Source organism: Triticum aestivum, chromosome 4B, assembly GCF_018294505.1.
Source record: "Triticum aestivum cultivar Chinese Spring chromosome 4B, IWGSC CS RefSeq v2.1, whole genome shotgun sequence".
NCBI lineage: Eukaryota > Viridiplantae > Streptophyta > Magnoliopsida > Poales > Poaceae > Triticum > Triticum aestivum.
In genome coordinates this window covers 634,587,451-634,659,539 of record NC_057804.1, presented here as the reverse complement: position 1 = coordinate 634,659,539, position 72,089 = coordinate 634,587,451, and the positions used below count along the sequence as shown (strand labels likewise).

Here is a 72,089-nt window from a genome sequence, read left to right as displayed (position 1 = left end):
AGTGGTGTATTGATATGGTGAATATGTGGACTCGTGTGCGCCACCTCAAAAGAGTTACTTGCAGTCGTAGTTCAGGATAGCCACCGAGTCAAAGCTGGCTTGCTGCAGTTAAACTCCACCACCCCTTTGTTGATAATGATGCATATGTAGTTAGATCTGATGTAAGTCTTGCTGGGTACATTTGTACTCACGTTGCCTAATTTATGTTTTTGCAGAGAGACTTCAGTCTCACTAGTAGTTCCGCGTGGACTTCGACGTTTAGCTTGTTACCTCAGCTACGATCTTGTGCCCTCGGCAGGATCTGGTAGATAGTCAGGCTTCTCAGCCTTTTTCATTTATAGTTGTCTGTACTCAGACATGTTAAGCTTCCGCTTGTGCTTTGACTTGTATGCTCTGATTGTTGGGTCATGAGACCCATGTTTGTAATATCTCGCTCCTCGGAGCCTATTGAATAAATACTTGAGTCGTAGAGTCATTTTGTGATGCCATGTTGTATTGCACATATCGAGCATATTGTGTGTATGTTATTGAAATGCTTGGTATGTGTGGGATCTGACTATCTAGTTGTTTATCCTTAGTAGCCTCTCTTACCGGGAAATGTCTCCTAGTGTTTCCACTGAGCCATGGTAGCTTGCTACTGCTCCGGAACACTTAGGCTGGCCGGCATGTGTCCTTCTTCGTTCCTGTGTCTGTCCCTTCGGGGAAATGTCACGCGATGAATACCGGAGTCCTGTTAGCCCGCTACAGCCCGGTTCACCGGAGTCCTGCTAGCCCAGTGCTACAGCCTGGATTCACTCGCTGATGACCGACACGTTCGATGCTGGGTCATGGATGCCTGTCCCTGTAAGTTTGTGCCACTTTGGGTTTACGACTAGCCATGTCAGCCCGGGCTCCTTATCATATGGATGCTAGCGACACTATCATATACGTGTGCCAAAAGGCGCAAACGGTCCCGGGCAAAGGTAAGGCGACACCCGTGGGAATACCGTACGTGAGGCCGCAAAGTGATATGAGGTGTTACATGCTAGATCGATGTGGCATCGAGTCGGGGTCCTGACAGCGTTGGTATCAGAGCTTGACTGCCTGTAGGATTACCAAGCCAAACTGGTCGAAGTTGAGTCTAGAAATTCTTTAGTTATATAAGGGAATTGATTGTGGGATGGAACGTAAGGCTCTTTTTATTCCTTATACCTCATGCCCTTCTGATATGAGTCATCTTATCTTTCCTACGGGGATTAAGAACTAGGCTATCTCTTCTTTCTATCAGGATCACGTGTTACTAATCCGTAGACTTATAAGATTATTGGATTTAAGCCTCAGTTCAGCTCCTACTATCTTCTGTATGTTCATAGTTGATCTCGAAACCTTGATATTGTGCTTCTGAGTGGTTATGCCACCATTTTTGAGAATGTCTCAAATCTTTTTGAGCATTTACAGCCGTTATGCTGTCCGAGTCATCCCAGGTCTCCAAAGAGTCTGATGCATTTGCAAAATCCTTTCCCTCTGGTTTCGATGTTCCTTTATGCCAGCTCAATCACACTAATCGGTGAGTTGAGGTACTCTGTTGCCTTGACATATATGTTGGAGATACTATTATGACCCTAGGTGTTTTAGGGAGTCACCTAGTAATCTAGCAATGTTTTGTGTTCCCAGTGTGAAGATTCTGGCCATCATTCTCGAAAGCATCTCGCGGTGCTACTTAGGAGTAGGTATTCTATTCCTGGGTTCCTGAACCCGAGATTCACCCTACTTACTTCATGTTGATAGTGTTTGCTAGTCCCTTTAGATTACTAGTACCCTTTGCGATAGTCCTCAAGGTCCGTGGTACTTCCTTCTTCCAAATACTATGAACCGTTTATGGCAGAAGTTCTTTGAACCAAAAGATCACAACCAGAGCTCTTGTTGAGTTCTCGATTCTATGTTGTGACCCTGCCAGTTCTACCTTTCCGCATGGATTGTCCGGAAGAAATATGTCGAACTCGTTCGACATGCTAATCCATGCATCCACAACTCAGGAAATCATGTGTTCTTTTGAGTTGTCCCTTTGTAGTTGTATTTTGATCCTTGTCTATCAGTTGATAGTCAAGTTGATGGCGTGCGTTCATTCATCGATGCCTATTACTCTTGTGGTCGGTCAAGCCATTCTATTCCAGAATGACTAGGAGAAACAAACTCCAGTACCCTTTCCATATCCAGGATTGGGTCAAAGAAGTTGTGCTCCGCAGAACAAATTGCTAACCCAGCTTTTGTTCTGCTCTACCTTGGAGTATTACCATCTTTTATATCGGGATTATTGTAGGAATTGCACACCATCCTATGAACTCTTGGTACAGTGATACTTCTTGCCATCATTGTTCATTCCTCGGTTCCTGTGTTATTGTGACCGGAATGCCGACAAATGAATCGTGGTGTGTGAAATCAATACTGCTAGCAACTCTGCTGTTTGGTAGTTAATGGACAATAATTTCATTCCTAGTGTGTTGGTTCTTGAATCATCATTCTAAGACTGATTGTGCTACCTAGTCCTTATTTCCTGGTGCACTCCTCGATCAATGAGTTAGGATTTTGGCAATCCCTTGCCCTTTTGATCATATCGTCTTGCCCTCAAAAGCAAGATTGTTCTCGAGTTTAGTAACATACGTGGTTCGTGACTTTCCAAATATCTTCCTGGAAGTGTTACCGGGTTGTTTCCTGGCTGTTATGTTGAGCTCGTGATCAAGTTGGTTTCTTGTGAACCACCCTTCCTCCAAGAATCTGTGTTGGATATCCCTGAGCTAGTTGGTTAAGCTAGACGACAACTTGGAGAGTTGGAAGATGGAAGCTTGTCCGATTTAGTTCATCTTAAGGGATATCTTGTGTGTGTGTGTGTGTGTGTGTTGAAGAAAGATGATATCTTCATCAATTGGTCCTTGTGAACAATTGTTGGATCTATTATCTTACCCAAACCTTTGATTTAAGTATGGGCTATCGTCAAATCAAATCAGAACCAACGATATTCGTGATGTTGTCTTACTCGTGGTTTTTCCTCGAGCATACACCATTATATTCTTTGGTCTGACCAATACTATCACCTTGTTCACATAATGGCGGAATTCCAGTGATATGGAAATTCTGATGAGTTGTTGTTGAGCCCATCAGCAGCATTTTGTCTCCCCCATGATTCATGTTGAACATTAAGCTATTATTGGAAACTTCTATAAGCATTATCTTCATGTTCCGTGCATGAAGCATATGTTTCGATGAAAGAAGTGACTTCCTTTGATTCACGTGCATTTGTTGTAAGTTGCCGTCGTGAATTTGAGAAAGGTTTGTTTTGTTTCCTCTGGAATCGTCCCAAGTCAGTCATGCATGTGCAAAGTATACTATGGTTTGGTAGATTAATTACCTCCACTCCATATGTAATTCCGTAGCACCCCAAACCACTAATTGATTTGTTCAAGGAGAAGGAGTTCCTTCATAAGAGCTAATCTGGACTTATGAAAGAACTTCGATATCCTCAATGATGGTTCCCTACCCGAACTAGGTAGTGTTTTATTGTAAGACTACCATGTGATCATGTTTGCCTGGAATAGCGTGTTCACACGTGCGTAGCAGAACCAGCTCATGCTTTGGAGCTTGCTATCGTAGTTCATTTCCCGAGAATCTCGCAACGTCATCTCATCGATTTGTGTTGCAAACTTTCATTTTTCTTCCTAGACTCGATGGGTCTGGAATATCCTGACACCAACCAGATCTGAATCTCAGGCAGATATAATGGTTGGAACATTTCCCAAGAACTATAATACTAGTCCCTCGATAACCGGTAAAGTGGATGTCATGGCCAACACACCCAGCCGGAAGACCTATTATCATAGTATCTTGATTGAAGAAGTTGGCCACCTTCCCATAAGGACTTCGTAGGATTTACTCCCTAGTTGTGCCTTATGATTTTTGTGTTTCCGAAGTCCGACCTTTACTTGATGTTCTAGATACCAGACCATTTCTATGAATGGGTTACACTAGCACATCAAGGAGAACATTAGAAGCAGAGTGCTAAATGTCTCTCGGTCGATCGTCCAGATTTTGTCTCCTTGGCCTCGCTAGGGTGAAATCTGAGTTGATGTTATCTTCCTATGCATCTGCATCGTCCATCGTTGTTCATCATGGTGGTATGTTGTGTTGCCAGGATCCTTGACACGGATGTTGGTAAAACCTTGATGAATATGGAAATGCTCAAGTTCTTGAGAGCACGCACAAGCGCTAGGTGTTATCATCGACACTAATTGGGATGCTCTCAGTTTCCTCGGCAATGCTATGACCTTTTCAAACAGTGAATTCACTCTCTATTGTTGGGTTCTTCCCCAGTTACCAGAATCATTCCCAGCATTTGCATTTTGTTCCCAGCTTGCACCGCCAATGTGCCATTCTACCATGGGTCTCTTCCATTTCCGGTGATAAGCAAAAATCATCCATTGCGTTGTCTTCAACAAAGTAGTCCACATCATCCATTCTAGTCCGGGTGTACCATTCCTTTGCACCACGCCAAACGATCGTTGTGAATTTCCTTAGGCTGGTATGAAGTGTTTCAATGATCTTTGAATCAAAAGTAATTCTTTTGCCACTTAAGGGGATATATCTACAAGTCACCTTCCCTAAGGTGCCCCGTTATGGTATCGTGGCAACTCAACTCCTCGCTACGTTAACAATCGTTTACCACCTTCTTAAGTGTGGAATTATTGTCCACCTAGTGAACCTTCGTCATCCGTTTCTTTCCACCCCTCTTGATGTGTATCTCGTGTCTCAACCCGAGAGATGGTTCTATGTCTCATTCCGTGAGTTGTTCGACCTTCGAGAAAATCGATCCTTCTAGAGTTTACCTTTCCTCTTCTTGTCATGATTAGCTAGAGTTCTCAGAGCAAGACATCAAGACAATGATGGTGATCGAATAAACGTTCATTTGAAGTGCAACCTGGATCGTGAAGATTATACTAGTTTGCGTTTCCCCTTCATCTTACCCTACGCTTGAATCTCGAGACGAGATTCTTGTTTAGTGGGGGTGAGTTGTCACATCCCTAGTTCTGGCCTGACCTATGCTTGCTTCCATCTGTGCATCATGTTTAAATTTTTGAAACTTGAACTGAGGAATTTAGAAGCCTCAAAACCCTAAATAAAAGAAGGGCAAAAACCCTAAAATCTCATTCATTGATCCAAAATGCTCTTCTTAGATGTTTAATATTTTTGGCAAGGGTTTTGATCCAAACCAAAAATAATGAACATTTTTAAGGATTTATTTTTGGGACTTTGAATTTAATTCATTAGCTATTTGAATTTGAATTATATTCATATAATTAGAATATAATTTCAAATATCCCTGAAATATTTTATGAGCTTTTGGAAAAGTCCATCTAGCAAAATAAAAATATTCAGAGGAGCTTTTGGCATTGTTTGAATTATTTTTAAATTCAAAACAGTGGCAAAACGAAATTAAATAAAACAAAACAGAAGAAAAAATAAAACAGAGCAGAGAAACCTTACCTGACGCAGCCCACCTGGCAGCCCGCTGGCCGGCCCAGCACTGTGCTGGCCCGTGCCAGCCACCTGCTTCCTCCCGCCAGAGCAGGCAGGCAGCTGCCTGTCGGCCGCGCGCGCCGCCGTGCGCCACCTCCTGCTTCCCCGGCCCTCCTAGACGATGCCACGGAGACACCCAGAGCCTCCCCTCGTTCTCCCCTCTCCCTCTGGACCGCTCCCCCTCCGTTGGCTCTCTCTTCCCTCTCTTCCCTGTGAGCCCCGAGCGCAGCCGTCGCCGCCGTTCGCCATAGCCGCGGCCACTGGCCACCCCACGCAATCCCGACGCGCCCAGAAGCTCCGCCACGTTGTCTTCTTCATCTTCGATGAGCCACGCAAGCCGGGAGGGCCTGGAACATCGCCATCGCCGTCGTCTTCCACCTCGGGCTCCGACCACCGCCGCCGTCGATTCGCCGTCTCCACCGCCTCCCCGAGCACGCCGACCTTCTCTTCGAACTCACCGTGAGCCCCTGTCCATTTCCCCTCTCTCCCCGTGCCCGTCCGCGCCTTCTAACCACCCTGGCTGTCGGAGCCGACAGTTCCTCGCCGCCGGCGATGACGCAGACGAGGCTAGAGCCACCGTAGCTAACTCCCGAGCACGGCAACGTGCTCAGCACTCTTCCAGGAGCCGGGCGCGCCCACCCGTGCGACCTGCCGTGCCCCCTAGCGCCAACCCCGACCTCGCCCGTGCTCCGGCCGCCGCCTTGTTCGCCGCCGTCGCCAAGTCCGACCTCCCCAGCACGAACGGATGCCACGATTCGATGCGCGTGAGCCTGGGCATCACGTAGAGCCCCTCCGCCGCTCTTTTGGTCATCGGAGGGCGAATCCCGACGCTCTTCGCCGTCCCTGGCCTCGCCGGCGACGAGCCTCGGGTCAACTCCGGCGAGTTTGACCCGGGTTTGACCCCAGTTCGACGCCCCTGACTCAATGACAGGTGGGGCCCAGCCTGTTAGTTAATTAGGATTAGTACTAATTAAATTAGTTAAACTAATTACCCCTGCTGACACTGACAGTGGGCCCCGTGGCTTTTAACTTGATTAGTTAGAGTTAATTAACTCTAATAGTCACCTAAGTCACTGACCAGTGGGCCCCACTGGTCAGGTTTGACCCGGACCAGCCCCTGTTGACCTGCTGACGTCATGCCAACGTCATGCTGACGCAGTAATGTTTTCTGGATTTAATTTAATTCTGAAAATTCCAGAAAATAGCTAAAACTTCAATAAATCATAGAAAATTAACCGTAACTCCAAATGAAATAATTTATATATGAAAAATTATCAGAAAAATTCAAGGAATCCATCTGTACCATTTTCATGCATGTTTGAAGAATGTTTGTCCTCTGTTTTGGACAAAACAAATAAAGGGCATTTAAATAATCATATATGGAGTTGGAATTTGAATCATGTATTCAAACCAACTTCATTTAAATCATAGCTAGGTGCATTAGCCCAAAACACATTCATATTGCCATGTCATAGCATGCATCATATTGTGCATTGCATTGATTGTGTTTCTTCTCTGTTTGCTGGTGTTGTTTCCCCCTCGGTAGACGTTGTACCGATGATGTGATCGTTGACACTGATGAAGACTCAATGCTATCTTCAGAAGTGCCAGGCAAGCAAAACCCCCTTGTTCATTCCGATACAATCCCACTCTATCGCTCCTGCTCTCTTTTACTGCATTAGGACAACAACGACATATTTGTTACTTGCTGCGGTAGCTGAACCCCTTTATCCTCTGCATGACCTGTCATTGCCACAGTAAATAGATGAAACCCACTAGCATGAGTAGGAGTTGTTTGAGCCCTGATGTGCCTACTCATTCATGCTTGTTTGTCATGCCTGCTACTGCTTAGAGTTGAGTCAGGTCTGATTCATCGGGGATGAATCAGAGGCGTGTGAACATGTCCTACTGTGTGTGAGCTAAGTGTGTGAACACGATTTGGTAAAGGTAGCGGTGAGAGGCCATGTAGGAGTACATGGTGGGTTGTCTCATTGCAGCCGTCCTCAGGAACTGAGTTCTGTGTTTGTGATCCATGACCAGTTACTACCACACATTGGGTTCCGGTAACTCGACCCCTCTCGACTTATTAATCAACATGATCTCTGTCCAGGAGTTGCAACTAGTTTCTGGTGTTTGTAGGTAGTGTTAGTAGTCTACCAAGTGGCACCCGGTACAGGTGGGCTTGGGACAGACTAGGCACAGTGGCACGGTGTACCAAGCGTACATCACCCGTCGAGGTGGGCTTGGGAACCCTGCACACATCGTTTGGGGCCGTGAGCGACACCCCGGCCGGATCTCCTTGCGGATGGAACCCGAATAGGCGATAAACCTGGACTAGAGACTTGTTCGGTTAGTCAGGTCGTGGCCGACTCCCTCGCCCGGCTTCCGCTTGAAGGTTGCCGAGGTACATGACGTGTACAGGGCGATAAGTGGCGAAAGCGTGTGTGAAGAAGTACACCCCTGCAGGGTTATCATTATCTATTCGAATAGCCGGATTCCTCGGATATGGAAACTTGGACCCCTTGCATAGTTCATAGACAAGTGAAAGTGGATACTCTAAAATACGCAAGATAAGCGTGAGTGCTATGGATGGCGTTCTCGTAGGGAGACGGGAGCGGATCCATAGTGGTGTATTGATATGGTGAATATGTGGACTCGTGTGCGCCACCTCAAAAGAGTTACTTGCAGTCGTAGTTCAGGATAGCCACCGAGTCAAAGCTGGCTTGCTGCAGTTAAACCCCACCATCCCCTTTGTTGATAATGATGCATATGTAGATAGATCTGATGTAAGTCTTGCTGGGTACATTTGTACTCACGTTGCCTATTTTATGTTTTTGCAGAGAGACTTCAGTCTCACTAGTAGTTCCGCGTGGACTTCGACGTTTAGCTTGTTACCTCAGCTACGATCTTGTGCCCTCGGCAGGATCTGGTAGATAGTCAGGCTTCTCAGCCTTTTTCATTTATAGTTGTCTGTACTCAGACATGTTAAGCTTCCGCTTGTGCTTTGACTTGTATGCTCTGATTGTTGGGTCATGAGACCCATGTTTGTAATATCTCGCTCCTCGGAGCCTATGAATGAATACTTGAGTTGTAGGGTCATTTTGTGATGCCATGTTGTATTTGCACATATCGAGCATATTGTGTGTATGTTATTGAAATGCTTGGTATGTGTGGGATCTGACTATCTAGTTGTTTATCCTTAGTAGCCTCTCTTACCGGGAAATGTCTCCTAGTGTTTCCACTGAGCCATGGTAGCTTGCTACTGCTCCGGAACACTTAGGCTGGCCGGCATGTGTCCTTCTTCGTTCCTGTGTCTGTCCCTTCGGGGAAATGTCACGCGATGAATACCAAAGTCCTATTAGCCCGCTACAGCCCGGTTCACCGGAGTCCTGCTAGCCTAGTGCTACAGCCTGTATTCACTCGCCGATGACCGACACGTTCGATGTTGGGTCATGGATGCCTGTCCCTGTAAGTCTGTGCCACTTTGGGTTTACGACTAGCCATGTCAGCCCGTGATCCTTATCATATGGATGCTAGCGACACTATCATATACGTGTGCCAAAAGGCGCAAACGGTCCCGGGCAAAGGTAAGGCGACACCCGTGGGAATACCGTGCGTGAGGCCGCAAAGTGATATGAGGTGTTACATGCTAGATCGATGTGGCATCGAGTCGGGGTCCTGACATGGCCGAGATGATGATCCGAAGAAGTTGAGCTCGGCTCAACAAAGCGATGATGTGTCTAGCGCAGGTCAGCCGCCGTGGAGTGATGTTGTCGTGTCGGTTTGACACTGGCGCGACGGTGAAAATCGTATTGTAAAAATACTTTTAATATCAATGAGATGTGTTTGAGAATAAAACACAATACCCCATACGAAAACATCCTTCAAAAAGGATGTCCGACATCCAGTTCATAAAGAAGATGAACTTGGGTCAGATTCGTTCTCGCGCAGAAAACAGATTCGAAAAGTTATGCACCAATCGGAAGGTTCCCGGAGTTTGTACGGTCGGATCGAGCTGAATTTTTGGCAGGTGGTAGATATAGGAATTCCGCAGTCGATCAACGTTTGGATCTTCCAAAGGACGTCCGAGCTAGATGCTGGAAACCCCGCTCCAAACTCGTCCGGATTCTCGTCCAGTTTCAACAGGGCTTCGGTGTATCGGAGATTGCTGGAGATTCCTCCATCGGAACTCGACAAAATTTTTGCAGGGTTGTTGTAGACTTAATTCCGCATAATTCCACTGAAGCACCCGTTTAGGCGACACTCGAGGAGGCGGTAGCGGCGGATACAAGTTTGCTGTCCTGAAAAATAGCACGGTCGCTTGAGGGCAATGTTGACGTTGAGCCCTCGAGCTCCATGGACGACTCCTCCATGATCTTGATAGAGATCGGAGTTGATGTTGATGAAGGCCCTCATTCAAACATGACGATCGGAGGTAGGGCACAGTCCTCGGTCAAGCCAAGGTGACCAGTCGAGCTGGTGATGAAGAAGCCGACGTCGCAGTTGACCTGCAGTCGAGCCATTGATCCTTTTGCCGATCACACAGCGGAACTCTCAATGAAAACACCAATGTCGGTGTCAAAACCGGTGGATCTTGGGTAGGGGGTCCCAAGCAGTGCGTCTTAGGATCAATGGTAACATGAACACGGGATTTTACCCAGCTTCAGGCTCTCTTGATGAGATAATACCCTACATGCTGCTTGATTGACTATAATGAATATAGGGGTTACAAGAGTTGATCTACCCTGAGATCATATGTTCTGGTCTAAACCCTAGAGATATGATGAGTAATGTCATAATAATCTATCGACTAGCCTAGCCTCGGTTTATATAATCTACCAGAGGCCTAGGATAACAAGAGTCCTAGCCGAATACGCCGGTGGGGGAGGAGTCCTTGTCTTGATCACCAAGTCTTGTGGAATCTTCCTTGTATGCGGCAACTGTCTAAACTGGCCCATGAGTATACGACCATGGGGGTCCTCGGCCCAATCTAACTGATCGGGGGACGACGTGGTGAGTACCCCCTAGTATAGGACACCGTCAATAACCACATACAAACTTCCTTTATAACCCTAGCATCATCGAACCTTAAGTGTGTAGACCCTACGGGTTCGGGAATCATGCAGACATGACCGAGACGTTCTCTGGCCAATAACCAACAGCGGGATCTGGATACCCATGTTGGCTCCCACATGTTCCACGATGATCTCATCGGATGAACCACGATGTCGGGAATTCAATCAATCCCGTATACAATTCCCTTTGTCAATCGGTACGTTACTTGCTTGAGATTCGATCGTCGGTATCCCAATACCCCGTTCAATCTCGTTACCAGCAAGTCACTTTACTCATTCCGTAATGCATGATCCCGTGACTAACTACTTAGTCACATTGAGCTCATTATGATGATGCATTACCGAGTGGGCCCAGAGATACCTCTCCGTCATACGGAGTGACAAATCCCAGTCTCGATTCGTGCCAACCCAACAAACACTTTCGGGGATACCTGTAGTGCACCTTTATAGTCACCAAGTTACGTTGTGACGTTTGGTACACCCAAAGCACTCCTACGGTATCAGGGAGTTACACAATCTCATGGTCTAAGGAAATGATACTTGACATTAGAAAAGCTTTAGCAAACGAACTACACGATCTTGTGCTATGCTTAGGATTGGGTCTTGTCCATCACATCATTATCCTAATGATGTGATCCCGTTGTCAATGACATCCAATGTCCATGGTCAGGAAACCATGACCATATGTTGATCAACGAGCTAGTCAACTAGAGGCTCACTAGGGACATGTTGTGGTCTATGTATTCACACATGTATTGCGGTTTCCGGTCAATACAATTATAGCATGAACAATAGCCAATTATCATGAACAAGGAAATGCAATAATAACCATTTTATTATTGCCTCTAGGGCATATTTCCAACAGTCTCCCACTTGCACTAGAGTCAATAATCTAGTTCACATCACTATGTGATTGTAACGAGTCCAACACCCATTGGGTTTGATCATATCTTGCTTGTGAGAGAGGTTACTAGTCAACGGGTCTGAATCTTTCAGATCCGTGTGTGCTTTACAAATCTCTATGTCATCTCCTAGATGCAGCTACCGCGCTCTATTTGGAGCTATTCCAAATAACTGTTCTACTATACGATTCCGGTTTACTACTCAGAATAATCCGGATTAGTGTCAAAGTTTGCATCGGCGTAACCCTTTAAGACGAACTCTTTTACCACCTCCATAATCGAGAAACTTCCTTAGTCCACTAGTTACTAAGGATATGTTTGACCGTTGTCCTGTGATCCATTCCTGGATCATTCTTGTACCCCTTGACTGACTCATGGCAAGGCACACTTCAGGTGCGGTACACAGCATAGCATACTGTAGAGCCTACGTCTGAAGCATAGGGGACGACCTTCGTCCTTTCTCTCTCTTCTGCCGAGGTCATGTCTTGAGTCTTACTCAAAACTCACACCTTATAACATAGCCAAGAACTCCTTCTTCGTTAATCTATTTTGAACTCCTTTAAAATCTTGTCACGGTATGTATTCATTTGAAAGTACTATTAAGCGTTTTTGATCTATCCTTATAAATCTTGATGCTCAATGTTCAAATAGCTTAATCCAGGTTCTCCATTGAAAAACACTTTTCAAATAACCCTATATGCTTTCTAGAAATTCCATGTCGTTTCTGATCAACAATATGTCAACAACATATACTCATCAGAAATTCTATAGTGCTCCCACTCACTTCTTTGGAAATACAAGTTTCTTGTAAACTTTGTATAACCAAAATTCTCTGATCATCTTATCAAAGCATATATTCCAACTCTGAGATGCTTACTCCAGTCCTTAGAAGGATTGCTGGAGCTCTGCATACTTGTTAGCATCTTTTAGGATTGACAAAACCTTCTGGTTGTATCATATACAACCTTTCCTCAAGTAACTTTTCGGGGAAACAATGTTTTGACATCCTATCTGCAAGATTTCATAAATAATGCAGTATCTGCTAATATAATTTCAACAGACTCTTAGCATGGCTACGAGTGAGAAAGTCTCATCGTAGTCAACTCCTTGAACTTGTCAGAAAACATCTTAGCGACAAGTCGAGCCTTCTTAATGGTGACACTTACCATCATTGTCCGTCTTCCTTTTAAAATCCATCTGTACCCAATAGCCTTACGACCATCAAGTAGTTCTTCCAAAGTCTACACTTTGGTTTCTAGACATGGATCCTCTCTCGGGCTTTATGGCCTCTAGCCATTTATCGGAATCTGGGCCCACCATCGCTTCTCCATAGCTCGTAGGTTCATTGTTTTCTAGCAACATGACCTTCAAGACAGGATTACTGTACCACTCTGAAGTAGTACACATCCTTGTCACCCTACGAGGTACGGTAGTGACTTGATCCGAAGATTATACTTCAATTGGTGTAGGTGCCACAGGAACAACTTCATGTGCCCTGCTACACACTAGTTCAAGTGACGGTTCAATAACCTCATCAAGTCTCCACCATCCTCCCACTCAATTCTTTCAAGAGAAACCTTTCCTCGAGAAAGGACCCATTTCTAGAAACAATCACTTTTGCTTCCGGATCTGAAATAGGAGGTATACCCAACTGTTTTGGGTGTCCTATGAAGATGTATTTATCCGCTTTGGGTTCAAGCTTATCAGGATGAAACTTTTTCACATAAGCATCGCAGCCCCAAACTTTCAAGAAACGACAGCTTAGGTTTCTCTAAACCATAGTTCATACGGTGTCATCTCATCGGAATTACGTGGTGCCCTATTTAAAGTGAATGCGGTTGTCTCTAATGCCTAACCCATGAATGATAGTGGTAATTCGATAAGATACATCATGGTATGCACCATATACAATAGGGTGCAGTTATGATGTTCGGACACCATCTCACTATGGTGTTCCAGGCGGTATTAGTTGTGAAACAATTTCCACAATGTCTTAATTGTGTGCCAAACTCGTAACTCAGATATTCATCTCTATGATCATATCATAGACAATTTTATCCTCTTGTCACGATGATCTTCAACTTCACTCTGAAATCACTTGAACCTCTCAATAATTTAGACTTGTGTTTCATCAACTAAATATACTCAGAATCTACTCAACTCATCTGTGAAGCAAGAGTATAATGATAGTCACTGCGTGCCTCAGCACTTATTGGACTGCACACATCAAAATGTATTACTTCCAACAAGTCGCTTTCTTGTTCCATCTTACTAAAAACGAGGCCTTTCAGTCATCTTGCCCATGTGGTATGACTTGCATGTCTCAAGTGATTCAAAATCAAGTGAGTCCAAATGATCCATCTGTATGGAGTTTCTTCATTCATATGTACCAATAGACATGGTTCGCATGTCTAAATCTTTTCAAAAACGATGAGTCCAAAGATCCATCAACATGGAGCTTCTTCATGCATTTTATACCAATATGACTCAAACAGCAGTGCCACAAGTATGTGGTACTATCATTAGTATCTTATATCTTTTGGCATGAACATGTGTATCACTATGATCGAGATTCAATAAACCATTCATTTTAGGTGCAAGACCATTGAAGGTATTATTCAAATAAACAGAGTAACCATTATTCTCCTTAAATGAATAACCGTATTGTGATAAACATAATCCAATCATGTTTATGCTGAACACAAACACCAAATAACAGTTACTTAGGTTTAACACCAATCTTGATGGTAGAGGGAGTATGTGATGCTTGATCACATCAACCTAGGAAACACTTCCAACACACATCGTCATCTCACCTTTAGCTAGTCTCTGTTTATTCCATAGCTCTTTTATTTCGAGTTACTAACACTTAGCAACCGAACCGGTATCTTAATACCCTGGTGCTACTAGGAGTACTAGTAAAGTACACATTTAATATAACGTATGTCCAATACATACTTCTGTCAACCTTGCAAGCCTTCTCATCTACCAAGTGTCTAGGGTAATTCTGCTCCAGTGACTGTTCCCCTTATTACGGAAGCACTTAGTCTCGGGTTTGGGTTCAACCTTGGGTTTCTTCGTTAGAGCAACAACTGTTTTGCCGTTTCATGAAGTATCCCTTCTTGCCCTTGCCCTTCTTGAAACTAGTGGTTTCACTAACCATCAACAATTGATGCTCCTTACTTTCGCGGTGTCAAACATCGCGAATAGCTCAAGGATCATCATATCTATCCCTGATATGTTATAGTTCATCATGAAGCTCTAGTAGCTTGGTGGCAGTGACTTTGGAGAAACATCACTATCTCATCTGGAAGATTAACTCCCACTCGATTCAAGTGATTGTTGTACCCAGACAATCTGAGCACAAGCTCAACGATTGAGATTTTCTCCCTTAGTTTGTAGGCTAAGAAACTCGTTAGAGGTCTCATACCTCTTGACATGGGCACTAGCCTGAAATCCCAATTTCAGCCCTTGGAACATCCCCTATGTTCCGCGACGCTTCAAAAAAACGTCTTCGGTGCCTCAATTCTAAACCGTTTAACATTACTGAACTATCACGTAGTCATCAAAACGTCTATGTCAGATGTTCGCAACATCCACAGACGACGTTCGAGGTTCAGCACACCGAGCGGTGCATTACGGACATAAGCCTTCTACGCAGCAATGAGGACAATCCTCAGTTTATGGACCTAGTCCGCAAAATTGCTACTATCAACTTTCAACTAAATTTTCTCTAGGAACATATCTAAACAGTAGAACTAAAGCGCAAGCTTACGACATAATTTGCAAAGACCTTTTGACTATGTTCATGATAATTAGTTCATCTAATCACATTATTTGATGAACTCCCACTCAGATAGACATCCCTCTAGTCATCTAAGTGATACATGATCCGAGTCAACTAGGCTGTGTCCGATCATCACGTGAGACGGACTAGTCATCATCGGTGAACATCTTCATGTTGATCATATCTACTATACGACTCATGTTCGACCTTTCGGTCTCTCATGTTCTGAGGCCATGTCTGTACATGCTAGGCTCGTCAAGTCAACCTAAGTGTTTCACGTGTGTAAATCTGGCTTACACCCGTTGTATATGAACGTTAGAATCTATCACACCCGATCATCACGTGGTGCTTCGAAGCAACGATCTTTCGCAACGGTGCACAGTTAGGGGGAACACTTTCTTGAAATTATTATGAGGGATCATCTTATTCACTACTGTCGTTCTAAGCAAATAAGATGCATAAACATGATAAACATCACATGCAATCAAATATTGACATGATATGGCCAATATCATTTTGCTCCCTTTGATCTCCATCTTCGGGGTTCCATGATCATCAACATCACCGGCATGACACCATGATCTCCATCATCATGATCTCCATCATCGTGTCTCCATGAAGTTGTCTCGCCAACTATTAATTCTACTACTACGGCTAACGGTTAGCAATATAGTAAAGTAATTACATGGCGTTGTTCAATGACACGCAGGTCATACAATAAATTAAGACAACTCCTATGGCTCCTGCCGGTTGTCATACTCATCGACATGCAAGTCATGATTCCTATTACAAGAACATGATCAATCTCATACATCACATATATTATTCATCACATCCTTTTGGCCATATCACATCACATAGCATACCCTGCAAAAACAAGTTAGACGTCCTCTAATTGTTGTTTGCATGTTTTACGTGGCTGATATGGGTTTCTAGCAAGAATGTTTCTTACCTACGCAAAAGTCACAACGTCATATGCCAATTGCTATTTACCCTTCATAACGACCCTTTTCATCGAATCCGATCCGACTAAAGTGGGAGAGACTGGCACCCGCTAGCCACCTTTATGCAACAAGTGCATGTCAGTCGGTGGAACCTGTCTCACGTAAGTGTACGTGTAAGGTCGGTCCGGGCTGCTTCATCCCACAATACTGTCAAAACAAGATAGGACTAGTAACGGTAAGCATATTGAACAAAATCAACGCCCACAACAACTTGTGTTCTACTCGTGCATAGAATCTACGCAATAGACCTAGCTCGTGATGCCACTATTGGGGAACGTAGAAGAAATTCAAAATTTTCTACGCATCACCAAGATCAATCTATGGAGATTCTAGCAACAAGAGAGAGGGGAGTGTATCTTCATACCCTTGAAGACCGCGATGCGGAAGCGTTGCAAGAACGCGGTCGGTGGAGTCGTTCACGAAGCGATTCAGATCGCGGTCGAATCCGATCTAAGCACCGAACAACGGTGCCTCCGCATTCAACACACGTGCAGCCCGGTGACGTCTCCCGTGCCTTGATCCAGCAAGGAGAGAAGGAGAGGTTGGGGAAGACTCCGTCCAGTAGCAGCACAACGGCGTGGTGGTGATGGAGGAGCGTGGCACTCCAGCAGAGCTTCGCCAAGCACTGCGAGAGACGAGGAGGGAGAGGGGTAGGGCTGCACCAAGAGAGATGGAAACTCCTGTTCTTGGCAGCCCCCAAACCCCCACTATATATAGGGGAAGGGGAGAGGGGGCCGGCCCCCTCCAGATCCCATCTAGAGGGGAGGGGCGGCGGCCAGGAGGGGGAGACTTGCCCCCCAAGCAAGGTGGAGGCGCCCCCTGCCCTAGGGTTTTCAACCCTAGGCGCCTTGGGCCCTTAGGGATGGGCGCACCAGCCCACTAGGGGCTGGTTCCCTCCCTTATTCAGCCATCAAGCCCCGCGGGGCAGGTGGCCCCACCTGGTGGACCTCCGGACACCTTTCGGTGGTCCCGGTACAATACCGATAACCCCCGAAACTATTCTGGTGACTGAAATTGGACTTCCCATATATAAATCTTTACCTTAGGACCATTCCGAAACTCCTCGTGATGTCCGGGATCTCATTCGGGACTCCGAACAACATTTGGTAACCACATACAAACTTCCTTTATAACCCTAGCGTCATCGAACGTTAAGTGTGTAGACCCTACGGGTTCAGGAATCATGCAGACATGACCGAGACGTTCTCTGGCCAATAACCAACAGCGGGATCTGGATACCCATGTTGGCTCCCACATGTTCCACTATGATCTCATCGGATGAACCACGATGTCGGGGATTCAATCAATCTCGTATACAATTCCCTTTGTCAATCGGTACGTTGCTTGCCCGAGATTCGATCGTCGGTATCCCAATACCTTGTTCAATGTCGTTACCAGCAAGTCACTTTAATCGTTCCGTAATGCATGATCCCGTGACTAACTACTTAGTAACATTGAGCTCATTATTATGATGCATTACCGAGTTGGCCCAGAGATACCTCTCCGTCATACGGAGTGACAAATCCCAGTCTCGATTCGTGCCAACTCAACAAACACTTTCGGAGATACCTGTAGTGCATCTTTATAGTCACCCAGTTACGTTGTGACGTTTGGTACACCCAAAGCACACCTATGGTATTAGGGAGTTACACAATCTCAAGGTCTAAGGAAATGATACTTGACATTAGAAAAGCTTTAGCAAACGAACTACACGATCTTGTGCTATGCTTAGGATTGGGTCTTGTCCATCACATCATTCTCCTAATGATGTGATCCCGTTGTCAATGACATCCAATGTCCATGGTCAGGAAACCATGACCATCTGTTGATCAATGAGCTAGTCAACTAGAGGCTCACTAGGGACATGTTGTGGTCTATGTATTCACACATGTATTGCGGTTTCCGGTCAATACAATTATAGCATGAACAATAGCCAATTATCATGAACAAGGAAATACAATAATAACCATTTTATTATTGCCTCTAGGGCATATTTCCAACAATGCATAGCAACGAGAGGGGAGAGTGTGTCCACGTACCCTCGTAGACCGAAAGCGAAAGCGTTTCAATAACGCGGTTGATGTAGTCGAACTTCGCGATCCAACCGATCAAGTACCGAATGTATGGCACCTCCGTGATCAGCACACATTCAGTTCGATGACGTCCCTCGTGCTCCTGATCCAGTTGAGCACGAGGGTGAATTCCTTCAGCACGGCGGTGTGGCGACGGTGATGATGAGGCTACCGACGCAAGGCTTCGCCTAAGCACTACGATGGTATGTTCGAGGTGTGTAACTGTGGAGGTGGGCACCGCACACGGTTAAGAGAAACTTGTGTGTTCTAGGGTGCCCCCTACCCCCGTATAATAAGGAGCAAGGGGAAGCTGGCCGGCCCTAGGGGCGTGCCCAAGGAGAGGGAGTCCTAATAGGACTACTAGTCCTAGTAGGATTCCATCACAAGGAAGAGAGGGGAAAAGAAGGAGAGGGAGAGGGAGTAGGAAAGGGGGGCGCCGCCCCCCTTCCCTTGTCCAATTCGGACTCCAATGGGGGGTGCAACCTGCCCTGGCTTGCCTCCTCTCTCTCCACTAAGGCCCATGGTGGCCCATTAGTTCCCCCGGGGGGTTCCGATAACCCCTCCGGCACTACGGTTTTACCCGAAACTTCCCGAGACACTTCTGGTGTATGAATAATATGATCCAGTATATCAATCCTTATGTCTCGACCATTTCGAGACTCCTCTCCACATCTGTGATCTCATTCGGGACTCCGAACAAACTTCAGTCATCAAAACACATAACTCATAATACATATCGTCATCGAACGTTAAGCATGCGGACCCTACGGGTTCGAGAACTATGTAGACATGACCGAGACCCATCTCCGGTCAATAACCAATAGCGGAACCTGGATGCTCATATTAGCTCCTACATATTCTACGAAGATCTTTATCGGTCAAACCGCATAACAACATATGTTGTTCCCTTTGTCATCGGTATGTTACTTGCCCGAGATTCGATCATTGGTATCATCATACCTAGTTCAATATCGTTACTGGCAAGTCTCTTTACTCGTTACGTAATACTTCATCCATCAACTAACTCATTAGTCACATTGCTTGCAAGGCTTATAGTGATGAGTATTACTGAGAGGGCCCAGAGATACCTCTCCGAAACACGGAGTGACAAATCCTAATCTCGATCTATGCCAGCCCAACAAACACCTTCGGAGACACCTGTAGAGCATCTTTATAATCACCCATTTATGTTGTGGCATTTGATAGCACACAAGGTATTCTTCCGGTATTTGAGAGTTGCATAATCTCATAGTCTGAGGAACATGTATAAATCATGAAGAAAGATGTAGCAATGAAACTATAATAATCATAATGTTAAGCTAACGGATGGGTCATGTCCATCACATCATTCTCCTAATGATGTGATCCCATTCATCAAATGACAACACATGTATATGGTTAGGAAACATAACCATCTTTGATTAACGAGCTAGTCAAGTAGAGCCATACTAGGGACACTTTGTTTGTCTATGTATTCACACATGTACTAAGTTTCTAGTTAATACAATTCAAACATGAATAATAAACATTTATCATGAAATAAGGAAATAAATACTAACTTTATTATTGCCTCTAGGGCATATTTCCTTCACGAGCGTCCACCACGACTTCCTTATCCAAAGAGGAGCATCGCTCCACCACCCATTTCTTTTCCATCACAGCTCCTTTGCTTCGTCGCTCCGGGCGTCGCGCATGGCCTAACTACCCGCTCCACTGCGTGCTACTCCACCGTCAGGCAAGGCCACTCCTCGCGTGTTGTAGCAAGACTAACAGAATGTTGCATCTCACCCCCGCCACCGGTGCTGCTTCTAATCCCGCCACTGGCGCTGCAAAGCCAGGGGTTTGCATCCTCATGGATCTCGCCACAACGGCCGAGTTGCAGCATGAGAGGTAGAGCTGCTACCATGGCCGGCAGCGAAGCTACGTTGCAGCATGCGATGCTACAGCGGCGTTGTTGCCACGCCGATGGCACTACTTCATTGCAGCAGGAGACGCCATGACCTACTGGAACAGCCGGCGGTGAAGCTACGACGACGCTCCTGCCACACCGACGGCGCTATTGCGTTGCAGCAGGAGACGCGAGAGCTGCTGCCACGGTCAGCGGCGAAGCTGCGTTGCAACACGCGATCCAACAGGAGAGGCGACGAGCTGCTTCCATGGCTGATGGCAGAGCTGCAATTGCAGCAGGAGAGGCGACGAGTTGCTTCCATGGCTAACGGCGGAGCTGCGATTGTAGCAGGAGAGGCGGCGAGATGTTGCCATGGCCGGTTGTGGAGCTATGAGTAAATGCTGCCATGGGCATTGCCGGAGCTGCCCAACGTTGTGCTATGAGGGAGTTGTGGCACGTGATGCAACAGGAGAGGCGACGAGCTGCTTCCATGGCTGACGGCGGAGCTGCGATTGCAGCAGGGGAGGCGACGAGTTGCTGCCATGGCCGACTACGGAGCTATGAGTAAATGCTGCCATGGGTGTCGCCGGAGCTGCCCGACGTTGTGCTACGAGGGAGTTGTGGTCTTGCGTACGAGAGGCTTGGTGATGTGCTATCAAATCGTACGCCTATAGATGGTGCTATCTGATGGCTAGGGGGCGGTTTAAAGTTGGCTCGAATCATCCGGTTGATCCATAGCACCCGCCATAATAGAGAGGACCACGAAGGGTCAACATATCATAAAGTGTGGGGCCACATGACAAGTGGGCCCAACCCAAATCTCAAACCACCATACAAGTTACCCGGACGATATCTGAGTCATCACTACTCGGACGGAGGCAATATCAGCTACTCAAACGGGCGGAACCACACATCCTACTCGGATATACGTCAGCAGAGGAACCAGAAGCGCCAAAGGGTTCGGAGCTACTTGTGTTACTAGTGTTATTTCATCAGTTACTCCTCATAGTGGATTTAATCAATGTAACCATTACTTCCTCATACTACTAAAACTAAGGTCAGGTGCACTCTACATAAGCCGCCCCTTAGCTCATAGATAGGGCTTAATATACCTTTATGTTTAGTCAGACGCAGAGAAGAAAGAAAAGCTCCACAGCCCGAGACGTAGGGTTGTTACCTTCTTCGAGAATGGATCAGACTCGTAAATCTTTGTGTCACACATGCGCTTACCTAGATCCAGCCTTGTTCCTGTCCCCTTTCTATTGTCAGAGTTATCCCCACAACACTGGCCGCCGACCCTCTGTAATCCGCAAGAAGAGGCGGCTCAGGTTCTGGCTCCAGCTATGGAATGAGTAGGCCATGAGGCGAGCACGTCCTTGGCTCCATCTTAGGCACGAGTAGGCCTCTGCACGAGCTCATCCCCGGCTCTAGCTTAGGGATGTTGAGGTTGCCGTGCACTATGGTGCTCATCCCTGGCTCGTCCTTAGGGACACGGAGGCGCGTCATGGTGCTCATCCCCAGACTGGCGCCGACAATGGCATCACCTCCTCAAGATGTCGAGAATGGCGTCAAACCTTGGTCAACCTCGTCCAGGCCGAGCTGCACGCGGCACGCGGCCGTGACATCCTTAAAGGTACGCCCTTCCCAAAAGGTGTACCGCTCGTCGATGTTGTTGCGTGGCAGCAGGTAGGGCTTGTCATAATACTGGATGCGGGAGGCATTGTCCTCGGCGGCGATCTACGTCCATCATCGGCTACTTGGAGCTTAGTCCGAATTCTCCCTTGCTTCCCATATTAGCCCTTGCCGAAAGGCACGGATTTCTCGCGACATGGCAGGCGTGGCGATGATAGGCACAGGTTCCATCGGGAGCCCCGGCATGCTCAAATGCATCCTTCCCGCAGGCGAATGCCTGGCGGTGCCATGACATCACAGCAGATGAGTAGGTCGGCTTCCTCAACACTGAGGATGTGCGACAGGCCTGGTATGCCCACCGCGCATGCGGCATCACCGCCAGCTGCTTCCCGCCCCACTGTCATGGTCGGACATGGCTGCAGAAGGGGAGGTGTGAGAGAACGACTAGGGTTTGGGGTTGTGGAGGTGAATGGCAGTGGAGAAGGTTGTGGGAGGCGAGGGAGGAGGGAAGTGGATGTGCACAATTGGCGGCTATAAAAATCCATTAATGGGCGAGCGCCTAATGGGCACGCTAGCAATGCGACACCCCGTATGAAAAACCGGGCGACGCGTACTCCCCGTGTGTGAAGAAGCGATGTGACTAGGATCTGACTACTCATGCATGCGGATGAACACACGGGCGACTATGATAGTGCCACATGGCACGGGGTGCCCCACGCGTAAATAACCGTAACATCTAACGGTCAACTCTTTGACCGACGGCAAACCCCCATTTGGGCGCATGAGGGTGGGCAGCACAGTGAAGGGGAAAAGTGAGCAATGTTAGTTGGCTTGAACAAAACTAAGCACAACTTTACAACCAGGGACACAGAAATAGAAATCTCATTAAAAAATATAAATTTTTTGTACAAGAAATGAACGAGTTTTCTAAGGGCATGCAAAATTTCTTGGCGTTGTGACATCGAACAAGCTTCGGACAGAAAAAACAAATAATTACTCTAAAATAAAAAATATTGAACCTTTCTCAAAACTCTGACTTTAGATTTTCCTGTCCAAAGCTCCTCTGTTGTCAAATCGCCAGCAAATTTTGTGTACACCAAGTAAATTTATGCATTTTGTGTAAATGGAAAATCATTTTTTTCAAATAATTCATTTTAATGTATGCTCTGTAGCACTTTCAGATAAAGGGTCCCCCTTTATATTATAAAGCAACCAACTGATACATCCAACTCGCTGGGCCGCAGCACAAACAAACCCAAAAGGAAAAAACAAGAGAAAGAAAAGAGAAACAATGCCGACACTGGCAGATCAACTAAGCAACAAAGATCGGCAACCGCTGCACCCTCCGAAGAAGTACCACCGTGCTCCTAGCATTCTGGAGCGTCGCGTACCAAGCAACACCTTCAAGATGGAATGCGACGGCGCCGTCGCTGTTGCCCGAACGAGTCCTAGGATTTCCCCCGGTACGCAGAGGGCAGTGGGGAAGGGGTATACTCGACGCCCTTCAGGAAGGTCCGGTGGCGCCCGCAGGCGTCACCGCGTCATAGCCAGACGAGCCGCCAGGGATTTCTCCCGACCCAGACAACCATCACCACCCCGGACCCTCTGAAATGCACCACTCAATCTACCGCCCACCAGCCTGTGCCACCCCGGTTACTGAACCAACATCGTCGTCTCACTAGGGCCGCCAACACAAGACCTAGGAGGAAGGAGACAATGGCCACAAGGGGCAACCGCAACTCGACAGGAGGGAGGGGACAACCTCCATCGCTCTCGCGGAGCCGACCGCACACGGCGACAAGAACTCCCCGACGGCCCGGCTGGACCCACATGGGTCCGGACAGTCCCTATCCCCACGATGCAGCATGCCGGCCAATGAAGCCAACACTGCCCGTACACCACCGACGCCTTGCCTGTTGGAAATATGCCCAAGAGGCAATAATAAAATGGTTATTATTATATTTCTTTGTCCATGATAGTTGTCTGTTATTCATGCTATAATTGTGTTATTCGGAAATCATAATACACGTGTGAATACATAGACCACAACATGTCCCTAGTGAGCCTCTAGTTGACTAGCTTGTTGATCACCAGATAGTCATGGTTTCCTGACTATGGGCATTGGATGCCATTGATAACGGGATCACATCATTAGGAGAATGATGTGATGGACAAGACCCAATACTAAGCGTAGCACAAAGATCGTGTAGTTCGTTTTGCTAGAGCTTTTCCAAATGTCAAGTATCATTTCCTTAGACCATGAGATTGTGCAACTCCCGGATACCGTAGGAGTGCTTTGGGTGTGCCAAACGTCACAACGTAACTGGGTGACTATAAAGGTGCACTACGGGTATCTCCGAAAGTGTCTGTTGGGTTGGCACGAATCGAGACTAGGATTTGTCACTCCGTATGACAGAGAGGTATCTCTGGCCCCACTCGATAATGCATCATCATAATGAGCTCAATGTGACCAAGTGTCTGGTCACGGGATCATGCATTACGGTACGAGTAAGGTGACTTGCCTGTAACAAGATTAAACAAGGTATTGGGATACCGACGATCGAATCTCGGGCATGTAACGTACCGATTGACAAACGGAATTTTATACGGGATTGATTGAATCCTCGACATCGTGGTTCATCTGATGAGATCATCGAGGAGCACGTGGGAGCCAACATGGGTATCCAGATCCCGCTGTTGGTTATTGACCGGAGAGGTGTCTCGGTCATGTCTGCGTGTCTCCCGAACCCATAGGGTCTACACACTTAAGGTTCGGTGCCGCTAGGGTTGTAGAGATATGACTATGCAGTAAATCGAAAGTTGTTCGGTGTCCCGGATGATATCCCGGACGTCACGAGGAGTTCTGGAATGGTCCGGAGGTAAACAATTATATATAGGGAGTCAGGTTTCAGCCATCGGGAAAGTTTTGGGGGTCAGCGGTATTGTACCGGGACCACCGGAAGGGTCCCGGGGGTCCACCGGGTGAGGCCACCTATCCCGGAGGGCCCCATGGGCTGAAGTGGGAGGGGAACTAGCCCTTGGTGGGCTGGTGCGCCCCCCTGGGCCCCTCCTACGCCTAGGGATGGGAAACCCTAGGGGTGGGGGCGCCTTCACTTGCCTTGGGGGGCAGGCCACCCCCTTTGCCGCCGCCCCCCTAGGAGATTGCATCTCCTAGGGCCACCGCCCCCCTAGGGGCGCTATATACAGAGGGGGGAGGGAGGGCAGCCGCACCCATGCTCTTGGCGCCTCCCTCTCCCCTTGCTACACCTCTCCCTCTCGCAGAAGCTTGGCGAAGCCCTGCCGAGATCGCTGCTGCATCCACCACCACGCCGTCGCGCTACTGGATCTTCATCAACCTCTCCTTCCCCCTTGCTGGATCAAGAAGGAGGAGACGTCTTCCTCAACCGTACGTGTGTTGAACGCGGAGGTGCCATCCGTTCAGCGCTAGGATCTCCGGTGATTTGGATCACGACGAGTATGACTCCCTCAACCTCGTTCTCTTGAACGCTTCCGCTCGCGATCTACAAGGGTATGTAGATGCACTCTTCTCTCTCGTTGCTAGATGAACTCATAGATTGATCTTGGTGAAAGCGTAGAAAATTTTTATTTTCTGCAACGTTCCCCAACAGTGGCATCATGAGCTAGGTCTATGCGTAGTCTCTTTGCACGAGTAGAACACAATTTGTTGTGGGCGTAGGTGTTGTCAATTTTCTTGCCACTGCTTGTCTTATTTTGCTTCAGCGGTATCGTGGGATGAAGCGGCCCAGACTGACCTTACACGTACTCTTACGTGAGACAGGTTCCACGGACTGACATGCACTAGTTGCATAAGGTGGCTAGCGGGTGTCTGTCTCTCCCACTTTAGTTGGAGCAGATTCGATGAAAAGGGTCCTTATGAAGGGTAAATAGAAGTTGGCAAATCACGTTGTGGCTTTTACGTAGGTAAGAAAACTTTCTTGCTAGAACCCTATTGCAGCCACATAAAACATGCAACCACAATTAGAGGACGTCTAACTTGTTTTTGCAGCATATGATTGTGATGTGATATGGCCAAAAGTTGTGATGAATGATGAATGATATATATGTGATGTATGAGATCATGTTCTTGTAATAGGAATCACGACTTGCATGTCGATGAGTATGACAACCGGCAGGAGCCATATGAGTTGTCTTAATTATTGTATGACCTGCGTGTCAATGATCCAACGCCATGTAATTACTTTACTTTATTGCTAAAACGTTAGCCATAGTAGTAGAAGTAATAGTTGGCGAGCAACTTCATGGAGACACGATGATGGAGATCATGATGATGGAGATCATGGTGTCACGCCGGTGACAAAGATGGTCATGGCGTCCCAAAGATGGGGATCAAAGGAGCTATATGATATTGGCCATATCATGTCACTACTATTTGATTGCATGTGATGTTTATCATGTTTTTTGCATCTTGTTTACTTAGAACGACGGTAGTAAATAAGATGATCCCTCATAATAATTTCAAGAAAAGTGTTCCCCCTAACTGTGCGCCGTTGCAAAAGTTCATTGTTTCGAAGCACCACGTGATGATCGGGTGTGATAGATTCTAACGTTCACATACAACGGGTGTAAGACAGATTTACAAATGCATAAACACTTAGGTTAACTTGATGAGCCTAGCATGTACAGACATGGCCTCGGAATACAAGAGACTGAAAGGTCGAACATGAGTCATATGGAAGATGCGATCAACATGGAGATGTTCACCGATGATGACTAGTCCGTCTCACGTGATGATCGGACACGGCCTAGTCGACTCGGATCATGTATCACTTAGATGACTAGAGGGATGTCTAATCTGAGTGGGAGTTCATTAAATAATTTGATTAGATGAACTTAATTATCATGAACTTAGTCTAAAAACCTTTGCAAATATGTCTTGTAGATCAAATGGCCAACGCTCATGTCCACCTCAACTTCAACGCGTTCCTAGAGAAAACCAAGCTGAAAGATGATGGCAGCAACTATACGGACTGGGTCCGGAACCTGAGGATCATCCTCATAGCTGCAAAGAAAGATTATGTCTTAGAAGCTGTCGTGGTATTCTCACGGGGGGTGTTGCAAGACGACATATGCCACAAGGGCTTAGTGTGAGGGTAAGACTGCTGCTGATAGGACCGGGAGTGGGTATGCAGGTAGCACGCGGTGGTTTACCCAGCTTCGGAGCTCTCCGGAGAGATAATACTCCTACTGCTGCATGTCTGAGTGTATCTATCTGGGATGTACATCGAGCAGTACAAAGTGCTCCTGGAGCTGTATCTGGGATCAGTGTCATGGGCATCTGACTCTGTATATGTGTGTGTCCGGAGTGAGCATGCATGCTATAGTGGCCAAGCATGGCCGTGGGGGAGTGTGTGGCCGTGGGAGTCCATCCTCCTGGATGGATGGATGGATGAGGCCTCCTTTTATAGTGTGTAGCTAGCTTAATGTGTAAGCTAGCTAGTGGCATGGGTGGTAGTGGCGTTGGTTGTAAGCTGCCTTGGGTAGCTTACAAGCCAAGCTATGTAGGCATAGCTAGTGCATGGTGCATGTCATGCTTGTCCCCTGGGGTACTTTATAAATCAGTACCCAGGGGACACGGTACACTATAGATGATGGGTCGCGGTACGGTTGTCTTGTCCGCGGTATGGCCATCTAGTCAGGGTCTTGTCGGTGTCGGGTCGAGCTGCAGTCAGCAGCCAGCTGGTCGGACGGGGAGCCGGCAGGAGCGGCCGGGCAGTCGGACTAAGGGGCTTTGCTAGCCCTGATGTCTTGATTTATTGTCTTTCCGTCTTCGGGGTACCCGTGGCCCATTACTCCGACAGTAGCCCCCAAGCCTCCGGGCAACTTGGCAAAGTTGGGCGGAGGTTTTTTGGCGGGTATTCATGGAAATGATCATAAAAAAGACAAAGTTAGTCCACGCAGATATATCAAATGATTGCTTTTAGCATTGCAAGTTTTATGCGGAGGGTGCCGACTCGGTTTCGTTCGAGCCCCCTTAATCTTTTTTGTGTTCCCTCCGCTTTTTGGCTTGTGCTCTTGCCTGCCGGACAGCTGCTCTGCGGTCTGTGGCTGAGAGTGGGCCGCAAAGTGGAGTGTACAGTACTTAGAGTCTGGGAGAAGATTCAACCGAGTAGATACTTGTAAAGGAAACGGTCGGGTCGCCCGAAGCGTTTCTCTTCCCGGACGTTTTTTCGTGTGGGGTGACCTCCAGCTTTTGCTCTTGCTAGCCGGATAGCCGCTCTGCGGTCTGTGGCTGAGAGGTGGGCCTTTGGTACTGCACACGCTACTAAGCTTCTGCGGGAAAAAATGTCTCAGGCCAAGCGGCCAGCCCCCGGGCCAACTCTGGCTGGCACCGGGGCGAACAGTGGTGCAACTGCAATAAAGATGCGGAGATAGCCCCCGAGCATCGCTCGGGGTTATCCGTGCTTGCGTGATGCAAAAAATATGCGGGTGAGGAGCTCACATTGAATTTCGTGTAGTCGCGGTTGTCGAAGACAGCCGGCGCGACTCGGCGCTCGCGGAGCGCGCCGATGCACCTGCTGGGTGTAGCCCTCGAGCCCCCGGGTGCTCGAAGGGGGGTCCCGGCCAGTCAGGCTCGACCGGCCAGGCGGCGAGGTAACTTGCAGCGCCCGTTTCATCTTTCTTCTCTTCTGCCGGCTACTGGCAGCCGGACAAAACTCTTCTCTTGTCTCTTGCAATCTTTTGTGGGGGCGCGCCAGCGCACCCACTGGGTGTAGCCCCCGAGATTCGGACCGACTGCTGAGCAGTCAGGCCGGATCTCCCGGCGACTACTTTATCTTCTCTCTCGCGGGGGCGCGTCAGCGCACCCGCTGGGTCCCCGAAATTCGGGCCGACTGCTGAGCAGTCGGGCTGGATCTCCCAGCGACTACTTTGTCTTTGTCTCTTTTCTCTTCGTCCAGCTGCGGGCAGCCGGACACATATTTTTGTTTATCTCTCTTTTTTCTTGTCAGCCGGCTGTTGACTTGGTCAGTTGAACCTCTTTTCCTTTGCACGAGCAGCCGGCTACAGCGGGCAGTCGGCCCTTTCTCTTTTTCTCCCAGCCGGCCTCTCTCTCTCTTTTTTTTCAGTCGGCTGTGTGCAGTCGGACACACTCCAGCCGGCCTCTTCTTTCTTGCAGCCGGCCTCTTTTCTCAGCCGGATCAGGCACTAGGCCATAGCGGGCAGATGGCCCTTTTCTTTTTCTTCCAGCTAGCTTTGAGCAGTCGGACACAACTCTTCATTTTGTTTCTTTTTTTTCTCCAGCCGGCACCCACTCCCCCTTTCTTTTGAACGAGCACCCGGCCGCAGTTGAGCAACGCGAGCCGGCCTGGGAGCGCAGAGGGGCCAGGGGGCAGGACCGGCCGGGTGGCGGCGGAGCCGGCGGGCGGCGAAGCCGGCCGTCCGGGTCACGGCGGAGACGGCGGGCGACGAAGCCGACAGTCCAGGTCGCGGCGGAGACGGCGGCGGCGCACGAGCCGGCCCTGGCCGGGCGCGCGGAGCGGAGGCCACACCGCAGCAGCCGTGGCAGGGAACCACTCTAGGCGGAGGAGGCCTCGATCCAGAGGAGTGTCGCGGGAGGAGGCTCACAGGCGGACGAGGAGGCGGAGGCCGGCCCACGGCGACCAGGCGGACAGACGCGGAGGCGGACGGAGGAGTCTCTCGGAGCCACGGGCGGTGCAGGAGGAGGCCGGACCCGGTGCGTGGAGCCGGCAGCCGGCGCCTGGGAGGCATGGAACCGGCCGGGAGCGGAGACGGCGTGGGAGGAGGCCCGGCGCGCTGGACGCGGGCGCGGAACAGCCGGCCTCTGTACATGGGCATAGCAGTCCAGCCGCGCTGGGGGCGGAGCAAGCAGCCGTGACGTGGCCGGGGCGCAGCGGCTCCGGAGCCGCGGGCGGGAGTCACGACGAGCAGCCACGGGGCCGCGGGCGCAGGCGCTCGGCCGCTGCTGCTGCTCAAAGCTCAAAGACTATTGTATGGATAGTGCGTGGCTAGTGTACGGGGAATGGTTTGGCTATGGTATGTGGATTATCTGGGGATTATCCGGCTAACATATGGGTTGCATCTGGACTATGCATGGTGTATGGGGTAGTCTGGGTAGTATTTTGCTAGTGTGGCCAATGGTTTGACTGTTTGACTTAGCAGCTAGCTAGCTTGTACAGGCGATAAATGGAGGAGCGAGCGCTCGTGTGCCGGCCAAAGCAAGGCGCAACGCGGAGGGAAGCAAACACAAGCGGCGCGTGGATGGCCACGGTCGACCGAAACGAGGCCCCGCGCGCGGCGCGCGCGCGCACGGATAGCCGGCGCCGCAACGGTGGTGACGAAGAGGCCGACGGAGAGGACACGCCACCCCTCGCGGCCGCTCCGGGGGGCGGGTCGATGTCGAGCCCCCGAGCGCTACCGGAGAGACGGCGCGACGCCGCGGCGGAGGCGATGAAGAAAAAAGGGTCCCGCCCGGACAGCGAAATCAGCAGCAGCGTGGTAGCATAGTAGTAGTACCACATCACGGTGGGCGCCAAATGTCGTGGTATTCTCACGGGGGGTGTTGCAAGACGACATATGCCACAAGGGCTTAGTGTGAGGGTAAGACTGCTGCTGATAGGACCGAGAGCGGGTATGCGGGTAGCACGCGGTGGTTTACCCAGCTTCGGAGCTCTCCGAAGAGATAATACTCCTACTGCTGCATGTCTGAGTGTATCTATCTGGGATGTACATCGGGCAGTACAAAGTGCTCCTGGAGCTGTAGTGTCATGGGCATCTGACTCTGTATATGTGTGTGTCCGGAGTGAGCATGCATGCTATAGTGGCCAAGCATGGCCGTGGGGGAGTGTGTGGCCGTGGGAGTCCATCTCCTGGATGGATGGATGAGGCCTCCTTTTATAGTGTGTAGCTAGCTTAATGTGTAAGCTAGCTAGTGGCATGGGTGGTAGTGGCGTTGGTTGTAAGCTACCTTGGGTAGCTTACAAGCCAAGGTATGTCGGCATAGCTAGTGCATGGTGCATGTCATGCTTGTCCCCTGGGGTACTTTATAAATTAGTACCCAGGCGACACGGTACACTGTAGATGATGGCGTCGCGGTACGGTTGTCTTGTCCACGGTATGGCCATCTCGTCGGGGTCTTGTCGGTGTTGGGTCGAGCTGCAGTCAGCAGCCAGCTGGTCGGACGGGGAGCCGGCAGGAGCGGCCGGGCAGTCGGACTAAGGGGCTTTGCTAGCCCCAATATCTTGATTTATTGTCTTGCCGTCTTCGGGGTACCCGTGGCCCATTACTTCGACAGAAGCACCGCTAGGTGAAGCACCCATCCTAGAGAACCAAGACGTTATCAATGCTTGGCAGTCTCGTGCTGATGATTACTCCCTCATTTAGTGCGGCATGCTTTACAGCTTAGAACCGGGGCTCCAAAAGCGTGTTGAGCAACACGGAGCATATGAGATGTTCGAAGAGCTGAAAATGATTTTCCAAGCTCATGCCCGGGTCGAGAGATATGAAGTCTCCGACAAGTTCTTCAGTTGTAAGATGGAGGAAAATAGTTCTGTTAGTGAGCACATACACAAAATGTCTGGGTTGCACAACCGCTTGACTCAGCTCGGAGTTAATCTCCCGAATGACGCGGTTATTGACGGAATCCTTCAGTCGCTTCCACCGAGCTACAAGAGCTTTGTGATGAACTTCGATATGCAGGGGATGGAAAAGACCATTGCTGAAGTATATTCAATGCTGAAATCAGCAGAGGTATAGATCAAAAAGGAACATCAAGTGTTGATGGTGAATAAAACCACTAAGTTCAAGAAAGGCAAGGGTAAGAAGAACTTCAAGAAGGACGGCAAGGAAGTTGCTGCGCCCGGTAAGCCAGTTGTCGGGAAGAAGTCAAAGAATGGACCCAAGCCTGAGACCGAGTGCTTTTATTGCAAAGGAAAGGGTCACTAGAAGCGGAACTGCCCCAAATACTTAGCGGACAAGAAGGCCGGGAACACTAAAGGTATATTTGATATACATGTAATTGATGTGTACCTTACCAGTACTCGTAGTAGCTCCTAGGTATTTGATACCGGTGCCGTTGCTCATATTTGTAACTCAAAGCAGGAGCTATGGAATAAGCAGAGACTGGCGAAGGACGAGGTGACGATGCGTGTCAGGAATGGTTCCAAGATCAATGTGATCGCTGTCGGCACGCTACCTCTACATTTACCTACGGGATTAGTTTTGAACCTCAATAATTGTTATTTAGTGCTAGCTTTGAGCATGAACATTGTATCTGGATCTCGTTTAATACAAGATGGCTACTCATTTAAATCTGAGAATAATGGTTGTTCTATTTAAATGAGAGATATGTTTTATGGTCATGCCCCGATGGTCAATGGTTTATTCTTAATAAATCTCGAACATAATGTTACACATATTCATAGAGTGAATACCAAAAGATGTAAAGTTGATAATGATAGTCCCACATACTTGTGGCACTGCCGCCTTGGTCACATTGGTGTCAAGCGCATGAAGAAGCTCCATGCTAATGGACTTTTAGAGTCTCTCGATTATGAATCGTTTGACACATGCGAACCATGCCTCATGGGCAAAATGACCAAGACTCCGTTCTTCGGAACAATGGAGCGAGCAACCAACTTATTGGAAATCATACATACTGATGTGTGCGGTCCAACGAGCGTTGAGGCTCGCGGAGGATATCGCTATGTTCTCACTCTCACTGACGACTTGAGTAGATATGGGTATGTCTACTTGATGAAACACAAGTCTGAGACCTTTGAAAAGTTCAAAGAATTTCAGAATGAGGTAGAGAATCAACGTGACCAAAAGATAAAGTTCTTAAGATCAGATCGTGGAGGAGAATATTTAAGTCATGAATTTGGTACACACTTAAGGAAATGTGGAATCGTTTCACAACTCACGCCGCCTGGAACACCTCAGCGTAACGGTGTGTCCGAACATCGTAATCGCACTTTATTGGATATGGTGCGATCTATGATGTCTCTTACCGATTTACCGCTATCTTTTCGGGGATACGCTCTAGAGACAGCTACATTCACTTTAAATAGGGCACTGTCTAAATCCGTTGAGACGACACCGTATGAATTATGGTTTGGAAAGAAACCTAAGTTGTCATTTCTAAAAGTTTGGGGATGCGATGCTTATGTCAAGAAACTTCAACCTGAAAAGCTCGAACCCAAGTCGGAAAAATGCGTCTTCATAGGATACCCTAAGGAAACCATTGGGTATACCTTCTACCTCAGATCCGAAGGCAAGATCTTTGTTGCCAAGAACGGGTCCTTTCTGGAGAAAGAGTTTCTCTCGAGAGAAGTAAGTGGGAGGAATGTGGAACTTGATGAAGTACTACCTCTTGAACCGGTAAGTAGCACAGCTCAGGAAGATGTTCCTGTGGTGCCAGCACCAACTGAAGAGGAAATTAATGATGATGATCAAGGTACTTCGGATCAAGTTACTACTGAACTTCGTAGGTCCACAAGGACACGTTCCACACCAGAGTGGTATGGCAACCCTGTCCTAGAAATCATGTTGTTAGACAACGGTGAACCTTCGAACTATGAAGAAGCGATGGCGGGCCCAGATTCCAACAAATGGCTTGAAGTCATGCAATCCGAGATAGGATCCATGTATGAAAACAAAGTATGGACTTTGACAGACTTGCTTGATGACCGGCGAGCGATAGAAAACAAATGGATCTTTAAGAAGAAGACGGGCGCGGATGGTAATGTTACCATCTATAAAGCTCGACTTGTCGCTAAGGGTTATCGACAAGTTCAAGGGGTTGACTACGATGAGACATTCTCTCCCGTAGCGAAGCTAAAGTCCGTCCGAATCATGTTAGCAATTGCCGCATACTACGATTATGAGATATGGCAAATGGACGTCAAAACGGCATTCCTTAATGGGCATCTTAAGGAAGAACTGTATATGATGCAGCCGGAAGGTTTTGTCGATCCCAAGAATGCTAACAAGGTATGCAAGCTCCAGCGATCCATTTATGGGCTGGTGCAAGCATCTCGGTGTTGGAACATTCGCTTTGATGAGATGATCAAAACGTTTGGGTTTATGCAGGCTTATGGAGAAGCCTGCGTTTACAAGAAAGTGAGTGGGAGCTCTGTAGCATTTCTCATATTATATGTAGATGACATACTTTTGATGGGAAATGATATAGAACTTTTGGACAGCATTAAGGCCTACTTGAATAAGTGTTTTTCAATGAAGAACCTTGGAGAAGCTGCTTACATACTAGGCATCAAGATCTATAGGGATAGATCGAGACGCCTCATAGGTCTTTCACAAAGCACATACCTTGATAAGATATTGAAGAAGTTCAATATGGATCAGTCTAAGAAGGGGTTCTTGCCTGTGTTGCAAGGTGTGAAATTGAGCTCAGCTCAATGCCCGACCACGGCAGAAGTTATAGAAGAGATGAGTGTCATCCCCTATGCATCAGCCATAGGGTCTATTATGTATGCCATGCTGTGTACCAGACCTGATGTAAGCCTTGCCCTAAGTTTGGTAGGAAAGTACCAAAGTAATCCCGGCAAGGAACACTGGACAGCGGTCAAGAATATCCTGAAGTACCTGAAGAGGACTAGGGATATGTTTCTCGTTTTTGGAGGTGACGAAGAGCTCGTCGTAAAGGGTTACGTCGATGCTAGCTTCGACACAGATCTGGATGACTCTAAGTCACAAACCGGATACGTGTATATTTTGAATGGTGGGGCAGTAAGCTGGTGCAGTTGCAAGCAAAGCATTGTGGCGGGATCTACATGTGAAGCAGAGTACATGGCAGCCTCGGAGGCAGCGCATGAAGCAATCTGGGTGAAGGAGTTCATCACCGACCTAGGAGTCATACACAATGCGCCGGGGCTGATCAAACTCTTCTGTGACAACACTAGAGCTATTGCACTTGCCAAGGAGCCCAGGTTTCAAAAGAAGACCAGGCACATCAAGCGTCACTTCAACTCCATTCGTGAAAATGTTCAAGATGGAGACATAGATATTTGTAAAGTACATACGGACCTGAATGTAGCAGATCCGTTGACTAAACCTCTCCCTAGAGCAAAACATGATCAACACCAGAATTCCATGGGTGTTCGATTCATCACAATGTAACTAGATTATTGAACTCTAGTGCAAGTGTGAGACTGTTGGAAATATGGCCTAGAGGCAATAATAAAATGGTTATTATTATATTTCTTTGTTCATGATAATTGTCTGTTATTTATGCTATAATTGTATTATCCGGAAATTGTAATACACGTGTGAATACATAGACCACAACATGTCCCTAGTGAGCCTCTAGTTGACTAGCTCGTTGATCAACAGATAGTCATGGTTTCCTGACTATGGGCATTGGATTTCATTGATAACGGGATCACATCATTAGGAGAATGATGTGATGAACAAGACCCAATACTAAGCGTAACACAAAGATCGTGTAGTTCGTTTTGCTAGAGCTTTTCCAAATGTCAAGTATCATTTCCTTAGACCATGAGATTGTGCAACTCCCGGATACCGTAGGAGTGCTTTGGGTGTGCCAAACGTCACAACGTAACTGGCTGACTATAAAGGTGCACTACGGGTATCTCCGAAAGTGTCTGTTGGGTTGGCACGAATCGAGACTGGGATTTGTCACTCCGTATGACGGAGAGGTATCTCTGGGCCCACTCGGTAATGCATCATCATAATGAGCTCAATGTGACCAAGTGTCTTGTCACGGGATCATGCATTACGGTACGAGTAAAGTGACTTGCCGGGAACGAGACTAAACGAGGTATTGGGATACCGACGATCGAATCTTGGGCATGTAACGTACCGATTGACAAAGGGAATTGTATACGGGATTGATTGAATCCTCGACATCGTGGTTCATCCGATGAGATCATCGAGGAGCATGTGGGAGCCAACATGGGTATCCAGATCCCGTTGTTGGTTATTGACCGGAGAGGCGTCTCGGTCATGTCTGCATGTCTCCCGAACCCGTAGGGTCTACACACTTAAGGTTCAGTGACGCTAGGGTTGTAGAGATATGACTATGCAGTAAATCGAAAGTTGTTCGGAGTCCCAGATGAGATCCCGGACGTGACGAGGAGTTCCGGAATGGTCTGAAGGTAAAGAATTATATATAGGGAGTCAGGTTTCGGCCATCGGGAAAGTTTCGGGGGTCACCGGTATTGTACCGGGACCACCGGAAGGGTCCCGGGGGTCCATCGGGTGGGGCCACCTATCTCGAAGGGCCCCATGGGCTGAAGTGGGAGGGGAACCAACCCCTGGTGGGCTGGTGCGCCCTCCTTGGGCCCCCCTGTGCCTAGGGTTGGGAAACCCTAGGGGTGGGGGCGCCTCCACTTGCCTTGGGGGGCAAGCCACCCCCTTGGCCGCCGCCCCCCCTAGGAGATTGCATCTCCTAGGGCCGCCGCCCCCCCTAGGGGCCCTATATAAAGAGGGGGGAGGGAGGGCAGCCGCACCCATGCTCTTGGCGCCTCCCTCTCCCCTTGCTACACCTCTCTCTCTCGCAGAAGCTTGGCAAAGCCTTGCCGAGATCGTTGCTGCATCCACCACTACGCCGTCGTGCTGCTGGATCTTCATCAACCTCTCCTTCCCCCTTGCTGGATCAAGAAGGAGGAGACGTCTTCCTCAACGGTACGTGTGTTGAACGCGGAGGTGCCGTCCGTTCGGCGCTAGGATCTCTGGTGATTTGGATCACGACGAGTACGACTCCCTCAACCCCGTTCTCTTGAACGCTTTCGCTCGTGATCTACAAGGGTATGTAGATGCACTCCTCTCTCTCGTTGCTAGATGAACTCATAGATTGATCCTGGTGAAAGCGTAGAAAAATTTTATTTTCTGCAACGTTCCCCAACATTGCCACCACTAGGGAGCAGCGTCGCCACGCCAAGCCGCCGTCGCCAATATGTGTGCATCATATGTTTGCTTGGGTGCAATTCGTATGCCACACTCATATGATGCACACAAAAAGAAGTGGGAACAAAATGTAAATATTACATTTTTGTGTATCTTAAAAGCTAGTTTATTTAGAATCTTGAACATGGTTCGGACACAACAACTTCCGAACAAAGTTTAATTGGATAATATCAACGAGCGAAAGTCGTGCTTTGAGAATTTTCCAGAAAATAATTGCAAAGGAAAAAAAATCTCTGGCACATGGATCCACAGAATCTTTTACTGGTTTAGAGTAAGTGACCATGCACGATAACTTAACATGTGAAACCCCCATCCGTACAACACCAAAAACATCATCTTCGATATCAAACTCGCGTATATAGACAAATGCTTAGATGGACTGTGCCTGCCCTATTAATGGCAAATTATAAATGATCTAGACAATGTATGCATGAGTTCACTTTTTGTTTCTCTAAAGAGCAGTAGATAGTTTGATATTTCTCTATGAGGCGTTGAATAGATAGATGATACTATTAGAATATTTTAGGCACCACCAGCCCTAGGCCACGCCAAGAGCCGTGATGGCCAAGGGCCCAGTTGAACTATGGATCGGTTAATTTCTTGCGGGAGCTATTATTGATGTATAAATGCATAGCCCACGATTCCCCATCAGTTTAAAGTTTTGGGTGAACTAGTTGGTGCGTGCAGTTATACATGATATCGAAGCCAAGATGTCTTGAGTTCAAGATACAGCTGGCGTAATTAAATTGCAACCCACTGTTGATTCACGTTTAGGCCTGAGGGAGCGACACGTGAGGGGGGGGGGGGGGGGGGGGGGCGGGTTAACATATGAATGCATAGCCCACCTTTCCTCATCAGCTTGACCTTTTGGGTGAACTGATTGGTGCATGTAGTTCTACAGCTATGTCTCGCTTACTGTAAGATGTAGCTTCGACTAGCCTCGGACGCGACGCTAGTGAGCGGGCCTATTGATGTAAATGTCTCTGCACGGATTTCTCTCTATATGTTTTCTTATTTTGTTTTCACATTTAGCTTTGGATTTCTTTGGTTTTTCTTTTTTGTTTTTTACTTTGACTTTTGTTTGGTTTTCTTTGTTTCTTTCTTTGGCTTTCTTTAAGGCTTTCCTTTTTTCCTTTTACCAACAAATATCTACATTTTCTCATACATATTGTACATTGTTACATGCATTAGGAACATTTTTTATATATGTTTAGTATTTTTAAAATACATGATTAATATTTTTTAAATTATATGTTTGATGTCTACTTTTTTAATACAGATTTTCCATTCATTTTATACAGCTAAAGCATTTTTTACACATATTTTACATTTTTCAAATACATGATAACATATTTTCAAATATATGTTTTGATATCTTTTTTTCATTCATATTGTACATTTTTCATATACATCTGCGATATTATTTTTATACATGTTTAATATTTTTCAAATACATATTTCTGAGCAATTCTAATATGTGTTAAACACTTTTCAAGTACAACTGGAAACATTTTTCGAATGACATGAAACATTTTTCTACGCAAACATGATCTATATTGCATACACTTTTTGAAAAACATTACAAACATATTTGTGAAACATGTGAACGTTTTTAAAATGAACCACACATTTTTAATGCTATGAAACACTTTTTAAAATTATACGAACATTTTTTAGATGCACAAATATTTTAAATGTCACAATAATTTTTTAGAATGCTATCAACATTTATTCAACTTACTCTAACAGCATTTGACACTGCATTAAAAATTTCCGAATTATGTTTTTAAAAATTAAATTTATGTTTTTGGAATATATATATATGTATTTAATATATTTTCAATAGAAGCACAAGTCATTGGGCTCAAACATCAGAAGTAGAAACAAAGGGAATCGGTTTTGTGATGACGCCGCCCTCCCGCCCCCTCCCCTCCCCCTCAGGCGAAGCGACGAAGCCGCCATTAAAGCCCAATCCCCAGCTTCCCACCCACCCCTGCATCTCACCGAGTCCTCCCTGCTCCAAATCCCCATCTGAGAAGACGCATGGTGGGAGCGCGACGCCGTGGCGTGCGGGTTCACCGGCGTATGCCGGTGGCGCGGGTTGCGGAGCCGAGGGCACTTCCGCCTCGTGCGGCGCCGCTACCCGAGATCAATCCGCACTCGCCGGAGGCTCGCCGCGAGATGAGGCCGGTGGTGCTGGAGCGCTTCCCCGACCGCGACGAGTGGGGGGAGATCCATATGCACATCCTCCGCCACGCGAACTTCGTCGAGCGCGCGCGCTTCATCAGAGACGACGGCTGCGAGGATGTGGAGCTCCTCTTCCGGGCGATTCAGGAAGCGGAATCACCAGATCCGCGGCAGGCCGCCCGCTGGGAGAACTTCCGGATGGCGAACCCCTCAAGGCTCAACATCAGGCCGCCATCGTGGGAGGGAATCGCCAGGATCCCGCCGGAGTTCCTCCCTCCGGGGACAGTCTGGCCTCCGCGCCGCCAGTAGATCGCCTGCCCCGACTGGTTCAGACATAGCGACGACCCGTCGATCCACCCCCATTGCCTGGTGAGTTTGGTTTGCACATTCATGTCGATTCCATTCTTAAGGCCAGATTGAGGGAATTCCGGTTGCGCCGTCGGGGGATGCATGGGTTCGTTGGTCCGATTGGGCGTTTATCTGGATCGATTTCTACTGCTCCTGGTCAAGATTTGGTGGAGTTTAGGGTTCTCCCTATTGGCCCCCAGTGCAATGAGAGGTGTGTGGCTGCTTCTGCGACGGGTGAGACCTCGTCGGAGGTATCTCCGACAAGGGGCTCAGCCAGAGTTTGAATTCTAATCTTGACCCAGGAGCGAAGCCTCCATGCCGTCCCCACCTGGTGAACCCAGCTTTGTCTGGACCCACGCTCAAATTACGTGTTGTTGGGGAGAAAACGGATAAGACGAGGGGATAACGTAAAGTCAAATCCCTAGAAAACATAGAGGAGCACTTTGGCCAGCTCTGGCTTGTTCCCTCTCCCCCTCGCCGTCGCCACCCTAGAAACCCTACCCAACAACCACAAGAACCCCGAAAATCTGAATTCCTTTGTTGGATCCGGAGAGACCTGGTCGAGAGCAAGTCCTTTTCGGCTGCGGATTGTTTTCCTGCAACCCGTCGTCCTTTTGATCCACCTCCAAAACAAATCAAGGTCGTTCAGGAGGGGATTGGCCCTGGTTCTATCTCCTTCGCCGAGGCTGTTAAGCGAGGGCTGAAGATGTCAGATCGCCGTGTCGGGGGGAGCAGCAATCCGTCTGCCCCGGCCAAGGGGGTAGGACAGAAGCCTGCTGCTTTTGCTGGGCGGAAACCAACTGCGCCTGCATCAAAGGAGCAGGCCCCCGCCCCCAAGCCCACCAGATCCAGAGCTTCAACTGCTGGATCTGCTCAGGTACAATCGTCTCAATCTGTAGAGGTTGATGTGGAGCAAGTTCTTGATCCTAGGTATAAGGATATGATATGTTTTAACTGTGGTGGACCGGGACACTATGTTGGGAATTGTGTGAAGCCGAAAACCTGCTTTATCTGTCAGCAAAACCACAACGTAAACAACTGCGCAGCGTGGTCTAATATTCAACCTACTGCTTCCTTTTTCGGTAGTGGAGCTCAAGGTCTTGGTTTCTACCATGTGGATGTACCTATTGCAAATGAATCCAAATGGTAAAATTTCCAGAATTGTGCAATGGTCAACATCCTAAAGGGGGACGTGAATTGTGCCAAACTGATGGAATTGCTATCTGCTACCTTCTATAAAACTAAACATTGGCCTTGGCAAATCAGAGGGCTCTCTAGTAAGACCTTTCTGGTCAGGTTCCCCCCTTGGAAGAAAGTGGAAGATCTTATTGAATTGCATGGGTTCTCCCTGCCATAGGATGTCAATGTGACACTAACTGAATGGAAGGGTGGATGTGACCCTTTTGGTGAGTTGATAGAAGCTTGGGTACTGATTGAACGGATTCCCCCAAAATGGTGCACTTGGAAAGTATTTGCACAAATTGCCTCATTGTTTGGGGTACTTACAGATGTGGAATGGAATGGGATGTTCAGAACTTTCTTTGAGAATGTCAGAGTTAAGATAGCATGCAGAGATCCAACCAAGATTCCTTTTGAGAGACTGATTGAAATGAAGAAGAAGCTGTTCTTGCTTGGCTTCACTGTTGAGGGCTTTGAACAAACAGGTGGGGTTGATTCTGTTATTGATGTAGATGGGGATGAGGATGATTTTGAGGAGGATGAGAGAGCTGAGGAAGATCAGATAGGAGGACAGGGTGAACATGCTCCTGATGGGTCAGGTGGTGGTGACCTAGCTATTGATGAACTTGACAAAGCCAATTTCCCAACCAAGCAAAAAATCATCAAGCAAGTCTAATACTCAGATGATGGTGGTTGCACCCATTAGAGATGAATAGATGTTGACCAGGAAGAATTTATTCTGAAATGTGCTTTGACAGCTACTAGCATTGATGATTCATCTTCTGATGGACATGAACCTGCTCTTGGTTGTGTGGGTAATCCTACAGATCAAGCCATGGATGCTAATGGGAAAAAATGGGATATCCACAAAACTCCTTCTCCAATCAAGGGAGATTCTGTAAACATGACTCCTGAGAGGAATACTGAGAATATGGAATACTGTGAAGATCTATTGAGATCAGTGGACATGTGTGACTCTGAAAATGAGGAAATAGAAGATGAGTTGGGGGTTCTCCCTTCTGAGGCTGTCCAAATCCTCCAAAGTGAAACTTGGAGGAGGTCCCTGCTGGAATCACTTACTCAAGCCGAAGAAGGGGCTGGTCATGAGAACAAGACAAGATGGGGCACGGTTGTTACCAAAAGACCTGCTACTAGAGGCCATGGCAATGTTAACATCATAGAAAAAGCTGCAGCCTACAAGAGGAAGAAGAATCTGGAAATCCCAACCACATTCAAAGGTAAATCCTTCTCTACTATGGATAAAAACATTCTTACAAACCAAATGAGTCAAATGAACTTAATGGTTGGGGGGATGACATTCAAAAGAACCTTGCCATTGATAAGATGATAGCTGTGGAGAAAGAGAGGTGTTTGGTGTTTGCCAACATTAACCCTGAAATTGTGCTTCCTGACAACCTTGATATTGATGCTAATGACTTAATTAGTACACCTAAAGGTGCCCTCCCCTTGGAACCGGTGGGCACTGCTGATGCTTCCAGAGGAACACCAATGGTTCTAACTAAGTTTAAGCCTTGTGGCTTGTCCCACCCCTTCAGAATTAATTAATGATAGGTCTTATTTGGAACATTAGAGGTCTAGGGCAACAAGGGAAAATATAGTGCCTGTGTGATACCATTGCCAAGTCTAATCATGATTTCATTGGTTTTCAAGAAACTAAGAGAGAGATTATTTCTGAGGGTTTCCTCAATGCAATTGATAAATTTGATAACTTTGTGTGGCACTTATTGCCAGCTGATAATACTGCTGGAGGAATCCTTGTGGGTTTCAAAAGAATGTGCTTTGAAGTTGTTGGTTTTACTAACCAATTTTTTTCCATAATTGCTATTGTTAAAAATAAGTCTGGTGGCTTTGTTTGGCAGATGGTGTTGGTGTATGGGTCTGCCTACCCTGAATTTAAGATAGACTTTATCACTGAACTGCATGATACTTTATCTAATGCTTCTTATCCTATTATGATATGTGGAGATTTCAATTTGGTTAGGAATGATAAGGATAAGAGTAGTAGTTTGGTGAATCAACAAAATGTTTTTTTTGTTCAATGATTGGATCAATAGGTGGGCATTGATGGAGATTGCTATCTCTAATAGGGTGTTTACCTGGTCTAACAACCAGACCTCCCCTATGTTTGCTGTGTTAGATAGAGTATTCATTTCTGTGAATTGGGACACCCATTTTCCTTTCTCCATTTTGGTAGCTCTTCCCAGGATGGGGAGTGATCATACTCCTCTGGTCCTGGACACTGGTGCCAGAGCCCCAAACACCCCCAAACCTTTTAGATTTGAGAAATGGTGGCTCTCCCAACCAGACTTTCATCATATGGTGGTGGAAGCCTGGGACTCTATGTCCTCATCCAAATCCTCAGATGATAATTGGATGCTTAAAACTAGAATTCTCAGGAAAAAAATTAAAGGGTGGAGCATTAATAGAGAGGCAGCTCTAAAGAAAAAGAAGAGGGAACTCCTTCTGGAGTTTGACATATTGGATGTCATGTCTGAAACCCACCAATTTTCTGTTGCTGATTATGACAGAATGAAAGAGATTAAGAAAGAGTTGGATGAAGTGTGGAAAAAATAGGAAACCGCTCTTTGGCAGAGATCTAGAGATAGGAAAATCCTAGAAGGTGATAGGAACAATGCTTATTTCCAAGCCCTGGCTAATCACAGACACAGGAAGAATCATCTTTCTGAGCTGAATAGCCCTGATGGTGTGGTCAATTCGACCAAAGAGATGCTTGAGGTGGCCACCTCTTTTTATAAAGAGTTGTTTACTTTTGAACCCAAACATGATATCCATTTGGATGCTAATTTCTGGTCTGAGGATGAAATGGTTAGTAATGATGAGAGAGAGAGCAGTTAGAGAGGCCTTTTTCTGAGGAGGAAATCAAGCAAGTTGTGACGAGTTCATATGCTAGTGGTGCCCCTGGCCCTGATGGCTTATCTTTTTTATTTTACCAAACCTTTTGGGACCTGATTAAAAGAGACTTTATTTGGATGGTTAGAGACTTTGAGAATGGTATCTTAGACATATATAAGCTTAACCATGCCATTATTACCCTTATTCCTAAAATCCCTATGGCCAGAGACATGAAAAATTTCAGGCCTATTAGCCTTAGTAATTGTGCTGTTAAGATTTTCTCTAAAGCTATGACCACTAGGGTTTCTCCCTTGTGTGACAAGCTCATTTCCTCTAACCAAACTGCATTTATTAAAGGTAGATTCATTCTGGCGAGTGTGGTTATGGCTCATGAGGTCATTCATGAAGTTCATAGGTCTCGATCTGCTGGCTTGATCCTTAAATTAGATTATGAGAAAGCCTATGATAGAGTTAGTTGGGATTTTTTGAAAGAGATGCTTCTATCTAGAGGCTTTGGTAGTAAATGGGTGGATTGGGTTATATCCACCATCCATCAAGGGACTTTCCAGGTTAGGATTAATGATTCTAATGGTCCCCAGTTCTCTGGGGGGAAAGGCTTGAAACAGGGTGATCCCCACTCCTCCCTCCTGTTCAATTTAGTTGCTGATGTGTTCTCTAAAATGCTTCAAAAGGCTACAAATAATGGTTTGATTCATGGACTTCTACCACATGCCTTTCTAGGTGGTGTGGTCAGCCTACAGTATGCTGATGACACCATCTTATTCTTGGATAACTCATTGGAATGTGTCAAGAATTTGAAATGGATTCTTTCCTGCTTTGAAAGTCTGTCTGGCTTGAAAATTAACTTCCATAAAAGTGATCTTCATGTTATTAACATCTCTGAGCAGCTATCTAATGATTTTTCTCAGGTCTTCTGTTGCCAACTTGGGGATTTCCCCTTTAAGTATTTAGGTGTTCCCCTTCATTTTAAAAAGTTGAGAAGGGAGGACCTTCAACCCATTATTGATAGGATCAAAAACATTTCTGGTTGGTTGGGGAGATTTCTCTCCTATAGAGGAAAATTGATCTTGCTTACCACCTGCATTGCTAGTATTCCTGCTTATTTAATGTCTATTGTGAAATTTCCCAAATGGGCGATTGATATGATCACCTCTCAAATGTCTCATTTCTTCTGGGGGAACGTGGGGGACTCTCATAAGTATCACTTTGCTAATTGGGGTTTAATTTCCAGAAAGAAAGAATATGGAGGTATGGGGGTTCCCAATCTAAGGGAATTTAACATGGCCCTTTTGGCTTCTTGGGGGAAAAGATTTTATGATGAAAGAGATAGTGATTGGAAGAAGGTTTTGATATATAAATATAACACTACTAGCCCTAATTTCTTTAACACTAGGGTGACCCTTGGTTCACCATTCATGAAAAGTTTATCTTGGGCCCTTGTGGCTGCTAAGAACTTTTATAGATGGATCCCTAGAGATGGTAAAAGCATTGCCTTCTGGCATGACATTTGGATTGGGGAATGCTCCTTAAAAACTGCATTTTGGGACCTGTATAAAATTTGCCAGCAGCAAGATTCTACCCTAGCACAGGTCTGGGTGAATGGTGAGCTGCAGTTAACCTTTAGGAGGTGTGTCACAGAAAATGATTTAGGGAGATGGGAGGAGCTTATCAAAATGGTTGAACCTATCTATCTATCTGACTCTCCAGATCAGCCCGTCTGGATGTTGGATTCTTCTAACAAGTACTCGGTCAAATCCTTCTATAAGCTAATTAACTTTGGAGGGATACCTTCTGTCATTAAGGATGATATCTGGAAAATCAAAGTACCACCGAATATACATGTTTTTCTTTGGTTGATATATTATAACAAGAGCTTGACTAGAGACAATCTGGCCAAGCGCAGGCATGTAGATAACATGTCTTGTGTCTTCTGCAGCGAACCTGAAACTATCCAACATATATTCTTTGATTGCATTATTGCTAAAAATGTTTGGAATTTAGTTGCTGATATTTTTAAGATTGATGTTCCTAATTCATTCGATCTGCTGACTTCCTTTTGGAAGAGAAGAAAACACTTTGAAGCTTTAAACATTGTTACTGCTGCTACCTTGTGGAGCTTATGGAGTTTTTGAAATGACTTTGTTTTCCAGGGGCGAAGATGGCGAAGTATACGATGTGTTTTGGACCTGTTGGGGGCAACGATCAAGAAGTGGAAAATACTATGATCAGAATCTCAGGGTGCGCTACTTCTCCAATGTTTAAGGCTACTGGACCACCGAAGAGGGGAATTGCTTAGGATTGCGTGGAGATAAAATGCCATCCCCCCCCCCCAAACACATCGATGGGTTATGTTTCTGCTAGTTTACAATTCTTAGCTTTGATTTTTAGTAAGCTGGCAGGTGGCTCCCTGGTTATATCTCTTGATCTGAACTACCCAAGAACTTGTAATAGGGCAGTTTTAAAACCCGTTCTCTCTGTGGCAGCTACTCTCCGGTTGTCACCGAGCGCTGTTAACAGTCCATGTTTTGGTTGATGCTTGCCTTGGCTTTTTATAAAAGTTGGGGTGGGGGGAAACCCCTTTTGATTCGAAAAAAAATATATTTTCAATAATATGAAAAAAATAGAAAAAAATAAAAACCAAGAAAAAACTGAGAAGAAACAGCCATGACTAGCGCACCTGAGGCAAGACGAGTTTGTGTGTCCGAGCCAACCCATTTACTTAGGGCCACAATCTACCTACAGGTTTCACGCTAAGAGCAGCTTTTTGTCCTGCCTTTTTATTCATTATATGTTTTTCTTGTACGTTTTACTGTTTATTTTATTTTACTTTATTTCCCTTTTCCATTATTTTGTTAAATATTTCCCTTTAAAAAATCCAAACACTTGAATTTTTTATGAAGTTAAATATTTTTCTAATGCATGAACATTTGAGTTGTTAGTTCATTCGTGCACTGACGCCATGGGATTTCCCATCAAGTTCGGGTATTCCATCTCTTTGGATAATTTGTGACCGTGTATACAAGCTTTCACTGTATTGGGTGGTTGCTTCAACTCTCTGTTTGTGGTGCGGTTTGCTCAACCAACTATCGAATGCTCTCAACAGGCGTAAGAAATTTCATATTTGAAATTAAGTTATGATTAATTAGATTGTTAGATGGATAAGAAAACTAAAACAAACTATCCAATGCTCTCCAAAACCCAGCTCCACACTTGTTCATATGATCATACTAGCACTGTAGCAATTTTACGATAATTTATTCCGGTTAAATCCTTTCACATGTATATTGTTTGGTTGCATGTAATTCGTATGACGTACACAAAAGAGAGTGCTAATACGAAGTAAATATTGTCTCTTTTTTCTGTATTGTAAAGGCTAGTTTGGTTGTAATCTTATTTGCTAACCTAGTCGAACACAACTGCTTAAGAGAGAAGTTCACTGGATGACATGAACGAACATGCAGTTATTATGTTCAGAGTATTCTAAAAAATAATTGCAAAGGCAACCATCTCAATGGCACATGGATACAAAAAATTATTGTCTGGCTAGAGTAAGTGACCATGCACGACAGCTTAACATGTGAAACCCTCATCGACAAAACACTAACAACACAAATCATCGCTAGCAAGCTCGTGTGAGTAGATACATGCTTGCATGGAAGACCCATATATGTACTGTTAAATAGGAGTCTGCAGTGAAGCAACGTCGATGCTTAGCAACAAAATAGCCTTAGTTCTGATAGAGACGTTATTGTAAGAGCAGTTACGCGCTCTACAAACCGTGTGAGTCATGAACTTGCCAGGATTGGGAGAGTTGATGTATAAAACACAATCCGGTTGCAGTCTGGTCCAGATGTGGTGGTTCGTACGTTTGTTGGTTTCATGTGAACTATGGAGAGTATCGTCCTTTGGATGACGGGAGGATGACGTTAATTTGGAGAGTATCATTCTTTGGATGAAAGGATCATGTTACTTATGGAGAGCATCATTCTTTGAACGGGAGGATCATATTAATTATGAAAAGTCACCGTTGTGCATTGGGCAGGAGGATCACTAGAATATGTATGCTCCCATTACAATGCACGTGCCATAGTTAGTCATATTAATGGCAAAGTACGAACGGTTTAGAAGTTGAGACATATATTATTGGATATTTCTCTATGAGGCTTAGAATATATGGATGATATAGAGAGTGCGGCTATTTGGCTCTCAAGCTCATCTGCACCTTCATGAACAGTAAATTCAATAAAAAAATAATAGATTTTTTAAATGATTTTTTTATTCAGTGCATGAGATCCTCTCTAAATTTGAGATCATTTGAACATCTAAGTAGCTCTCGACAAAAAAGACAAATTTGGGGTCTGTGAAACAGCTTACTGTTCATGTGACCCAATTTGTCTTTTTTGCTTAGAGCTACTCAGATGTCCAAATGAGCTGAAAATTGGAGAAAAATCACGCAAAAGCATCTTCGATGCAAAAGATTGCATATTTTGATTTTAAGTATTTTTTTGAATTTACTATTCACCGGGTGCAGATGAGCCCGAGCTAAAAAATGATATTCGTGATATAGATCATTTTAGGCAGGGCCAGGCCTGCACCAGAATAGGACGGGAGAGACCTAGGGCCGTCCAATCTATGTGCCTCAACCCAATTTACTGCTCCGCAATCCGCTTGCCTGTTAAACGCAATGAGAGGCTGTCTCTTGCTGGGTTTATCACATGTTTTTCCTTTCCCATTTTTCCTTGTTTTTCTATTCTATTCTTCTTCTTTCTCAATATTTTCTCATAAAGCATGCGATTTTCAAAATACATTAACTTTTTTGGTATTGAATATTTTTTTAAATACATGAACTTTTTCCTAGTGCATGAATATTTTACCAAACACATGAACATTGTTTAGGTCATTTATTAAGCATGAGTCAAAATTTTAATATGTAAATAATAATTATTTGTACAAATATATTTTCAAACTTTTTCGAGGCATAAAAATGTTTTCATTAAATAAAAATACCTTTTCCAGCATCTCCACTACTATTAGACAAGCGAGTTGTGGTAGAAATATTCAATATCGGCCTTATCTTAGATCTGATGGCTTACATTGCTTCAACGAAGTTGTATCACTTAAAGCACCGTACTTAGCAATAAAAAGCACCATCATTAGCATACCAAAAAAATCATTTTTACACACAAGTTAGAACATTTTTCAAAAATAAAACAAATGTATATATTTACTTAATAATAAGAAAGACTCAAAATAAACTTAATAAAAAATGTTTATAGACCACTGGACGGATTATGTCATTTCCCCTTTATTCTCTTTTTTCTTTGCATTTCACTTAATTAGGATATTTTGACGAATGTTCAAGTCTAGAGAAATTTTTTTCTAGAGAATGCTTATATAAAATACATGAACATTTATTTGTGCAGAATCAAACGCCCATTTATTTCTTGTATTTTTTTGTGCAATATTTTTGAAAATATTATTTGGTCCAGTAAAAAGTACGTGTATTTTAGAAAATAATGCTCATATGTATAGGAAAACACAGTTATACCTAAATAAAATATGTATCACTAAAACTGGTCCCTCATTATTTTCTAGATATGCAAAAATGCCAAAACAGAAGATTCCAGTATACTAAATAAATGTTCCCAAGATTTATTTAGAAAATAATCACCTATGCCAAGAAATATTGTTCCATACTTGTATTTTTCGGATTTTTATAAAAAAATTAAGAGATGTCCAACTTGTATTTGAAAAATGTTTAACATACATTTAAAAATGGTCAAGATTTATTTCTAATGGGTTTCATGCATAAAAAACATTTTCTAAAACTATTTGACTAATACTAAAAAGTATCTAAAAACCTGCAATGCATATTTGCTCAATTTTCGTCATATATCTAGAAAAATGTTCAAGATGTATTTAACAAAATGTTCGTAGCTTAATTTGGAAAAACAAATTACAGAATAAAGCTGGCAATCGGCTAGACCTGTTCCAGACGCATACATGAATCTCTTATCGGATTTGTCATACGCCACTACCCTACCCGAGGGTTTGATTGCACATCCAAGCCTGAACTCAATGGTTAGTTTGTTTTGCCGGGTGTTAGCTATTTATCCAGCAACGACGCGAGCGAGCCAGGTCTACCTACAATGTTCTACTTAAAATACTGGACTGTGTTAAAAATTATTCACAGTGTATTCCAGAAATGTTTTCGAAGTCCATTTTGTATTTAAAAATGTTTGTCATGTATTGAAAAATATTTTACTTGTATTTCGAAAAAAAATCATGTATTTTTAAAAGAGTTCAACATGTGTTTCTGTATATTAGAAAAAATGTTCAGTGTGTGTACATCATAAAATTTTTAAACTCGTATTTAAAACATGTTAACCATGTATTTTCATTTTTTTGGGGAGGTGCATTTTTCATATTTGAATATTGTTTAACATGTATGGAAACATGTCTGATATGCATTTAAATCGGGCATTGTGTTCGGCTTGGTCAGTTCAACCTATCCCAAACACATGCATGAATCTATTGTCCACTCCGTCGCCCGTCAGTGATCCTGCCCATGAGTTTAATTTCGGACCCTTGCTCGAACCCGATGGCTAACCCAAATCGATCGGGCACCCATTGGGGTGTGAGCCTTTGTGTCTGTATGTTAATCCTTTCCTTTGTGAGAAAACTTTCAATCTATTTATGAGTTAATTACACATTTGGTACATAAAATTGAAAAATGACATAAACCAACCCTACAACTTGTGTTTCAGGTACATCGCTGCCGTTAACTCTCCGTTAAAAATTGCACACCAGCTAGTCCACGCTGTTGTGGGCCCACCTGCCAGTAGAAAGAAAGAAATAGACATGTGATAAAAATATATCGGCCAACCCAACTCGAACTACGGACGTTGCCTCTCACGGCTAAAGCGCTAGTTAGTGCTGCAGGTGCCCATTATAGGCGAATTTACAAACGGGCGCCCACTAGTGCAGCTTCGTTCGTACAACCACCGTGCCAGCAAGCGGGATCTGATAAGCTTCAGTTCTTCACTTCTTTCATTCCTTGCCTCTCTCTTTTTTTTCATTTTTTTTTTCATTTTCTGTTTTTTCTTTCTTCTTCTTCCTAGTTTATTCCCTCATCGATTTTTTTTGTTTTTTTTCTCATTTCTGAAATGCGTGAACTTTTTTCAAATCGATGGTGTTTTTCTTTTCAAATTTGATGAACTTTTGTTTTCAAAATCAATGATTTTTTTTCCTATTTTTAGTGTACTATCTTAACAAATGTTGTTTTTTTTACAGTTCGATGAACTTTCTTCAAATTTGATGAACTTTTTTCAAATCGATGAACTTTTTTTCAAATTGGATGAACTTTTCACAAATCTGATGAACTTATTTTCAAATTTGATGAACTTTTTATAAACTTGATGAAGAATTTTCAAATTCAATGAACTCTTTTTCAAATCCGATAAACTTTTTGAAAAGTTGATGAATTTTTTTAAAATTCGATGAACTTTTTCCAAATTCAGTGAACTTTTTTTTCAAATATGATGAACTTTTCTCAAATTTGATGAAGAATTTTCAAATTCAATGAATTTTTTTTAAATTTGATGCACTTTTTTAATTCAATGATTGTTTTTCAAATTTGTTAAATTTTTTAAAAATCTGTGAACTTTTTTCAAACTCATGGTCGTTTGCATTGTTGTGAACTTTTTAAAAAAAAATTGTGCACTTCTTCTTTCCATTTCATGAACTTTTGTTTTTGAATTCGTGAACTTATTTGAATACATGAACCTTTTTTACATTGGCCAACTTTTTTATGCATGTTCGTCAACTATCCAATATGATTTACATTTTTCCCATACATTCACGTTTTTCATCAATGTTCATTTTTCCATACATTCACGTTTTTCATCAATGTTTTCAAATAATTAAAAAATCTAAGCGAGATAAGTAGCGCTGCTATGCTGGTTCTTAAACAAAGTCGCGCTGAAGTGAATCACTAGCAGCCAGTAGGCGTACCGGTTGGCTAAACTCGGGAGACGATTGTGAGGTCGCGAGTTTGATTCATTGAGAGCAACCTTTTCAGATGTTTTTGGCACAATAATATATATTTTTCTGTGTGCGCGTTCGTGGGCCGGCCCACCAGGAGCTGCCCACGGAGAGCAACCTTTTCAGATGTTTTTGGCACAATTATATATATTTTTCTGCGCGCATGTTTGTGGGCTGGCCCACCAGGAGCTGCCGCAGGCGCTAGCTGCCTTCTTCGGCGGCGCTGAAGGCGCCGGGTAGGCGGTGCCGCTAGCAACTGCAGCACATGGTCATTTATGCTAATATCTGTGATAGTCATTTTTTATACTGTTTTGCAAAATAACTGAACACACAATTATGGGCGTATGCATCGTTCTGATGCAGAGGCCGGGGCAATCCCCTTTTCGAAAAAGAAAAAAAAACTGAACACACGCTGCATGGGGATATGAACAAGCTTTTTTTCTTACCTGGTTTCGTTTTTCACCGGGAGGGACTGAAAGCTGGTTTCAGAAAATCTCTAAACTTTTGGTATTGGTTTTTTGAAATTTTCAAACAAATTTTGAATTCAAAATTTTAAAGTGATACTTTTTTAAGGATTCGAACTCAAGATATTGCCTCACACGTGTCAGGCACTAGCCACTGTTATTTCATGTTAATGTTAGAGATACACTGTTATTTGTATATTTTATCAGGAAAATTGATTTGAATCTAAAACGAGCATTGCACAGGGTTTACTATGTGTGTTCGTCCCTCATCACCATTTTGACTGGTCGGACGGTTAATGAAATTTTCCATTAGCCCGAATATTTTCGATATCGTTAAAAAAATACATTTTTTGAAATTCGACATGTCAGATATTATCAAATAGAGTTGATATGCACATGTTTTCACATAACAACTTTGTTTAAGTGATATACGGGCGAGAACAATTACCTCTATGTCCCAAGTTCGATCCCCCATTTCCAAAGATGGGACTTTTGTAGCATTGCATAACGCTTTTTAAAATAATAATGGAGGAGTGTGTTCGCGGTGTCTCGAATCCGCACCCTTTTGATTAAAACATGGCGATCTGACCTCTAGAATATGGGAAACAATTTGCTAGATAGGGATTAAATAAGTTATATTTTTACACTAAAGTTTTTTAATTCGAAATTTGTTTGAAAAATCCAAGATTCCTGAAAACTGGGTTTTTTCGGTCTCTCTGGGAGAAAAGTGAAATCAATAAAAAATAGTTGTGCATACCTCGTGCAGACGTGTACTCCAAATTAGTTACTATGCAAAACAATATAATTATATAAATAACGTCTGTCACTACTATTGGCCCTAACGGTCAGGTGATGCAGTGGCTAGAGCTTTAGGTGTGAGAGGCAACGTCCTTGGTTCGAATCCCCATCTGTGCATTTAACGGAGGGTTACAACAAACATCAGAAATAATAAAAATTACATTCAGATACATAATCGTCGGTCGCCATCCTAAGGTCTCATAGGACTAACGCAGCAGAACGGCAACCGTCAAAGCAGAGCCAACACACGCCCACGAACGATGCTAGAGACACCACTGGAATGGGGCAAAACTCGAAGAAACGTCTAAAAATAGAGCCCTCCAGCCGGCAAGTGCCAGGATCCACCGCGCTGTCATGGCCGTAAGTCAGGCCCGTCTCCAGGGCTTCGGGGCCCCCGTGCGAAATGTGACATGTGGCCCAAAATTTGCCAAAAAAAAAACTAATATAACTAGACATAATTTGACATAATTGTATAGCTTCGAATATGTGTTATTTATTTAGAAATATATCATATAGTAATGCCAAAGAGTAACATAGTACTAAAAAATAAACTTTTGTTTTGCGAATTGAACTGAAACAGTAAACTGACCGTATGTTCTACCGAAAAGCATCATCCGTCTAGTATTTCTTGAAACAAATCTTTAAAACCATCGAGTCTATTCTAGCAAAAGAAAAATCGATGGAGTGTTTCCTGTAACGAAATATACTAGTAATGTATCAGAAGAGCCCACACGAAGATTTAGTACTAGAATTAAAAATTAGATTACGGGTAAAGTGTCAATTCTATTAGTTTTGATTAAAATTGGGTACATGCCTAATCGCGCAGCAGTGCAGTACTAGTTGGCATTGCAGTCGATATGATATGGAAACATCAAAAGAACCAGAATTATATCAAAAATGAGATACTCTAAGGCTAAGTGCGGTGTTTTGGTGCCCAGACTCTTCTGCAACCGGTTAGAAAAAAATCAAAACAAATACTAGAAACATTCAAAAAAATGCATTTTTTATGTGGTAGATAATTTGATGCGTGGGGTTTGCTCTAATTTTTAGATCATTCGGACATCTGAGCAGCTCTTAGCAAAAAAGACAAATCAGGTCAAAACAGTGCGTGGACAGTAAACATTTTTACAGATCCTGAATTTGTCTTTTTGCCGAGAGCTGCTCAAATGTCCAAATAATTTGAAAATTGGCGTGAAGATCAGCCATCAAATTATCTACCAAAAAATCGGATTTTTTTGAATTTTTCTAGTATTTATTTTGATTTTTTTTCCTTAGGGCTGGTGCAGCTGAGCCTGGGCTCATAAGTGGATTACTGATACTCTAACTAGTTTTTGGTCAGTCTATTTTGATTCTGGGCTTAGGGCTTACGACTTACTCCCTCCGTTCTGAATTACTTGTTTCATATATGGATGTATCTAGATGTATTTTAGTTCTAGATATATCCATTTCAGCGACGAGTAATTTGGAACGGAGGGAGTACCTAGGAATATATTCGGGGATGACCATATATGAGTCTGCTGCTGCAGGGGAACAGGCTATGACGGCGGGCAGTGCACCAGACTCGCTGGATTCTCCATCAGCGGCTCATCCCTTCGTCGAAGCTGGTAGGCGGTGCTTCCTATTTGTGAAGTCGTTCTTAGAAAGATCTATTTGATCTCATGCCTCCGGCTCGGGCCTGTTGGCCGCGATTAGTGGAACGATGATATTGACTAGGGGCTCACTATAACGAGCGTCCTCTTCTTGGCACACCCTCCTCGACATGCCTGCCTAGGTCACCGGAGATGAGGCAGACCGCCGGCGACCGGCGAAAGGACAAGGAACCTTAAGCTTTTCTTGAGGAAGAGGGGGCTGCAAATAACGTAGTAGTAGCAAGAATCTTTGTGGAAGCGGATTTGTAGCACCCGGGTGCTCCACACCCCATACGAACATTAAATTCAAAAAAATACTGAAAATTTTGATTTTTTTTTTCAGATTTTGGGATATCAAACTTGGGTTCCCGATCTATCCCCGTGTGAAATTTCGTGAAAAAATATCAGGAAATGTATTCGTGGCAAAAAAGACAAAAAATTCCTATGTATAGAAAAAAACTGTTTTGATAGATTTTTGTTCGGATAGTATTTCCTTCGCCACGGATATGTTTTCTAGTATTTTTTCACGAAATTCCACGCGGGAGTAGATTGAGAACCCATGTTTGATATCCCCAAATTTTAGATTTTTTGGTATTTTTTACATTTATTCTCCGTATAGGGGTGTGGAGCACCCAAGAGCACCTGTGTATTTTCTGAATCTTTGCTCGCATTAATAATTCGTGTCTGTATGTTAATCTAGCTGAAAATTTGAGCAAATAAGCTAGAAAATATTCATCGTGTGTTTTAAAACTTATTCACAATGTAGAAATTTTATTGTGTGCTTAAAAATATTCATCGTGTGTTCAAACTCGTTCAATGTGTATTTAAGAACATTCAACATCACTAGTAGAAAAAGGACCTAATATGAGACACATTAGTGCCGGTTTGATTTTGAGCCGGCACTAATGTGTCCATTAGTGCCGGTTCCAACGGCTAGCTGGCCGTTCTCATTAGTACCGGTTCGTGGAGAACCTTTAGCACCGGTTCGTGCCACGAACCAGTACTAAAGAGAGAGGTGGCAGGGTGTTGTCAGTCTGGGGCCCCTTCAGCACCTTTAGTACCGGTTCGTGACACGAACCGGTACTAAAGGTCGACGTACATAAACCCTTCGTCCACCCGAGCCACTCTGTTCTTCCCCTCTCTTCCTCGAGCTCCTCAAAAATTTTGCCCAAAATTTGTCAAGATTTGAAGGCCCCCATCCATTCAAATGATCACGAAGGTTAGCAACTTTGTCCTTTCAACTCTCATTGCTAGATTAGCTCTTGCAATGCTTTGTATAGTGATTAATTTGGAAGGAATTATATTTGCTAGTATTTGATTTATATTCAATTTGAGGTCAAAAATAACACTTAGTTTGGATATGTAGGTGTGGTTTACTTAGTGGCTTCTAAATCTCCGTGGTAACCACCGTCGATCGCCCGCACCGTCCCGTCGCCGGCACCACCTTGTGGTGAGGCTCTTGTTCATGAATGTTTTACATTACCAAATTGATGTTTGTGTGATTTGGATATATAGTTACTCGTATAATTATCTTACCCGTACGTTGTTTGTTATACATAGTGACATGGTTTTGATATCCGTCCCCGTCGGCCCTCGTCCTTGTTATGATTCGGATGTGGTATATTCTCTTTTTGACAAATTATGCCCATCAAGTTGACATAGATATTTTTATCTAGGAGGTTTGTGAACCGGAAATTCCAACCGACCCTATTGTCGAGAGGTTAAATTTAGTTGAAAGAGAAAACGAGTATTTGAAAGAAAAATTGAAAAGAATTGAGGGGGAGAAGATGGAATTGGAGTTGCATGTTGCCGATGTCGTCGATGATCACAAGATCAAGATGGAGAAAATGAGGTTGAAGATTAGAAAGATTAGAAAATATGCCATTGATAGTGTGGCTTGGTATCATTATGTTGTTGGATCAATTGTTACCTTAGTTGCGATCTTCATCGCATTTGTTGTTGCATTTAAATTCTTTAGCTAGAGAGTTATTTGTATGTCGCATTTAATTAAGTGCTGTATATGAACTTTATGTATGAACTTGTATTAATTTGGTCTATTCGGTGTTGTGTAATGAAGATGAGCCGACAATGGATGTATGATGACCAATGATCTCCCGAGTTCATTAATGGCGTGCATACTTTTCTGCGGGCCGCTGAGGCAAACAAGCGGGCGGATGGTTTTATGCCTTGACCATGTGCTGGCTGTAAGAATGGTCACAGTTACTCTACGTCAAAAACCATTCACGTCCACCTATTTAAGTCTGGTTTCATGCCCCACTATAATGTTTGGACGAAGCATGGAGAAATAGGGGTTATGATGGAAGACAATGAAGAAGAAGAGGATGACGACGGCTATCCTGGCCATGGGTTCCCTGAATACGATGATACAACAATGGGGGAAGAAGCTGAGCCGGCAATGCGGGAAGAAGCTGAAGAAGAGGCATCAGATGAGCCCGCTGATGATCTAGGTCGGGCCATTGCCGATGCAAAGAGAAACTGCGCAAGTGATCTTGAGAGGACGAAGTTGCAGCGCATGTTAGAGGATCACAAGAAATTGTTGTACCCGAATTGCGAAGCTGACAAAAAAAAGTTGGGCACCACACTTGAATTGCTGCAATGGAAGGCAGAGAATGGTGTATCTGACAAGGGATTTGGAAAGTTGCTGGTAATGATAAATAATATGCTTCCAAAGGACAACGAATTGCCCGAGAGTACGCATGAAGCAAACAAGGTTGTCTGCCCTCTAGGGTTAGAGGTGCAAAAGATACATGCATGCCCTAATGACTGTATCCTCTACCGCAGTGAGTACGAGGATTTGAACGCTTGCCCGGTATGCGGTGCATTGCGTTATAAGATCAGTCGCGATGACCCTGGTGATGTCGAGGGCGAGCGCCCCAGGAAGAAGATTCCTGCCAAGGTGATGTGGTGTGCTCCTATAATACCACGGTTGAAACGTTTGTTCCAAAACAAAGACCATGCGAAGGCGATGCGGTGGCACACAGAAGATCGTAAGAAAGATAGAAAGTTGAGAGTACCCGCTGACGGTTCGCAGTGGAGAAAAATCGAGAGAAAGTACTAGGAGGAGTTTGCAGGTGACCCAAGGAACGTATTGTTTGGTCTAAGCGCAGATGGCATTAATCCTTTTGGGGAGCAGAGCAGCAACCATAGCACGTGGCCTGTGACTCTATGTTTGTATAACCTTCCTCCTTGGTTGTGCATGAAGCGGAAGTTCATTATGATGCCAGTGCTCATCCAAGGCCCTAAGCAACCCGGCAACGACATTGATGTGTACCTAAGGCCATTAATTGAAGAACTATTACAGCTGTGGAATGGAACAGGTGTACGTGCATGGGATGAGCACGGACAGAAAGAATTTGACCTAAAGGCGTTGCTGTTCGTGACCATCAATGATTGGCCTGCTCTCAGTAACCTTTCAGGACAGACAAACAAGGGATACCGCGGATGCACGCACTGTTTGGATGATACCGACAATATATATTTGGATAGTTGTAGGAAGAATGTGTACCTGGGACATCGTCGATTTCTTCCGACAAGGCATCCCGTAAGAAAGAAAGGCAAGCATTTCAAAGGTGAGGCGGATCACCGGACAAAGCCTCGCCACCGTACCGGTGCTGATGTACATGCTATGGTCAAGGATTTGAAGGTAATCTTTGGAAAGGGTCCTGGCGGACAACCTGTTCCGAAGGACGCTGACGGACGCGCACCCATGTGGAAGAAGAAATCTATATTTTAGGACCTGCCATATTGGAAAGACCTAGAGGTCCGCTCCCCAATCTACGTGATGCACGTGACAAAGAATCTTTGCGTGACCCTGCTTGGCTTTTTGGGCGTGTATGGGAAGACAAAAGATACCCCAGAGGCATGGGAGGACCAGCAACGTATGTACGGAAAAGACGACATACATTAGGGTCAGGCCAGCTACGCTCTTACCAAAGAAGAGAAGGAAATCTTCTTTGAATGCCTGCTCAGCATGAAGGTACCATCTGGCTTCTCGTCGAATATAAAGGGAATAATAAATATGGCAGAGAAAAAGTTCCAGAACCTAAAGTTTCATGACTGCCACGTGATTATGACGCAACTCCTTCCGGTTGCATTGAGGGGGCTTCTACCGGGAAACGTTCGATTAGCCATTGTGAAGCTATGTGCATTCCTCAATGCAATCTCTCAGAAGGTAATTGTCGGTGTCAAAACCGGCGGATCTCGGGTAGGGGGTCCCGAACTGTGCGTCTAGGCGGATGGTAACAAGAGACGAGGGACACGATGTTTTTACCCAGGTTCGGGCCCTCTTGATGGAGGTAAAACCCTACGTCCTGCTTGATTAATATTGATAATGTGGGTTACAAGAGTAGATCTACTACGAGATCAAGGAGGCTAAACCCTAGAAGCTAGCCTATGGTATGATTGTTGTTCGTCCTATGGACTAAAGCCATCCAGTTTATATAGACACCGGAGAGGGCTAGGGTTACACAGAGTTGGTTACAATGGTAGGAGATCTACATATCCGTATCGCCAAGCTTGCCTTCCACGCCAAGGAAAGTCCCATCCGGACATGGGACGAAGTCTTCAATCTTGTATCTTCATAGTCTTGGAGTCCGGCCGATGATGGTAGTTCGGCTATCCGGACACCCCCTAGTCCGGGACTCCCTCAGTAGCCCCTGAACCAGGCTTCAATGACGACGAGTCCGGCGCGCATGTTGTCTTCGGCATTGCAAGGCGGGTTCCTCCTCCGAATAATTTATAGAAGATTGTGAACACCAGGATAGTGTCCGGCTCTGCAAAATAATTTCCACATACCACCGTAGAGAGAATAATATTACACAAGATCAATCTGCTGATGTATCCTGTGGCGTGACGTCACACCACTTCCAAGCCTTTACTCAAATTGTTTTTATTGTTCCACCTCAGCGCGTTTAGCGAGGCGGTTTCCTTGGCACGTCTTATCGAAGCAGAGATCGTGTTCCCCTTATTCCAGGATTCCCATCAATACGGACGTGGGTAACCCAACCGCGCCATTGATTGCGGCGCTTGGGAGATAAGCGAGTTTTATCAGGCCGGTGGGGACGCATGTTTCCGTCCGCCCATATATGGGGATAAAGATCCAATCCTTTTACCTGCGCCTTCTTCCTCCTTGGCTTATCCATCTCTGCGAACTCGAGCTCTAGCGCCCAAGCCCGCACATCTCACCTCAACCTTCTCCAAATATGTCCGGAGCGGGAGGCAAGTGGATGGCCTCCTCCGTCATGGAGGGGCATATCTAGAAGCTGCGCAGCGCCGGATACTTGTCCAGCGACATCGCGCATCGGCTCCCCGAAGAGGGAGAGCTCATCCCCACCCCCAGGCCCCATGAGAGGGTAGTATTCCTTCCCCATTTCCTCCGCGGACTGGGCTTCCCACTTCATCCCTTTGTCCGGGGGCTCATGTTCTACTACGGCCTAGATTTCCATGATCTGGCCCCGAATTTTATCCTCAACATCTCGGCGTTTATCGTCGTGTGCGAGGCCTTCCTTTGCATCCAGCCCCACTTCAGCTTGTGGCTCAAGACCTTCAGTGTCAAGCCGAAGGTTGTGAAGGGCAGCCAAGCGGAGTGCGGAGGCGCCATGGTGGGCAGGATGTCCCACATTACGTGGCTGGAGGGCACCTTTGTGGAAACCATCAAGGGGTGGCAATCGGGGTGGTTCTACATCACCGAGCCGCGTGATCCCGATTGGGCAGCGGCCCCCGAATTCAGATCCGGCATCCCTACACGGCTCACCTCGTGGAAAGAGAGTGGCCAGATCTGGGGGGATTCGGAGGAGCTGACCGGACTCCAAGCATGTATCCAGAAGCTAGTGGACAAGAAGCTCAAGCTTGTCAACGTAGTCCAGGTCATGCTCATCCGCCGGATTCTCCCGTGCCAACGACGGGGCTTCAATATGTGGGAGTTTGATCTGGCGCAGCACCAGACTTTGAATGAGCTCTTCGACACTACGTACGAAGAGGTCTGGAAGGTGCTGTTCAAGGGCGCCGAGGCTCCCGCATCCGCTACCGAAGATTGCAGATTCAGCTCGCAGCGTCCAGCTAACGAGGTAAGTGATATTGTCCTTTACGGGATGCTTGTTATTCATGGTTTGACTCTATGCGGGATCTAAAGTCCCTTTCCTTTGACAGGACTGGCTGAAGAAGGCCGCACAGGCTATCTGTCCGGCCCCATTGCCAGAGGACCCAGCTGACGCCCGCCTAACGGGGCTGCTGGCTCCGGCACCCCACGTGGTGCCGGAGAAGAAGGCCAAGAAGAAGGCCACGGGGACTCGGAGGAGTTCCCGTTTTCAGGTGCTATCGGATGATGAATCCGAGGCCGACTCCTCCCACCAAGGCGAGGAGGAGAAGAAGAAAGCCTCTCCCCTAGCGGGGAGAGGGAAGAAAAGGAAGGCCTCCCCAACAAGGGAGGCCGAAGGGTCCAAGAGGGGAAAAACTCTACCCCCGGACTGTTCCGCCAACGCCAGTGACGACGACGGGGACTGGCCTCCAAGGGCCAAGCCTCTGGCGAGATCGTAAGTATCCGGACTCCCGAATAACTTTAAGGTTTTCGTTTACCGCCACATTGTGTCTTTCTAATGCCGCATACAACCCTGCAGTCCGCCTAAGGATGATCTCCCCACTTCGTCGAGCGGGTCCTTAGGGGCGTCGAATATGGATTCTCTTCCGACTGCCTCCACCCCCGTGATGCGGACGATGCCGAGGTGGGATCCCAGGAAGGGACCCACCAGGAGGAGAGGACCCCGGAGGTGTCGCAGGACAACCTCCCGGACTTTGCACCGGACTCAGCCCCGGAACCCATAGCGGCTCCGGAGTCCGGCGGGCGACCCCTTCGGAAGAAGGGCAAGACCGCGACGCCGGCTGCCTCCGTCCAACCGGAGGTGCCGGATAATTTGCTGGAGGCGCTCAACGGCGCCTCCATCAAAGAGGAACACCGCACTGTTATGAGTGTGGTGATTCAGAAGGTTCAGCTCGCCAAGAGCGGGCTGACCGAAGCCTGCAGCAGCCTTCTAACAAGCTTTGAGGTAAGAATTTCAATATATGTAAAATGGTACCGCATAGACAGTAGCCCCTGATGCTCGGTTCGGTGTTCGGAAAGAAAAGCCGGACTGAGGATCTTTAGAAAGATAATCGCAGGAGTCATGGAAATATGTCAATATGGGATTGCAGGCTGTGCTGCTGACCTGTGCCGCACTGACTGCGGAGGTCAAAACTTTGAAGGAAAACCTCGAGCGGTCCGAGAACGAGCTCGGCCATGCCAAGAAGCAGCTCGAGGAAAAAGAAGGTGAGTAATACCTTATGAAAATTGTACCTTACAGAAAAGGATTTTGGTTGCAAGAAAAATGACAAGGATAACTGGGGTATTGCAGGGGCCACTAACGAGGTGGCGACCCTGAAGGAGGTGGTGGCCGTGGCCGAACGCAATGCGGCTGCGGAGCGCACCGAGCAAGAGAAAACAGGAGGCGCGGGTGGCGGAGGTACAGCAAGAGCTCCAGGATCTCGTGAGGAAACATGAGAGCCTGGAGCGTGACTCGAAGACTCGAGAGTCTGAGCTTGCAACGGCTCTTGAGAGTGCCAAAGCCGCTAAGGCCGAAGCCTACAGGGCCCTCCAGGAGATTGAGGCGGTAAAGAAAATAGCAGCGGGTAAGGCATTTTTCATGCAAAGTAAGCATGTGAGTGTTAATTACCTGTCGCTTACCCGAATTCGGAGCTCTCCAAAAGCGTTCGCAGATCTTCCTCGCAGCGTGTCCGATGCTGCCGCATTCTACCGGGCCGAGGAGGGGAGCTCAACAGAGAAGGTCTTCTGGTCTCAGTATGCTGAGGCCGGACATCCGGTGCCCCTTAGTGACCAGCTGAAGCAGCTGGTCGAGCTCCACAAGGCGGCCGAACAGGCCATGAAGGGCCTCATAGTTCGGCTGTGGCCTAAGGAGGCTATGCCTGGGAGCTACTTTGGCCTGGTGCGGCGGCTGGTGGACGCGTGCCCGTGGGTTGAAGTTATCAAGCACTCCGCCTGTATCGAGGGTGCGCGTCGGGCCCTTGCCCGCGCAAAGGTGCACTGGGGCAAGATGGATGCCCAGAAGCTTGTGACGGACCCCCCACCAGAGGGCAAGGAGCATCGCACGCCCGAGATGTATTATAGGAGTGTGCTGAAGGGCGCCCGCACTATTGTGGGTGAGTGCTCCAACGATGTAATATTTGAGTAGACTCGCATTTTGTTATCCTGTGCGCTGAAAACTTGGTTCATATGCGCTAAGCAACGCTTGTTAATTTAAAATATTACCTTCTGTGCGGCTGTTTATCAAATCTGAGAGATGGCAAGTCGTCGGCTTCAGCCCCCATGCCACGAGTGCTGGGGTGTTCGGGATAAACTCGAGCGCTCTTGTTCCCATTTTTGGGTCCATCTAGGGAGGCGCTCAACACAACGAACAAGGCAACCGGACTTATAATGCTTGAACACTCTCACTTAGCCATAGAATTCTATAATTTTAAATTTCGGCAAAGCCCCTAGTTTTCGGAAGGCCGAATTTGGGGCGCTATCCATGCCTTGTCCGGACAGAATCCGGCTCCTCGCTCGAAGCGGCATAAGTCTTTAGGGACTCGCAAAGAACCTCTCGAACAGCGACCAGCTCTCGCCTCATCATGACGGTCAGTTTTAGCTTTCTCCACTGAGGCGTTAACCCAGCTCAACTGGGGCGCAATCGCAGTGGTTCTCCCAGTGCTACCTTAGCCGATAAAACAGAACATAAGGTACCAAAACATGGGAGCCGGGCAAACCCAACTATTGACCCAAGAACATGATTCGGAGCCGATGCATATAATGCTATAAGTTCGGGGTGCCGCACTTGTGAAAGTGTTCAGACTTATAACACCATAACGCGGGAAACATAAGCTCCTGGTGTATTTAGCCGTACCAAAACGTACGGATGCAACATGTCATAGATGAACATATGTGTAAGAAAGAAATGCAATTACAAGCAAAAATGTGCTGCATTGCTTTATTCAATAAAAATTGTTGTAAGTGCAGGACGATACAAGTGGTGCGGTAAGCAAGGGATGGGACTATTTAACATGTCCCCCTCCAGGGGTAGGCTACGGAATAATACATAAAACAGATTTAATGCTCATGATGGAGACCACCTGGGTTTTCGTTGTAGCCTTTCTCCTTCCCTGGCTGTTGCATCGTGGGTTCGGCATGTCTGCTGCCGGACAGGGCCTCTGATGAACGGAGTCCTGTAGGTAAAAAATAAAAGGAAAAGAAAAAGAAATGACACACTTAAGAGCCCCTGGTGCGGTTGAGCCGCAGTTTGGGCTTATCGTGGTCGAGCCCCTTGCCCCATGCCCATGGTATCTTCAGAGCGTAATGGAGTACGCGAAGGATCTGTCTTAATGTTTTACAGGGGCTGGGGTTGGGGCCGCACTGCTACGCATGCTCGGAACGTGCCAGGTGGTCATGTTGTAGGTTACTCCGGGCACACTTAGCTGTGTCCGGCCGCTTAGCAGCCGGACTCGAGAATTGCCTTAAAAGGCTGCTTTGTACTTCTGCCGCGAGAGCCGCTGTATGTTCCTCCGTTCGGAGGGAGCGTTCAGTGTTTCCGTTGACCGTGATGACTCCTCTAGGGCCTGGCATCTTGAGCTTGAGGTATGCGTAGTGCGGCACCGCGTTGAACTTTGCAAACGCGGTACGTCCGAGCAAGGCATGATAGCCGCTGCGGAACGGGACTATGTCGAAGATTAACTCCTTGCTTCGGAAGTTATCCGGGGATCCGAAGACCACTTCCAGTGTAACTGAGCCTGTACAATTGGCTTATACACCTGGTATGACGCCTTTAAAGGTCATCTTGGTAGGTTTAATCCTTGAGGGGTCTATGCCCATTTTGCGCACCGTGTCCTGATAAAGCAGGTTTAGGTTGCTGCCGCCATCCATCAGGAGTCTGGTGAGATGAAATCCATCGACGATTGGGTCTAGAACCAATGCGGCGAACCCACCATGGCGAATGCTGGTGGGGTGGTCCCTTCGGACAAAGGTGATCGGGCAAGAGGACCATGGATTGAACTTCGGGGCGACTGGCTCCATCGCGTATACATCCCTGAGTGCACACTTCCGCTCCCTTTTGGGTATGTGCGTGGCGTATATCATGTTCACCGTGCGCACCTGTGGGGGGAAACCCTTCTGTCCTCTATTGTTCGGCGGTCGGGTCTCTTCCTCGTCGTCGCTATGTAGCCCCTTGTCGCTGTTTTCGGCAATTAACTTGCCTGCCTGCTTGAACACCCAACAGTCCCTATTGGTGTGGTTAGCTGGCTTTTCAGGGGTGCCATGTATCTGGCACGAGCGGTCGAGAATTCGTTCCAAATTGGACGGACCCTGAGTTGTTCTTTTGAATGGCTTTTTCCGTTGACCGAGTCTAGAGCCTCTGAATCCGGCATTGACTGCCGTATCCTCAGTGTTATCGCCGTTAATGCGGCGTTTGTTTTTGTTGCGACGCGACCTGCCACTACGGTCCTTGATATTCGGACTGCCAGAATTTTTGTTGAGGTTGTTGCTGCGTGCTAGCCAGCTGTCCTCACCCACACAGAAGCGGGTCATGAGTGATGTAAGGGCTGCCATGGATTTCGGCTTTTCCTATCCAAGGTGCCGGGCAAGCCATTCGTCGCGGATGTTATGCTTGAAGGCCGCGAGGGCCTCGGCATCCGGACAGTCGATGATTTGGTTTTTCTTGGTTAAGAACCGTGTCCAGAATTGTCTGGCCGATTCGTCTGGCTGCTGAATTATGTGGCTTAGGTCATCTGCATCTGGTGGTCGCACGTATGTGCCTTGGAAGTTATCGAGGAATGCGGCTTCCAGGTCCTCCCAACTCCTGATTGACTCTGCTGGCAAGCTGTTAAGCCAGTGTCGGGCTGGTCCTTTAAGTTTGAGTGGGAGATATTTGATGGCGTGGAGATCGTCTCCGAGGGCCATGTGGATGTGGAGGAGATAGTCCTCGATCCAGACCGCGGGGTCTGTTGTGCCATCATAAGATTCAATATTGACGGGTTTAAACCCTTCTGGGATTTGATGATCCATTACCTCATCTGTGAAGCACAGTGGGTGTGCGGCGCCTCTGTACTGGGCGATGTCGCGACGGAGCTCAAAAGAGCTTTGTCTGTTGTGTTCGGCCCGGCCGGACTTACTGTGTCCGGGGTGACGGTGATCGTCATGTATCGTGGGGCGCCCACGTGATCCATAGATCGATCTTGATTGTCTTGCCTTATCCTCCAATATGTCTCGCAGGTCCGGAGTGTTCCCCTGTGGCCTTGTGCTTTTCGAGCGATGCCGGGGTACGGGTCTAGTGAAGGGTCTTGAGGCCTCTCTGTCCCGACCACGGGGTGGTCGATCAGCCGTATTGTCTCCTGGTGAAGCGGTATCATATGCCTCCACCTCTAATCGGGGGAGCTGCTTACGTTTGGGGTAGCTTTTGGAGGGGCATTCGAGTTCATGCTCTTCGGCCGCGAGGACTTCGGTCCATCTGTCGGCTAGCAGATCTTGATCAGCTCTAAGCTGCTGCTGCTTTTTCTTGAGGCTGTTTGCCGTGGCCATAAGCCTGCGTTTGAAACGCTCTTGTTCGAGGGATCCTCAGGCACGACGAATTCGTCGTCGTCGAGGCTTGCCTCGTCTTCGGAGGGAGGCATATAGTCCTCTACCTCTTCTTCGGCCACTCTCTCATGAGGGCTGGCGTCCCCCTCCTCCTGTGCTGGATCTTGATGGAGTGGGTTGTCTTCGGTGCTATCCGGTGTATTATTGTCTCCGGTGCCGGAATCCTCATTCTTGCTATGGCGGGATTTAGAGCGGCGCCGCTGACGCCGGCGCTTGGGCTGTTTCTTGGAGGGGTCATCCTCCGTTATTCCTTCGCCGTTCCCATCCTTTGGGATATCCACCATGTATATGTCGTATGAAGAGGTGGCTTTCCAGTGCCCGGTGGGCGCTGGTTCTTGGTTGTCTCCGGCATCGTCGTCCATACCGTCGATGTCCTCAGAGTCGTAATCTAGCATGTCGGTTAAGTCGTCGATAGTGGCTACCAAGTGGGTGGTGGGTGGGCTCTGAATTTCTTCGTCGTCCACATCCCAACCGTCCTGGCCGCAGTCCGGCCAGGCCTCTCCTGATAACGAGAGGTACTTTAGCGAACTCAAGATGTTGCCAAAAGGTGAGTGTTGAAAGATGTCCGCCGCGGTGAACTCCATGATCGGCGCCCAATCGGATTCGACTGGAGGGGGCGCGGGAGGACCGGAGTCCGGCAAGGAGTCCGGCACCTCGGAGTCACGAGCTTCATAGGGGACAAGATCGGTGTTCGGCTCTATCACCGTAGAGGTTGCAGCCCCCGAGGTGGTGTCTAGCCATCCATCCTTGGTCTGCGCAGCCGGCTCCAAGTCGAAGATCGGAGCGGGTTCGAGTGCGGCCTCCAGGGTACTGTCCGGCTGCAGAGCTAAATCATGCCCATCGTGACAGTATGGCACGCTCGGCTGTGGCTCGAATCCGTCGAGGATCAAGTCCCCGCGGATGTCAGCCGTGAAGTTCAAACTTCCAAATCTGACCTAACGGCCAGGGGCGTAGCCTTCGATCTGCTCCAGCTGGCCAAGCGAATTGGCCCGCTGTGCGAAGCCGCCGAATACGAAGATCTGTCCGGGGAGGAAGGTCTCACCCTGGACTACATCGTCGTTGATGATCGAAGAAGCCATCGAGCCTATCGGTGACGACACATAGGAACTCTCAATGAAAGCACCAATGTCGGTGTCAAAACCGGCGGATCTCGGGTAGGGGGTCCCGAACTGTGCGTCTAGGAGGATGGTAACAAGAGACAAGGGACACGATGTTTTTACCCAGGTTCGGGTCCTCTTGATGGAGGTAAAACCCTACGTCCTGCTTGATTAATATGGATGATGTGGGTTACAAGAGTAGATCTACCACAAGATCAAGGAGGCTAAACCCTAGAAGCTAGCCTATGGTATGATTGTTGTTCGTCCTATGGACTAAAGCCATCCGGTTTATATAGACACCGGAGAGGGCTAGGGTTACACAGAGTCGGTTACAATGGTAGGAGATCTACATATCCGTATCGCCAAGCTTGCCTCCACGCCAAGGAAAGTCCCATCCGGACACGGGACGAAGTCTTCAATCTTGTATCTTCATAGTCTTGGAGTCCGGCCGATGATGGTAGTTCGGCTATTCGGACACCCCCTAGTCCGGGACTCCCTCAGTAATCGATCCAGAAATCATACCAAGGTTACAGAATGATTTGGTGCAATGTCTTGTCAGTTTCGAGTTGGTGTTCCCACCATGCTTCTTCAACATCATGACGCATGTCCTAGTTCACCTTTGCGAAGAGATTAACATTTTGGGTCCAGTATTTCTACACAATATGTTCCCCTTTGAAAGGTTCATGGGAGTCTTGAAGAAATATGTTCATAACCGTGCTAGGCCATAAGGAAGCATCTCGAAGGGCCATGAAAATGAGGAGGTCATTGAGTTTTGTATTGGCTTTATTCCTGACCTTAAGCCGATTGGTGTTCCTGAATCGCGGCATAAGGGCAGACTGGAAGGAAAAGGCACGCTAGGAGGGCATCAAATAATATGTATGGACGGGCATTCTCTCACTGAAGCACACTACACAGTTCTACGGAATTCCGCCTTGGTGGCTCCGTATATGGAGGAACACAAGAATTTTCTACAGTCCAAACACCCGGAGAAGTCTGACGACTGGATTATACGCGAACAAACGAGGACTTTCGCCGCTTGGTTGCAGAAACGTGCCCTGAATGATGGCGATATTCAAAATGATGTGTACTCGTTGTCCCAGTTACCATCTTCGAATATAATGACTTTCAAAGGGTACCAGATAAATGGGAATACATTTTACACGATCACCCAAGATAAGAAGAGCACCAACCAAAACAGTGGTGTCCGCTTTGATGCAACAACCAACACGGGAAAGGAAACATATTATGGTTACATAGAGGACATATGGGAACTTAACTATGGATCAGGTGATTTGAAGGTCCCTTTGTTTCGGTGCAAATGGGTCAATATGACACGAGGCGGGGTAACGGAAGACCCACAGTACGGAATGACAACAGTGGATCTCAACAATCTTGCGTATGCAGACGAACCATTCGTCCTAGCCAATGATGTGTCATAGGTTTTTTATGTGAAAGACATGTCTACCAGGCCGAGAAAAAGAAAATATAAGGAAGCGAATGGATCATACGACAAGCCAAAGCGCCACATAGTTCTTTCAGGAAAAAGAAACATCGTGGGAGTGGATGACAAGACAGACATGTCAGAAGATTATGAAAAGTTTGATGAAATTGCTCCATTCACAGTGAATATTGACCCGAGCATCCAGTTAAATGATGAAGATTTTCCATGGCTACGGCGCAAAGGGACACACGCGAAGAAAAAGTTTCACACCCAAAGATCTAGGATGTGATCGGCTTCACTATCATCACATTCTTCTGTGTTTCACACCCAGGAGGGAATGTCTGTAATAGTTAGGGTAGTTAATTATGTGTTTTGGCATTTGAAACGCGAAGAAATTTTATGTGCAAACAAATTCTTTTCATGCATTTACTGATTTTTTTCTAGCTAAATGACCCTGAAATTGAAAAGCATTTCAAATGAACTCAGAAAAGGTTGAAAGTTGGCATGGTATCATAATTTCATACAAATAGCATGTGCAAAAAAGTAGAGAGGGTTACGGCAAAAACTGGATACACTTCGTGTACAAAATGGACAATCTCTTTCGAAGTATCAGGGTTTCCGACGAAAACTGAACTGTTAGAAAGGCATTTCATTTTTTAAATAACCTAAGCATTACCAAATTGAATATAATGATAAAACACACTAATATTAAACATAAGAAAAAAGAATCACTGAAAAAACTTTTTTCAAAGTTAAGTTATTCACAAACTAGTGATTCACACAAATTTCAAAGAATTCAAAATTTAAACTATTCAAATTTGAAAACTACCGGCACTAACAGAAAGTTTGTAATTTTTTGTACCTAAAGCAAAAATATTCACAAAGAAACTCTAAATACAGCAAAAAACAACTCAAAAATAAATAAAGCAAAAAAAATTAAGAAAATAAAAAAGCCCGCCTACTGGGCCAAAGCAGCCTACATACGACTAGGAACACAACCTTTAGTTGGGCCAGGATGTAGGCCCGCAAAGGCCCAGTAGGCCCACAGGGCAGAAGAGGACAGGTAGGCCCAGTAGGCCTGCTTAGGAGAGGAGCTCGAGAGAGCTACCGCACTGGGGCTTATAAACCAGTGCGGTAGCCCCTCGGGTAGCGAGGTGGGACTAAACTTGCGCACCGCCTGGAGCCAGCGCACCCCCTTTAGTACCGGGTCGTGGCTCCGACCAGTACTAAAGACCCCCCCTTTAGTACCGGTTGGAGCCACCACCCGGTACTAAAGGGGGGGCGCTTCCCGCCGCTTGGCCTGGCCAAAACAGACCTTTAGTACCGGTTGGTGGCTCCAACCGGTACTAAAGGTCCATCATATATATACAACACTTGAAAAAAAAATTCAGTTCCCCTCTATTTCTTCCCTCTGTTTCCTCCGTCCGTCGCGCCGTCCTGCCCTGATCGACGTCATCCCCGTCGACATCGCCGCCCCTGCCCCTCGTCGCCGACCCCGATCGTCCCCGCCCCTTGTCGCCAACCCCGTCGACGTCGCCGCCCCGGCCGTCCCCATCCCCGTCGTCCCCGTCGCCGCGCCCCGGCCGCCCCGTCACCGCGCCCCGCCCCGCCCCGTCGTCGCCGCCCCGTCCCGTCGCCCCGGCCGCCCCGCCCCGTCATCGCCGCCCCGTCCCGTCGCCCCATCGTCGCCGCCCCGTCGTCGCCTCGCCGGTGAGCTCGCCCCGGCCGCCATGTCCACACACACACACACTACACACACACACACACACATTAGTTTGTTTGTTATAATTTTTTCTGTTTTTTAGTTATAGAAATGTTAGAAATTATTCTGTTTTTTAGTTATATAAATATTAGAAATGTTAGTTATATAGAAATATTATAAATGTTTTCTGTTTTTTAGTTATAGAAATATTTATAGAAATGTTAGCAATTTTTTCTGTTTTTTAGTTATATAAATATTAGAATTGTTATAGAAATGTTAGTTATATAATCAGGAAATTTTAGAATTAGTTTTAGTTGGATGAATTAGATTAATGTCAAATTGTTAGAATTTGCAAATATATAGAATTTTAGTTATCACAATCCAATCATTTAAAAAATGTTACTTTTTGCGGGCATATAGTATTTGTTCTCGATGATATGCCCGGCCCGCATCCTCGTCGTCGACCCGTTCGCGATGACGTCCTGCTTCAGAGGACCCATGTCTAGGACTGGGCTCCGCCGGGCTGGCACTGGGAGGTGCTACCTGGAGGGGTGCGCCGCTTGGTGAGGAACCTGACCTTGGGTCCCGTCGTCAACCCTGATCTTCTTTGGTGGCGTTCGCGTGGGCCACATTCGGTGCAGAGGCAGCCGGCCCCGCCGGAGGTGGTGCGTTACCGTGTCAGGGAGGAAGATGAGCACGTCCATCGCTACATGGCTGCTATGGACGACATCAGGTTCTCCACTACTTGGCGGGTTCTTTGGGCAGATGACCGGAGATATGATCCTGTGATGGTTCCTTCTCTTTGGGTGTGCACCGCCCGCGCCCCAGGAACCGCGAGTGGTGCCCTAGATTCTTCTGTAGTACTCGATCTTTATTAGGTACCTAGCCAGTGATGTATTCGATATATAATATTCGAGGCGATGTATTCGAGATTATATATATTAAGACGATGATGTATTCGAGATTATATATTCGAGACGATGTATTCGAGATTCAGTTTTTCCTTATTGATTAATTGCATCCATGCATTGTAATTTGAATACTAAATTGTTTTATATTTCTTATGTATTAATTAGTAAAGTAAAAGCTATGGCGGACAATACCGACAGAGAAAGAGATGAGGAATTGTTTGACATCATATGCAGCCCTCATAGGCTAGATGATCTGAATGAAGATGACAGCTCCCAATATCTGAACAATACCGAAGAGGGTGATGAAAAGATATTCGATCTTGACGACCGAGCTGATGAAGTCATGAACTATGATTATGATGACACAGACAATGTTTGTGATGACACAGACAATGCTAATGTTCAAATAACAAAGACTACCGGCGAGGTATATTTATATAAGCATGCATCCTGGTGATCATCACATGTATTTTTATTGAAGATATATTGACAAATCGATCTTTCTTCTTTCAGCCCTCCGGATCGAGCAAATCTGCTTCTACAGACAGCAAGACAAAGCGAGGCCCGGGCAGATTGTTGAAGGATGGTGTAAAGTACCACATCGAATCCACCAAACTTAGTGGTGAACCCCTCACGCCTAAGAACGTTGCGGACAAGTGGACTCGTCAGTGTGGAGTTCTTGTGAAGGACAAACTCCCAATCTCCATTCAAGAATGGAAAGAGCCAAAGACTAAACGTCCAGATGTTACTTGGGTCGACGACAGAGCCAAAAAAGACCTCGTGAAATCTCTGATGGAACGTTTCACCGTACCAGATCATTTCACTAAAGCAGATGTGGAGAAAGTCAAGGCCGCTGCTCTTAAGAAGATGACAATTGC

The 72,089-nt window shown here is 46.2% G+C and overlaps 1 protein-coding gene across 1 annotated transcript; it reads left to right on the top strand.

Annotated features, from left to right (window-relative positions):
- Nucleotides 1-39,886: 39,886 nt before the first annotated feature.
- Nucleotides 39,887-45,931, top strand: LOC123089500 (uncharacterized). Its single transcript, XM_044511169.1, has 2 exons — nucleotides 39,887-41,802; nucleotides 45,610-45,931. Exons 1-2 carry the CDS (start codon nucleotides 41,400-41,402, stop codon nucleotides 45,753-45,755), a joined length of 549 nt encoding a protein of 182 aa, XP_044367104.1. The 5' UTR covers nucleotides 39,887-41,399; the 3' UTR covers nucleotides 45,756-45,931.
- Nucleotides 45,932-72,089: the final 26,158 nt, after the last annotated feature.

Coding starts and splice junctions, on each gene's coding strand:
- LOC123089500 (XM_044511169.1), top strand. CDS start 41,400: ATGGATGCTAATGGGAAAAAATGGGATATCCACAAAACTCCTTCTCCA. Junction 41,803..45,609: donor AATCCCAACCACATTCAAAG/GTAAATCCTTCT, acceptor TTTGTTTTCCAG/GGGCGAAGATGGCGAAGTAT.